We start from the raw sequence: 72,089 nt of genomic DNA on the forward strand, positions 1-72,089 counted from the left end.
GTTCTAATAGTGAAGACTGGAGAAAGGAGAGGACTAAGGAACTAATTCAGACCCGCTCGCGAGCGTTGAGCGCTCGCAAGCGGGTCGATGTTGGGCAAGTGCGCATGCGCACGACGGAGGCTGCTCCGTCGTGCGCATGCGCGAGACCCGGATAGCGATGGGCAAGCCGTCGCTCCGGGTCTCGCACCAAAGGGGGCGTGCTGTCGATGGTGACAGCACGCCCCCTTTGGTGGGCGTGCCGGGGGCGTGGCTGCCCAGACGGAGTTGTTCCCATGGGTACGCCTACCGTCTGGGTCCGGCCCCACTGACATCACTAGTGATGTCAGTGGGAGTGCTTTTGGCTCTAATAGAGCCAAAAGTACTCCAGGGCTTGCGGCCAACGAGACCCTACCGCAAGGGTCTCGTCACAAGCCCGATGGTCGCGATGGACGCTCGCTCGCACAAGCTGTGGGTGGTAACCCACAGCTATGCGAGCGGCCAAAAGGCCGCACTATGGAAAAAAAAAAACGCCCTGATTCAGAGCGGGCGCTCGTTCAGAGCGTCCGGCTCTGAATCAGGGCCTAAATCCAAATTCCATGGGGCCGTAGGAGGTACAAACGGAGGTTGCAACCTGCAAACCCCCTGTAGAAATGTCTGGACATCCGGCAATAATGCTAGTCTCCTTTGAAAGAAAATTGACAGAGCCGAAATCTGAACCTTCAAAGATCCCAGACGATGGCCCGCTGATAAACCAGCCTGTAGAAAAAGAAGCCTTGCTATCTTAAATTCTGACGGTGGCGAACTCCTGCGTTCACCCCAAGATACATACGCCTTCCGTATACGCTGATAGTGCTTAGACGTAACTTCCTTTCTAGCCCTCAGCCGAGTAGGAATTACCCTTGAAGGGATACCTCTTCTTCTTAGGATAGGCCTTTCAACAGCCACGCCATCAACTAATCCGCTTTAAGTTCTGATAAACGGACCCTGGTGCAGAAGGTCCTTCTGCAGAGGAAGAGGCCACAGGTCGTCTTATCAGCAGCCAACATGGTTGGAATACCACGCCCGCCTGGGCCAGTGTGGGGCCACCAACAGTACCTTTACCCTTTCTCGTTTGATTTTTTGAAGCTTACGAGAAAGAAGTGGGAGTGGAGGGATAAGGTAAACAAACTGAGACCTCCAAGGAGTTGTAAGAGTATCCACTGTCACCGCCTGTGGGTCTATTGTCTGTGAGCAGTAGAGAGGCCATTGATGGATCAACCTTGACGTCATGAGATCTACCTGAGGAAGACCCCAACGCTGAATCAGTTGTTGAAACACCTGTGGTTTGAGCGTCCATTTCCCCGGATGTCTTGTCGACTGAGGTAGTCGCCTCCCAATTTCTGCTGAAATTGCTACTGCTAATTCCTCTGCCCAGAGAAGAATGCGGCTTACCTCCCTCATGGTGGACTGACTCTTGGTGCCGCCTTGTCTGTTTATGTACGCCACAGCTATGGCATTTGTTGGACTGCACTCTGATTGCATGGCCCTTCAACAGGGGCTGTGCCATCCGAAGAGCATATAACACTGCCCTTATCCTTATGGGCAGTACCGCCTCCGGTCGAGTCCAGCGGCCCTAAAAGTGTCCTCCCCGAGTCACTGCCCTCCATCCTCTCAGACTGCTGTCTGTGGTGAGGAGAATCCATTCCCACATTGCAAACCTCTTGCCTACCAGTAAGTGTGAGGAATTCAGCCACCAATGAGAAATGTTCGAGCCTTGGGTGACAGTTGTACTCGCTGGTAAAGAAAAAAATGGGACCCTGACCACTGAGAGATGAATGGAATGGACGGGTATGGAACTCCAGTCTTGAATGGACTCGAAGGTCGCAAACATATTCCCCAAAGGAGGAATACGCAGGTGTACTAACACCCTGCGATGGCGTAGTATCAACCACACCATGTGTTGGATGGAGCTGTCTTTTTCCTGCGGAAGAAACACCCTCTGCTCCACCATGTCCAAAAACATCCCTAGGAAAAGCAGACACTGAGTAGGCTGTTGGAAATTCAGGATCCATCCCTCCTGCCGTAATTGAGTGACTGACGGAGCCTTGAGACATAGATCGTCCAAGTACGGGACTATAGTGACACCCTGAATCCGAAGAAAGGCCATCATTACAGCCCTGACCTTCGTGAACACTCTTAGTGCTGATGAAAGACCAAAGGGTGAAATTGAAATTGAGTCCCGCACTGCGTGATGAAACCAAATGGGAATGTGGAGATAGGCATGGTGCCGTGACTTGGAAGCGAACAGAGGTTGCTGCGGAAGAGTACTAACCACTGTACAATCACAGCCTCCCTCTCGAGACCTGCAATGACAGACTGCACGGACTCTATCTTGAACCTTAAGTTCCGCAAATAAAGTTGAAATGTTTCAGGTTCAGAATGGGTCTCACTGAACCGTCCGACTTGGGAACTACAACCAAGCTGTAATATAAGCTTTGACCCTGATTGTATAACAGTTTGTCTGCTGACGCCTGAAATTGCAAAAGCGAGCTCCCACCTTGGGGTCCCCCAGGGGAGAAGGTAGTGCGTCATGCCGGAGGCTTAACTGCTGGGAGGAAGATGCAGTGGCTCTACCCCTGCCTCTGGGACCACGGGACATAGCGGGAGCTACTCTGGAACGACCCCTGAATTTCCTTGGGATCCGCAAGGACCGAAAGGACGGTCCAAAGAGGAGTTGCAGATGGGAGATAAGTGGACTTAGCACCTGTGGCTTTAGAGATCCACTTGTTCTTATCCAAACAGAGCTTCCCCTGTGAATGGAAAAGCTTCCACAGCTCTTTTAACTTCCTCATCCGCCTGCCATTGTCTCAGCCACAGGGCTCTGCGGCTGAGATAGCCAAAGCCGAGGATCTAGAGGAAAGATAATAAATATCTTTTGAAGTCTCCCTGATAAAGGGAAGCAGACTCTGCAATCTGTTCCATTAAAGGAACCAGATCCTCCACCGGAACACCAGTTTTAAGGCCCTCAGCAAGCTGCGTAGCCCAAGCTTCCACAGCATTGTTGACCCAACAACTGACTAGTGCGGGTCAAGTTACAGTGTACCTAGACGTTTGAACTCGGGTTGTCTGGGGATAAAGTCTGCAGCACCTGGTATTCCCAGGCGGACTCTCATCCAAGTACTAACCAGGCTTGACCCTGCTTAGCTACCAAGATCAGATGAGATCTGGCGTGTTCAGGGTGGTGTGGCTGTAGGCTGCCAGACAGATGTGCCCTGAGCTATTCCCTAGGCACACTAAAGTATGGCAGTGGCGAGAACTGCTCCCATACAGGGAGCACCGTCTTTTTAAAAGACATGACATCGACTTCCGGTGGGCGGGGCACCCAGAGTGGCCGCATTTTACTTGGGCTCCAGCCTTATATGCTATAAATGACCCAGGATTGGGTTTCTTTACCCGAATTAATCACCCAAAAGCTGCCTACTACAACGCCACTGCACTACAGAGTGACTTGTTTCAGTTATTGGGTCTGGAGCCAGAATCTATCCACCGGGATCCAAGCCTGAAGAGGTCAGGCGTTCATGACTGCCCCCCGCCATTTTGGGCATGAAAAGCCTGAGAGAAGACTTTCCTTCTCCTGCTAAAGCGGCCATCTCTGCCTTCTCAGGAGTCGCACCGCAGAGATTGCTAGCCCCCTTGAAGACTACACCTGCATGGGATAATTATATGTGGCAGAAGACTGGCAAGCGTTCGCGGACCATCCGTTTTACCCGCTGCTGACGTCCTGGCCTGAAGTGGTTAACACGCGGAGGCGCTGTACCTGTGACCGCTCCCTTGGATTGGCAGTGTGGGTGATCAGGTCGTGCGTTGCGGTCCGGAGCCTCTCCTCTGGTCATTGGCAGCGGTGATCATCGATCCCCTCCGGTACTGCAACATAGCCTGAGGTTACACTTGTTCTAATTAGCGGAGCTTACCTGCCGGATGCGGGCTGAGGTTCCGGGGGGCGATGTCCGGGTGATAGGGATGTGCCTGCTCGGTATATCTCCTAGACCCCACTGCATACTCAGCCGCTGATGGGACAGTCCTTCCGGGTACTTCTGCTGCAAGCTACGCGGCCTGATACCCCCTCCACTGCTGTTCCTGACACGGTGTCTCCCCGAGTGTGACTGTCAATATAGCTGGGGATCTATCTGGCTCCGGTCCTTTGCTGGATGTTGGCAGCTATTTGCTGAAGACCGCTGCACGCCTGGAAACCTGTTTGATGCCCTTGAGATTGCGCGGGCAATGAAGGACCTGTCATAGATCCTGGATCCCCTTTTGCTGCATTTGAAGGAGACGATCTGATCTTAAGTGCCTTGTACCCTGATGTGATAATCGGAGAATACTTACTTGGAAGCTGTCGCTTATCTCTCCCTCCTCCCAGGGACCCCAACCTCTACACAGAAGTCTGATTTCCGGTGTGTGCCAGCAATCCATTGTCTTTCTGGTTGAAGACTACTTGTAATAATTATCCGACCCCCTCTGCTTCTCCCCCGACCCCGATTACCTGCTTGGTTGTTAACCCCATCCCTATACCGCGGTCTCTGAGTGCTGAGGAGGCATCGCTGATTCGGACACTGGGCTGCTGATGTCCGGACTTTCTATTTTTGCTGTTCTGGGAAGGTGCGGAGGCCGAGGTGCTCATTTTGCTGCACTTGGCTAATACCCCGGTTGATCCTGGACTTTGTTGTGCCATGCTGAAAGTCTGATAAGTAACACAGCTAAATATTTATACTTGTTTTTCTTTTTGTGAGCTTTTAGTATATTGTACTTTGAACAGTGAAGATATACCTTTGTCTATCATATGTATTATATCTGACCTAACACTAGTACATTGCTGCCATCTGCTGGTCAAAGTGACAAACAACAGTATCTAATTCTAGCCTCTATGCTGATAGGCATTTCATAAATTATCTGTATATCATTGTTGCCACATACTGGCAGCAACGGAAGCAAATTTTGTTAGTTTCATGTTACAGGTACACGGTGTATCATGGAACCTTGGTAGGGCTTCATCATATAGAGGAATGTAGCTCAATTATTCTTGCTCAGATTATAAGACATAGGTATTAGACAGAATGATGTATATTTTTGAATCTTCATAACATGTCTGCAATTTAGGGGTGGTCCGTGCGCATATATGCCTGTACCTTGCTATATCTCTTGCTAATCTAGTGTCCTGCTGAGGAATTTGGAATTCTTCTGACCTTACTAACTGCTAAGGATCTACTTTGAGTAGAATTTTCAATGGATCTCTCACTAGGTTATGGACAGATACGTCCGTAAATCTACTCCCGCTTCACAAGGGTCGACAGGTAAAATGGGCAAAGTGTCTAAGACTCCAGCTAAAGTTATTCCCCCTTCTCCATCACGTAGTGACACTGCTGATATGGAACCTGAGGAAGCTACAAATTTCAGTCATCACTCTCAGGGTCCCTCGTCAGTTGCTGAAACGGCTCAGGAAATTTCTAAAATACTAATGCCTCTAATAGATAAAAAACTGGATTCCCTCCAGTCATCTTTTGACGCTGCACTTGCTAAAATAGATTCCAATACCTCCAGACTCGCTGCCTTAGAGCAGCGAGTTAGTGATGTGGAGGATCGCTCCCATGATATGCAACACACTGTAGATACGCAATTGAACAGCGTTCAATCGCTATTAGTCAAAATTGATGATATGGAAAATCGACTTCGAAGAAGTAATTTGAGGTTTATTGGGGTACCTGAGCAAATAACTGGCCAGGCTCTGGTTCAACTGGTAGCCCACAAAATCCCTGCAGCCCTAAATTTGTCGGAAAATTCCATCTTGCCCCACGTAGAGAGGGTCCATAGAATAGGTCCGGAAAGACCAGCGCCTAATTCACGATCTAGACCAGTGATTGCAAAGTATCTAGACTATCGAATGAAGGAAAGGATACTTGCTGAATATAGGAAGATACCCACACTAATGATAGATGGTTATAAGGTGCTCATATTCCAGGATTTTTCAGCAACGGTAACACAGAAAAGACGGGAGTTTTCAGATGCGTGCAAATTATTGTATGAGCGCAACACTAGATTTGCTCTGCTATATCCTGCCAAGCTGAGGGTGGAGGATGGGGGTCAAACATTGTATTTTTTAGACCCTAAGATTGCTAAACATCATTTTGGTGTGGGTATAGACAGGGAGCGCCCGCCGCAACGGTCACCAAATAGATGATTGGATAACTGTTATAACACCAATTTAAGGTACGATTCTAATTTCTAAGCATCCACGATCATCCCTGAGAGTAGATTGTTCATTTACATTTGATGCTAATCTGTTAAACGAGAAACTAATATTGAATGCCATCACGTCTGATTGACATAAAGGAGCATTCCTCGTTCCAGTGAAGTTTTTCTAGTGTACTGATACACGTTTTGTTTGCTACTTTATAAGTGATATTTAGTAGTTCAGGTGTGAATCACAGGTTGCGAGTGATGAACACCACATTGAAATGTTGGAGAGAAAATAAAAGAAAAGGGTGTAAGAGACATTGCGCAGAAATGTATAATGCATTTATTTTTCTATGGTTTTTCATTTTTATTTTTATTTAAATTTTTTATTTTGTTGGCTCTCTCTCGTTTTCTCTCTCCCCCCCTGGGGGAATTCGGTGCCGGGGGTTTCGCATTCTTTAAATAAGGTGGTCTCCGCATGCTGGGACGGAGTACCACGTTTTGACTTCATTTTGTTCTTAAACTGTTTTGTCCCACAGCAAGGTATTGGATAAGACATGTCTAACGATATGAATACTGGTAATACTGGGGCACCGGTTTGTTAAGTTGAAATTTTTATCTTGGAATGTTGGGGGTTTGAACTCTACTATTAAGCGCAAAAGAGTAGTAACGCATTTAAAAAAATTTAAGTCAGATGTAGTTTTTCTGCAGGAAACGCATTGGGCAGAGGGAGATATTTCCACTTTGAGGACCCCATGGATAGGGGAATGTATTAAGGCTAGCTGCGGTAGAAAGATCAGGGGGGTGGCCACAATATTTCAAAGGAATCTGCAATATTCTATTATAAATACCATAGCTGATCCTAATGGAAGATTTTTGATTATTGATGTAGAGATTCAGGGTGCCTGTTATACTCTGGTAAATCTGTATGCACCAAATGTTTCACCTCAAGAATTTATGAGAAGTGTGATGGACATCTTGGCACAACGTACTAACTATGCATTGATAGTGGCGGGAGATTTCAATTCAGTAGAGAATCCCTCATTAGACAACCGACTCCTCAATCATCTAATATGACAATATGGAGACAATTCCAATCTTTTAAAGCAAATCATCAACTTACAGATGTTTGGAGGCTATTGAACCCTACAGATAAATCATACACCTTTTACTCTGCTGTCCATAAATCTTGGTCGAGAATTGACTTGTTTCTGGTCTCAGATAGCCTGGTATCTAGAACACAGGAATCCAGATTGCATTAAATTCTAATATCTGACCACGCGCCTATTACAATTTCGTTGAGTGTAACGCAGTCTCCGAGAAACTTGAAACATTGGAGGTTTCCGTCTTATTTGTACAAGTCCACTAAATTTAGAGATCACCTACTAGCACAGTGGATGAATTATCAAGACGATAATATAGAGGCATGGGATACACCAACAATTTTTTGGGGTGCATCGAAGGCTGTAATGCGGGGACAGATCATAGCTTTTGTCTCATCCCAGCGAAAGACAGAGGCTGCTGTGTATAAATCAATGTCAGAGGCCCTAACTTTAGCGTTACAAAATTATATAGTAGACCCTACTGATGTATCTCGGGAAACGTATGTTCAGGCGAAACAACTCTTAGAATCGCACCTGTTATCCCAAGCTAAAAAGGATGTATTGTTTACTAAGCATAAATTTTACAGATGGGGGAACAAGGCTGGAAAGTTGCTTGCTAACGTGTCTAAGCCCTGGCGTAGAAGAACATATATCACAGCCATTAAAGATCCGCATACCAATGCTTTACTCACAACGAATAATGAAATTATAAATAAGTTTGAAGAGTACTATAAGGACTTATATAGAGATCTTCCTTTTGATCAGTCTCGGTATGAAGCTTTGATCCCCAATGACTTGTTGCCTTTATTAACTATAGAACAGCAGGAGGCACTCTCTGGGAAAATAACTCTAGATGAAATGCTGTCGGCTATTTCACAGTTACAACTCGGGAAATCACCGGGCCCAGATGGTTATTCAAACTAATATTATAAATTATTGCGGCACCAGGTGGCCCCGATTCTAGTGGATTTATTTAATGACATGATAGATAACAATTCTCCATTCCCATATTTTACAAATACAACTACAATATTGATCCCTAAACCTCAAAAGGATGTACAAAAATTAGAATCGTACCGACCTATTAGTTTGTTGAATACTGACGCGAAGTTATTAGCTAAAATTATGGCAAGTCGCTTACAAACTATTTTGACAGAATTACTAACTCCTCATCAACTGGGTTTTGTAAAAGGGCGTCACTCAGTTCGAGGAGTTAGAGCGGCCATTGCTGCAGTGGCAGTATCAGCTGGGACATCTCCAATTACCACTAATACTCTATTAAGTTTAGATACGACAAAGGCATTTGACACAGTGTTATGGCCCCACCTATTTAATGTGTTACAAATGCGTGGGTTCGGCTCTTCATTTATCGGACTGATCAAATATCTTTATTTATCCCCAATGACGTCCCTAATGATAAATGGTTGTACTAGTGCACCTATAGAGATGTTTAGAGGTACTAGACAAGGGTGTCCTCTGTCACCCCTCTTATTCGATCTAGCTATAGATCCGCTGATTAGAATATTGGAGAAGGACGATCTTTTTAAGGGAATAAAGATTGGTTCTAAAACAATAAAATTAACAGCATTTGCAGATGATATAATGCTTTACATTGCAAATCCTCATGACTGCTTAACGCATATACTGGGGCTTTTGAAAAGTTTTGAAGAAATATCAGGGTTCGCGGTGAACATAGGTAAATCGGAGGCACTTTATTTGGGTTCGCGCAATTCATTGCCACGTCTACCTAGTGATGTTCCACTTAAGTGGGCCAAAGACAGGATTACATACTTAGGTATTGTGCTTCCCAGCAATTTGGCAAATTTATATCCTTTTAATTATAGACCCATTATAAAAAAGATTTCGGACGAATTGGATGGCTGGAGGAATATCACTCTGTCATATATGGGTCGCGCGAGCTTAATCAAAATGATGTAATTTCCAAGATTAATGTACATGCTCCAAATCCTACCTTTGCTCATTACAGTTAAGGATCTGAGTCTTTTAAATAAGATATTTAGATCCTTTATATGGAATGGTAAACGGCCTAAGATTAGTTTGTTAAAATTGCAACAAACCAAATTGAATGGAGGAATAAGCTTTCCAGACATTAGATTATACAATAAAGCAGCTATGTTCCGTTATTTGTCGGATTGGATAAATGGATCAGAGAATTATGCCAATACTTCACTTGAGCGAGAGTTCTTAGACCAGTGCCGATTTGATTACATTTCTTCACTCCCCTGATCAGGAACTACCCACCACAATTAAAAATAATCCATTACTGTGGAATACAAAACGAGTTTGGCACTTTATAAGACAAGAGGCAGGCCTTAACTCACACAAATCATTATTTCTTCCTCTCGTAAGAAATCCGCATTTTCAGTCTGGGCAGGCGACATATCCATTCACAATATGGCGAGTGGGTGGCATTCAGAGAATAGGATGTTTGGTAGATAAAGAAGCATGTCGGGTTTTATCTTTTAGCGAAGCTGCAGAAAAGTATAATACTCTGTTGGGGTTCCCCATGGCCTTCCTGCAGGCAAAGCATTATATCAACTCAGTAATCCAGGTGTTTGTGGCGAAAGATTGGAATAATCCAGTAGATGACCTTCTTTCCAAACCTCCAATACTCAAGAAAGCTATTTCTAATTATTATCAATATTTTAAAATAACTTTGGATCACGCGTCCAATGGTAGGGGACTTTCGCAGTGGATTCAAAAATTTCCCTTGTATACAGTTGAACAGTTATTGACTGCCCTAAATTATTCTTGTAAATCTTTAACATCAACAATATATGTGGAGATGTTTCTAAACATTTTTCACAGAGCCTATTTGTCTCCGCATAGAAGTTTTTTAATGGGACGTTCGGTTTCTCATTCCTGTTATAGGTGCGGAGAAGATAATGCGGACTTATATCATTGCTTTTGGTCGTGCCCTATAGTCCGAGGATTTTGGTTACGGATCAAGCGATATGCGGAGTCAGCTTTACTCAATTATGTCCCTTTCACTCCAGAGTGGGCTATTTTTGGCATTATACCTGCAGATATAAGGGCTAGCAAAGGAAGCAGAAGACTGTTATTGGCAATTAGTGCGGCTGCTCGTAAAACGTTATTGCAGGAGTGGATTTTGACTTCCTCCCCCTCTTTTGTGTTATTTAAGACAAAATTATACAAAATATTTTGAATGGATTGGGTAGAGGTAGTCTTGGAGAAGGAAAAGAAAGTAGAGAAATTTTTTGATATGTGGGAATCATATATATCTACATTATCCCTCGACATAAGGCGCCAAATATATTATAGTGTGAAGGATACATCTTGGTTTTTACTCCAGACTATTGGGAATAATCCACCAATAGACATCAACTCTACCGCGACATAATGTGTTTACATCAGATGCAGGTGGCTGTGGTTCCTTTGGGGGAGGGGGGGGGAGGATTGGGAGAGAGCTCTTTTTTTTTTTTTTTTTTTGCTTGTTTATATTTGTTTTTGTTTGTATCTGTCAAATGTTGAAAGTTTCAAATATTATCTGATATATAATATGATCTGATAACTAGGATGTATGCAGTGTTTACATGGTGGAATACTGCTATCATAAGCTATATATATGTATATGGTTTTTGATTTGTTTTTAGGTTTTTCTTTCTCCTTAGGTAGACACACTGTTACTATATTATGTCCAAAACAATTATGATCTATATGTCTACTGTACTCTATGTATATCTATATTTTTCGTGACTGTTATTTTGATGTATTTGATTGTGTTTATGTGCGGTGTCTCAATAAAAGAAATTGTTTTAAAAAAAAAGTAGGTTTTAAAAAAGGCTCCGATTGAAATAATCTGCATCCAGTGTACCCGTTTTCCAATCAGGAAGCCACCATGGGTGTATAAAAGTTCACCCTGTCACGGACCTGGCATTATTGGTGTGTAAGGTCTGTAACTGTGAAAGGGGTCTTACATGGGATGTAGGCATTTACAAATCCCCAGTGCAACCCACCTTCTGCGTTGTGAAAGAAGTTATCAGTCCTATAGAAATATTTCTGTAAATGATATCCCCTTTCCTTTAATAGTGTGTGCATTATTTATTCACGCCCCTGAATGGACACAATCTATTATGTAGTAGTGACAGTGTTTGATAGCCAAGTATAAAGCAGTCATTTAATTTTAATCAAATAATATACTGTAAAATGTGTGAACCATTAATTCAATGTTATAAGATTATTAGGGGTAATTTTACTAAGAATCGAGTTTGTGTGAGTTTAGCCTGTTCTTCAAACTCGCAAATTTACTAAGAAAAAACAGGTGTGTTTTATCAAAACAAACATCAAATCTTGTACGTGTTTTCTAAAATCCCCCAAATACACCATCGCCAAAACTCGCAATTACTTCCCATAGGAAACCATACAACTCGCAAATTTACCAAGAATCGAGTTTGTAAACTCATTAGAGAAAATAACAAACTCACCACTAAATACTTTTCAAATAGACGACCTCCTGAGATGAGTGTTTGGGCGAGTTTGGAAGTGTTCACAGGTGTTTGTAGTTTCACTTATTGGCAACACAATGATGATGCCTATAAAAGTGGCTAAAGCTGCAGCGTACATTAGTCTGGAGAGTTCTGCAGCACTGCCGGGAATATGATGTGGCTGGGATTTATGGGGCTCTACCAGCAGGCTGAAAGCAACCAGGAGCAAGAAACTGAGCAAGCTCAGGAGGTAATGCCGGTTTCCCAAAGCTTGCGCAGGGCATGTTTCTTTAGGAGGTGTTTGAACCTGAACGCATTGGCCGATGGTGAGGTCATACAGATGTTCCGGCTGAACCATAACATCTTCCATCTGTATGACCGAGTCAAACTGGACCTAGACCCTGACACAGCACGTTCCCACTATGTCTCAGGCCTGCATAAGCTTCTGGCTGTGTTGCAGTTTCTGGCTACTGGGAATTTTCAGTCTGTTACTGGTAGAGTTCTTGGTATATCCCAGTCCACATTCTCCAGATACTTCACCCAGGTACTGGCCTCATTTAGGACACTTATGGATTCCTGCATCTGCTTCCTTAGCCATGAGACACAGTGGCAAGGTAGCTTTGTATGGCATTGCAGGCATGCCAAATGTCTTGGGTGCTATTGACTGCACACACATTGAACTGAGACCACCTAGGGCCAGGGCACATGTATACCTAAATAGGCACCATGCCCATTCTAACATGCAGGTGGTGTGTGATGCAAAAATTTAAATCAAGAGTGTAGTCGGCTACCCTGGCTCATGTCATGATGCCTTCATCCTCAATCAATCATCCCTTCATAATTGTTTTGATGCCGGAGGGATGGTTGCTGGGTCAGTACCTTAGACATTGCCACTTTAGTAATGTTACGCATGTTTAGATCTGTTCACTAAATATATTTTGAATTTATTTACAGGTGATTCTGGGTATGGGTGTCTTCGTTGGCTTCTGACCCCGTTGGCACTTCCAGTTTTTCCTGCTGAGCATAGTTATAATCGAACACATACTGTAAGTCTACTAGATCTGTGATAGAGCATACATTTGGGCTGCTTAAATCTCGTTTCCGATGTCTGGATAAATCGGGTGGTCTTTTGTTATACGCTGTTGCTAAAGTTTCAGATATTGTGCTCAGCTGCTGTCTATTGCATAATGTGTTTTCAGCAGCCAATCCCGGCTGATTTTGCTTTAGACAGTGAGCAGGCAGGAGACTCTGGGCCCGATTCTGACCCGCTCATGAGCGCACAGCGCTCGCAAGTGGGTCAATGGTCCCTCACTGCGCATGCTGGAGCTGGCCCCGTGCAGACTGTTCTCCGGAGGTCTGCGATCTCCAAACAGATTAATAACACAGGTCTGCGTTGAAAAAGCTTTTTTAACATACGTATAGATTTTTGGCTTCTGAACACGAAAAATGACTCCCGATTTTGCATATCACATCATGTTTTTCTGCAAGGTCCACATGGGCCTGGAGCTGAAATCTACAAAGGGCCTAAACCCCATACTGTCTAAAGGAACATTGCACCACACAACTACAAGGTGAGCTGGCGAAGGTGGAAACAGATGCAACACAGTTTTGCCCTGTGCCGGCTCATTTTAACCCCTGCCTACTACCACATACACAGTACACACTACACACACACAGTACATACACAGTACACACCACATACAGTACAGTTTAAATTTTTAGGCAATGTCAAAGGATCTAAACTACAAAGAAATAGACAGGGAAATGCTTAATAATGACAGTAACCTTGGCTGCAATATGAGTTTAAAGGTACATTTTTTGAATTCCCATATTGAGCATTTCCTGAATAATCTCGGACACTACAATGAAGAACAGGGTGAACGGTTCCATCAAGAAGTTAAAGATGTAGAAAGAAGATACCAGGGTAATTGGGACGTCAGCATGATGGCTGACTACTGCTGGATGATACACAGAGACGACACAGAAAAAGCTTATAAGCAAAAAACAAAGTTTGAAGACAAAAAACCCCCCAAGATATTCACGATTTTTTCAATAATTATGGTTTTATTTCTATTATTGTTTGATTTTATTGTTATTTTATTATGGAATTAAGGCAAAAACACAGTGATATCATCTACATTTCGTATTTCCCAATAAATATGTCAAAAACAATTAAACTTCTTGTTTTTTCTTAAAAATGTTTGTAACCCCCTTATAGGTAAATGCGATGTGGTAATTTTTTTTTAATATACTATTTCTTGATGTCCACAGGAGTATAATTAAGAATATAAAAGTATTATTAAAAAAGCTTTCAATACCATAAATTTCGCAGACCTGTGTAATAAATCTCATTCAAATTACACACAAATATGTAGGATGGGCCTATCCAGGCATGCAAGTTCAATAAGAATCACGGAGAATATGCTAGATTACATGTGTTTATTACAGCATATTGATCTCCATATGATGGGAGTTTATGTAACAAATATGACTATTAAGTAGCTATAACCTAATATCTATTGTATCAAGAGATATACACACTTACACTATATTATACTACTGATTGTAATCTATATAATACATATACTTACTTGGTAATTATAATAGTGATTCTCACAATATTGTCACATACAGCAGCGCACTAGTTAGTGTATGAGTTAGAGACACTGGTGATTGAGCACGATTGAGTGTTTTGCTGTGTTTTAACCCAAGCACTTAATTAATTTCCACCTATTAGTAATAAAAGTGATATTATAGCATTATTGGGACATTGAGCACTGGTATTGGGATTATTTTCTTGTTGTGTAATGTAGTAGTGATATATCCCTGAGTAGCACACCCCTGAAGGCGACTAGACGATACTGAGATAGTCATGTCATTATAACCAGGGTAGTCTTGCAATCACAATAGGCATGGTGTGACCTATTAACCCTTTCTCCATTTCCTTATATTTGAATTAATAAAGGTTATATTTTACTTGATAACAATGAGCCACTCAAGACAACCCCTGTCCCTTTCCCCCCCCCTTTTTTGATATGAATATTCCCTTAGAGCTGGAAATGCTCACTGGTACTTAGGTTGCCGCCTGGTCTTACACGCGGGTGACACTGCTCTAGATGACAACTGCAGCGATTGAACAAATAGATGTTCCACAGGAGTCATAGCCATGCAGAAAAGTCTCTCACGATCAAAATTTTGACTGACAGGAACCGGAATACACATGCTAAGGGTACGCTATAACCGGCAAGATGGCGTTGGACTGGAACGTTTTTAAACGATATTGCACCAATAGCAAGCAAGACTGAAGATTAACAAAAGGCTAACAGCTGAGCCAGTGCCCGTCATCCAGTGGTCCCAGAAGTATGTGCGGCTGCCCAGTGTCCTTATCTTCCAGCAGGCGCCATCTTAGTTCTACATCTATGCTGCCTGGCAACACAGGAGGCTGTCTGAAGCTGCGGCAGAAGAATATGGCGTCCCGTAAGGGGAGCGAGAAGGTAACAAACCTCGACAGCGGCTTCTGGCAACATTAAATAACCCCCTGACAGCATAGATAGCGAAATCTGTCACTGCCCCTGGGATAGTTCATATTAAAGTATTATACATTTGTATTTCATCTTTAGCAAACCCTATAATCATTATTTATTAAGATTTCCTTAGTGCGTACATTCCTCTTTTTATATAAATGGCACACATCCCAATTATCAGCAGATGGATAATTTAAACTGTTAAAATACTGTGTGTCCAGAGTGTTGCTACAACCCTATTTTGTGTCAGCTCATATAAATGCTTTTCTCTTGTGTAAAATCTCATGTCTACCAAGGTGTGACAGAGCATGGAAATGGTTTCTCACCTATGTGATCTCTGATGTGTAACAAGAGCTGATTTCTGTGTAAAACATTTCCCACACACAGAGCATGGAAATGGTTTCTCACCTGTGTGACATCTTTGATGTGTAATTAGATTTGATTTCTGTGCAAAACATTTCCCACACACAGAGCATGAAAATGGTTTCTCACCTGTGTGACTTCTCTCATGTGTAATTAGATTTGATTTATTTTTAAAACATTTCCCACACACAGAACACGGAAATAATTTATCAGGTGTATGAGCTGCACTATGTGTAACAAAAGCTGGGGCATCAGGAGAACAGTCCGGATAATGATAAAAATTAGATGATATAGCTGCACTGTGAGGTACTGGATGTATATTTAGCATAACGAGATTATCTACTGGAGATTCCTGTGTGATGTTATCTTCTGTTTTAATATCTGTAGACAAGATGAGATCTCCCTCCAAGTCATTCCTGCTTGTGCGTCCATCTGCTGGAAATACAATAACTATTATTAATTACAGCTTTTTATATAGCATAGACATACTGAGCAGCACTTTATATAGCACAGACACACTGAGAAGCATTTTATATAGCACAGACATACTGAGCAGCACGTTATATAGCACAAACATACTGAGAAGCACTTTATATAGCACAGACACACTGAGAAGCACTTTATATAGCACAGACATACTGAGAAGCACTTTATATAGCACAGACATACTGAGAAGCACTTTATATAGCACAGACATACTGAGAAGGACTTTATATAGCACAGACACACTGAGAAGCACTTTATATAGCACAGACACACTGAGAAGCACTTTATACAGCACACACATAATGAGAAGCACTTTATACAGCACAGACATACTGAGAAGCACTTTATACAGCACAGACATACTGAGAAGCACTTTATATAGCACAGACACACTGAGAAGCACTTTATACAGCACAGGCATACTGAGAAGCACTTTATATAGCACAGACACACTGAGAAGCACTTTATATAGCACAGACACATTGAGAAGCACTTTATATAGCACAGACACACTGAGAAGCACATTATATAGCACAGACATACTGAGACGCACTTTATATAGCACAGACATACTGAGAAGCACTTTATATAGCACAAACATACTGAGAAGGACTTTATATAGCAAAGACACACTGAGAAGCACTTTATATAGCACAGACACATTAAGAAGCACTTTATATAGCACAGACATACTGAGAAGCACTTTATATAATACAGACATACTGAGAAGGACTTTATATAGCACAGACATACTGAGAAGCACTTTATATAAAACAGACATACTGAGGAGGACTTTATATAGCACAGACACATTGAGAAGCACTTTATATAGCACAGACATACTGAGAAGCACTTTATATAACACAGACATACTGAGAAGCACTTTATATAGCACAGACATACTGAGAAGCACTTTATATAACACAGACATACTGAGAAGCACTTTATATAGCACAGACATACTGAGAAGCACTTTATATAGCACAGACATACTGAGAAGCACTTTATATAAAACAGACATACTGAGAAGGACTTTATATAGCACAGACACATTGAGAAGCACTTTATATAGCACAGACATACTGAGAAGCACTTTATATAGCACAGACATACTGAGAAGCACTTTTTATAGCACAGACATACTGAGAAGCACTTTATATAAAACAGACACACTGAGAAGCACTTTATATAGCACAGCCACACTGAGAAGCACTTTATATAGCACAGACATACTGAGAAGCACTTTATATAGCACAGACATACTGAGAAGCACTTTTTATAGCACAGACATACTGAGAAGCACTTTATATAAAACAGACATACTGAGAAGCACATTATATAGCAAAGACACACTGAGAAGCACTTTATATAGCAAAGACACACTGAGAAGCACTTTATATAGCAGACACACTGAGAAGCACTTTATATAGCACAGACACACTGAGAAGCACTTTATATAGCACAGACACTGAGAAGCACTTTATACAGCACAGATATACTGAGCAGAAATTTACAAAGAATATTTAGTTATTCACATCAGTCCCTGCACCACTGGAGTTTACAATCTATAATCCCTACTGTATCTACCTCGCACTCACATTATGATTAATTTGTGTCAGTAGCCAATTAACCTACCAGTATGATTTTTGGAAGAAACACATACAAACTCCACGAAGCACCTTGGCTGGGAATTGAACTCAGTGCTGTTTGGCAGTAATGCTAACCATCACTCCACCATGTTACTATAATAAATAAAGCGTTTATTTGTTTAAATTGCAGGTAAGAGCTATGACCACATTATAACATTTACAAATGAACCAACAATAAAGACTCACGATGAACAGATAAAATATTGACATAAACTGGCACAAGCACATTATCAGCACATGTCATAGACCAGCACCAGGGACAGGCAGATGGCCCATCACCAATGTATATCTCCCCCTAAATGCAGACTTTCCTGGGTAACGTTCCCTAGCCATCAACACAGAGCAGGAAGCCTCAAAAGCCAGTGACGTTGGTGAACCACAATGCCCGTCTAGACCACCCTCACACATACACACAGGAAACTTGTGGGCTAATTACCAACAACTGCGTCCACACTACAAAAAGTTACCAGGTGGATATATATGTAACAAAAACAGCCTCAATATGGTCTTCTGGTCACCATCAGGGAGAGTAACCCCACCAGAGCCATGCTACTAACTTAGGGTAATGAGTCACTGTATATTACCGCTGAGAGGGAAGGAGAGCGACAGGACAGAGCAACACAGAATGATGGTGGCACAGAGGGGGGAGGCAGCAGGACAGGGTAGGGGAATGGTGCAGGGCACAGAGCGGGGGAGGCAGCAGGACAGGGTAGGGGAATGGTGCAGGGCACAGAGCGGGGGAGGCAGCAGGGTAGGGGAATGGTGCAAGGTACAGAGTGGGGGGAGGCAGCAGGACAAGGTAGGGGAATGGTGCAGGGCACAGAGCGGGTTAGGCAGCAGGACAGGGTAGGGGAATGGCGCAGGGCACAGAGCAGGGGAGGCAGCAGGACAGGGTACGGGAATGGCACAGGGCACAGAGCAGGGGAGGCTGCAGGACAGGGTAGGGGAATGGTGCAGGGCACAGAGCGGTGAAGCAGCAGGACAGGGTAGGGGAATGCTGCAGGGCACAGAGCGGGGGAGGCAGCAGGACATAGAGCGAGGGAGGCTGCAGAACAGGGTAGGGGAATGGTGCAGGGCACAGAGCGGGGGAGGCAGCTGGACATAGAGAGGGGGAAGCTGCAGGACAGGGTAGGGGAATGGTGCAGGGCACAGAGCGGGGAGGCAGCAGGACAGGGTAGGGGAATGGTGCAGGGCACAGAGAGGGGGAGGCAGCAGGACAGAGTAGGGGAATGGCGCAGAGCACAGAGGGGGAGGCAGCAGGACAGAGAAGGGGAATGGAGCAGGCCACAGAGCGGGGGAGGCAGCAGGAAAGGGTAGGGGTATGGCGCAGGGCACAGAGCGGGGTAGGCAGCAGGACAGGGTAGGGGAATGGTGCAGGGCACAGAGTGGGGGAGGCAGCAGGACAGGGTAGGGGAATGGTGCAGGGCACAGAGTGGGGGAGGAAGCAGGACAGGGTAGGGGAATGCCGCAGGGCACATAGCGGGGAGGCAGCAAGACAGGGTAGGGGAATTCCGCAGGGCACAGCGGGGGAGGCAGCAGGCCAGGGTAGGGGAATGGTGCAGGGCACAGAGTGGGGGAGGCAGCATGAGAGGGTAGGGGAATGCCGCAGGGCACAGAGCTGGGGAGGCAGCAGGACAGGGTAGGGGAATGCCGCAGGGCACAGAGCGGGGGAGGCAGCAGGACAGGGTAGGGGTATGGCGCAGGGCACATATGGGCAACAGCAGAAGGAGGAAGAAAGCAGAAAAAGTAAAACAGAAGGACAGAGCATGATATAGAGACAGGTCAGCAGATAAAACGCAACAGTACAGAGCATCCAAGCACAGAGACTGGATGGAGCCATTGTGGAATAAAGGGTGTGAGGTTATAGCTCTGTGTGTGATGTTTCAATGGACTGGTAGTTGCATGATATGAGGGGGAGAGCAGGAGCATAAAAGGGGCCGATGGCTCCTGATGTATGAGATACACCAGAGAGTGTGAGGGGGAGGAGACTGGTCAGATCTCTGGGCTGGTAACACACAGTGACATGATGTGAGGGGGAGAACAGGAGTATAATAGGGGCTGATAGTTCCTGATGTATGAGATACACCAGAGAGTGTGGGGAGAAGACTGCTCAGATCTCTGGGCTGTAACACACAGTGACATGATGTGAGGGGGAGAACAGGAGTATAATAGGGGCTGATGGCTCCTGATGTAAGAGATACACCAGAGAGTGTGAGGGGGAGGAGACTGGTCAGGTCTCTGGGCTGGTAACACACAGTGACATGATGTGAGGGGGAGAGCAGGAATATAATAGGGGCTGATGGCTCCTGATATATGAGATACACCAGAGAATGTGAGGGGGAGGAGACTGGTCAGATCTCTGGGATGGTAACACACAGTGACATGATGTGAGGAGGAGAGCAGGAGTTTAATAGGCACTGATGGGTCCTGATGTATGAGATACAACAGATAGTGTGGGGAGGAGACTGGTCAGATCTCTGGGCTGGCAACACACAGTTACATGATGTGAGGGGGAGAGCAGGAGTATAATAGGGGCTGATGGCTCCTGATGTATGAGATACACCAGAGAGTGTGGGGAGGAGACTGGTCAGATCTCTGGGCTGGTAACACACAGTGACATGATGTGAGGGGGAGAGCAGGATTATAATAGGGGCTGATAGCTCCTGATGTATGAGATACACCAGAGAGTGTGGGGAGAAGACTGGTCAGATCTCTGGGCTGTAACACACAGTGACATGATGTGAGGGGGGGAGAACAGGAGTATAATAGGGGCTGATGGATCCTGATGTAAGAGATACACCAGAGAGTGTGGGGAGGAGACTGGTTAGATCTCTGGGCTGGTAACACACAGTGACATGATGTGAGGGGGGAGAGCAGGAATATAATAGGGGCTGATGGCTCCTGATATATGAGATACACCAGAGAGTGTGAGGGGGAGGAGACTGGTCAGATCTCTGGTCTGGTAACACACAGTGACATGATGTGAGGGGGAGAGCAGGAGTATAATAGGGGCTGATGGCTCCTGATGTATGAGATACACCAGAGAGTGTGGGGAGGAGACTGGTCAGATCTCTGGGCTGGTAACACACAGTGACATGATGTGAGGGGGAGAGCAGGAGTATAATAGGGGTTGATGGCTCCTGATGTATGAGATACACAGAGAGTGTGGGGAGGAGACTGGTCAGATCTCTGGGCTGGTAACACACAGTGACATAATTTGAGGGGGAGAGCAGGAGCATAAAAGGGGCCGATGGCTCCTGATGTATGAGATACACCAGAGAGTGTGAGGGGGAGGAGACTGGTCAGATCTCTGGGATGGTAACACACAGTGACATGATGTAAGGGGGAGAGCAGGAGTATAATAGGGGCTGATAGCTCCTGATGTATGAGATACACCAGAGAGTGTGGGGAGAAGACTGCTCAGATCTCTGGGCTGTAACACACAGTGACATGATGTGAGGGGGAGAACAGGAGTATAATAGGGGCCGATAGCTCCTGATGTATGAGATACACCAGAGAGTGTGGGGAGAAGACAGGTCAGATCTCTGGGCTGTAACACACAGTGACATGATGTGAGGGGGAGAACAGGAGTATAATAGGGGCTGATGGCTGCTGATGTAAGAGATACACCAGAGAGTGTGGGGAGGAGACTGGTTAGATCTCTGGGCTGGTAACACACAGTGACATGATGTGAGGGGGAGAGCAGGAATATAATAGGGGCTGGTGGCTCCTGATATAAGAGATACACCAGAGAGTGTGAGGGGGAGGAGACTGGTCAGATCTCTGGGCTGGTAACACACAGTGACATGATGTGAGGGGGAGAGCAGGAGTATAATAGGGGCTGATGGCTCCTGATGTATGAGATACACCAGAGAGTGTGGGGAGGAGACTGGTAAGATATCTGGGCTGGTAACACACAGTGACATGATGTGAGGGGGAGAGCAGGAGTATAATAGGGGCTGATGGCTCCTGATGTATGAGATACACAGAGAGTGTGGAGAGGAGACTGGTCAGATGTCTGGGCTGGTAACACACAGTGACATGATGTGAGGGGGAGAGCAGGAGCATAAAAGGGTCCGATGGCTCCTGATGCATGAGATACACCAGAGAGTGTGAGGGGGAGGAGACTGGTCAGATCTCTGGGCTGGTAATACACAGTGACATGATGTGAGGGGGAGAGCAGGAATATAATAGGGGCTGATGGCTCCTGATATATGAGATACACCAGAGAGTGTGAGGGGGAGGAGACTGGTCAGTTCTCTGAGCTGGTAACACACAGTGACATGATGTGAGGGGGAGAGCAGGAGTATAATAGGGGCTGATAGCTCCTGATGTATGAGATACACCAGAGAGTGTGGGGAGAAGACTGGTTAGATCTCTGGGCTGGTAACACACAGTGACATGATGTGAGGGGGAGAGCAGGAATATAATAGGGGCTGATGGCTCCTGATGTATGAGATACACCAGAGAGTGTGGGGAGGAGACTGGTCAGATCTCTGGGCTGGTAACACACAGTGACATGATGTGAGGGGGACAGCAGGAATATAATAGGGGCTGATGGCTCCTGATATATGAGATACACCAGAGAATGTGAGGGGGAGGAGACTGGTCAGATCTCTGGGATGGTAACACACAGTGACATGATGTGAGGAGGAGAGCAGGAGTATAATAGGGACTGATGGCTCCTGATGTAAGAGATACACCAGATAGTGTGGGGAGGAGACTGGTCAGATCTCTGGGCTGGTAACACACAGTGACATGATGTGAGGCGGAGAGCAGGAGTATAATAGGGTCTGATGGCTCCTGATGTATGAGATACACCAGAGAGAGTGGGGAGGAGACTGGTCAGATCTCTGGGCTGGTAACACACAGTGACATGATGTGAGGGGGAGAGCAGGATTATAATAGGGGCTGATAGCTCCTGATGTATGAGATACACCAGAGAGTGTGGGGAGAAGACTGGTCAGATCTCTGGGCTGTAACACACAGTGACATGATGTGAGGGGGGGAGAACAGGAGTATAATAGGGGCTGATGGATCCTGATGTAAGAGATACACCAGAGAGTGTGGGGAGGAGACTGGTTAGATCTCTGGGCTGGTAACACACAGTGGCATGATGTGAGGGGGGAGAGCAGGAATATAATAGGGGCTGATGGTTCCTGATATATGAGATACACCAGAGAGTGTGAGGGGGAGGAGACTGGTCAGATCTCTGGTCTGGTAACACACAGTGACATGATGTGAGGGGGAGAGCAGGAGTATAATAGGGGCTGATGGCTCCTGATGTATGAGATACACCAGAGAGTGTGGGGAGGAGACTGGTCAGATCTCTGGGCTGGTAACACACAGTGACATGATGTGAGGGGGAGAGCAGGAGTATAATAGGGGTTGATGGCTCCTGATGTATGAGATACACAGAGAGTGTGGGGAGGAGACTGGTCAGATCTCTGGGCTGGTAACACACAGTGACATAATTTGAGGGGGAGAGCAGGAGCATAAAAGGGGCCGATGGCTCCTGATGTATGAGATACACCAGAGAGTGTGAGGGGGAGGAGACTGGTCAGATCTCTGGGATGGTAACACACAGTGACATGATGTAAGGGGGAGAGCAGGAGTATAATAGGGGCTGATAGCTCCTGATGTATGAGATACACCAGAGAGTGTGGGGAGAAGACTGCTCAGATCTCTGGGCTGTAACACACAGTGACATGATGTGAGGGGGAGAACAGGAGTATAATAGGGGCCGATAGCTCCTGATGTATGAGATACACCAGAGAGTGTGGGGAGAAGACAGGTCAGATCTCTGGGCTGTAACACACAGTGACATGATGTGAGGGGGAGAACAGGAGTATAATAGCGGCTGATGGCTCCTGATGTAAGAGATACACCAGAGAGTGTGGGGAGGAGACTGGTTAGATCTCTGGGCTGGTAACACACAGTGACATGATGTGAGGGGGAGAGCAGGAATATAATAGGGGCTGGTGGCTCCTGATATAAGAGATACACCAGAGAGTGTGAGGGGGAGGAGACTGGTCAGATCTCTGGGCTGGTAACACACAGTGACATGATGTGAGGGGGAGAGCAGGAGTATAATAGGGGCTGATGGCTCCTGATGTATGAGATACACCAGAGAGTGTGGGGAGGAGACTGGTAAGATATCTGGGCTGGTAACACACAGTGACATGATGTGAGGGGGAGAGCAGGAGTATAATAGGGGCTGATGGCTCCTGATGTATGAGATACACAGAGAGTGTGGAGAGGAGACTGGTCAGATGTCTGGGCTGGTAACACACAGTGACATGATGTGAGGGGGAGAGCAGGAGCATAAAAGGGGCCGATGGCTCCTGATGCATGAGATACACCAGAGAGTGTGAGGGGGAGGAGACTGGTCAGATCTCTGGGCTGGTAATACACAGTGACATGATGTGAGGGGGAGAGCAGGAGTATAATAGGGGCTGATGGCTCCAGATGTATGAGATACACAGAGAGTGTGGAGAGGAGACTGGTTAGATATCTGGGCTGGTAACACACAGTGACATGATGTGAGGGGGAGAGCAGGAATATAATAGGGGCTGATGGCTCCTGATATATGAGATACACCAGAGAGTGTGAGGGGGAGGAGACTGGTCAGTTCTCTGAGCTGGTAACACACAGTGACATGATGTGAGGGGGAGAGCAGGAGTATAATAGGGGCTGATATCTCCTGATGTATGAGATACACCAGAGAGTGTGGGGAGAAGACTGGTTAGATCTCTGGGCTGGTAACACACAGTGACATGATGTGAGGGGGAGAGCAGGAATATAATAGGGGCTGATGGCTCCTGATGTATGAGATACACCAGAGAGTGTGGGGAGGAGACTGGTCAGATCTCTGGGCTGGTAACACACAGTGACATGATGTGAGGGGGACAGCAGGAATATAATAGGGGCTGATGGCTCCTGAAATATGAGATACACCAGAGAATGTGAGGGGGAGGAGACTGGTCAGATCTCTGGGATGGTAACACACAGTGACATGATGTGAGGAGGAGAGCAGGAGTATAATAGGGACTGATGGCTCCTGATGTAAGAGATACACCAGATAGTGTGGGGAGGAGACTGGTCAGATCTCTGGGCTGGTAACACACAATGACATGATGTGAGGCGGAGAGCAGGAGTATAATAGGGTCTGATGGCTCCTGATGTATGAGATACACCAGAGAGTGTGGGGAGGAGACTGGTCAGATCTCTGGGCTGGTAACACACAGTGACATGATGTGAGGGGGAGAGCAGGAGTATAATAGGGGCTGATGGCTCCTGATGTATGAGATACACCAGAGAGTGTGGGGAGGAGACTGGTCAGATATCTAGGCTACTAACACACAGTGACATGATGTGAGGGGGACAGCAGGAATATAATAGGGGCTGATGGCTCCTGATATATGAGATACACCAGAGAATGTGAGGGGGAGGAGACTGGTCAGATCTCTGGGATGGTAGCACACAGTGACATGATGTGAGGAGGAGAGCAGGAGTATAATAGGGACTGATGGCTCCTTAAGTAAGAGATACACCAGATAGTGTAGGGAGGAGACTGGTCAGATCTCTGGGCTGATAACACACAGTGACATGATGTGAGGGGGAGAGCAGGAGTATAATAGGGGCTGATGGCTCCAGATGTATGAGATACACCAGAGAGTGTGGGGAACAGACTGGTCAGATCTCTGGGCTGGTAACACACAGTGACATGATGTGAGGGGGAGAGCAGGAGTATAATAGGGGCTGATGGCTCCTGATGTATGAGATACACCAGAGAGTGTGGGGAGGAGACTGGTTAGATCTCTGGGCTGGTAACACACAGTGACATGATGTGAGGGGGGAGAAAAGGAATATAATAGGGGCTGATGGCTCCTGATATATGAGATACACCAGAGAGTGTGAGCGGGAGGAGACTGGTCAGATCTCTGGTCTGGTAACACACAGTGACATGATGTGAGGGGGAGAGCAGGAGTATAATAGGGGCTGATGGCTCCTGATGTATGAGATAAACCAGAGAGTGTGGGGAGGAGACTGGTCAGACCTCTGGGCTGGTAACACACAGTGACATGATGTGAGGGGGAGAGCAGGAGTATAATAGGGGCTGATGGCTCCTGATGTATGAGAAACACCAGAGAGTGTGGGGAGGAGACTGGTCAGATCTCTGGGCTGGTAACACACAGTGACATGATGTGAGGGGGAGAGCAGGAGCAAAATAGGGGCTGATGGCTCCTGATGCATGAGATACACCAGAGAGTGTGGAGAGGAGACTGGTTAGATCTCTGGGCTGGTAACACACAGTGACATGATGTGAGGGGGAGAGCAGGAATATAATAGGGGCTGATGGCTCCTGATATATGAGATACACCAGAGAGTGTGAGGGGGAGGAGACTGGTCAGATCTCTGAGCTGGTAACACACAGTGACATGATGTGAGGGGGAGAGCAGGAGTATAATAGGGGCTGATAGCTCCAGATGTATGAGATACACCAGAGAGTGTGGGGAGAAGACTGGTTAGATCTCTGGGCTGGTAACACACAGTGACATGATGTGAGGGGGAGAGCAGGAATATAATAGGGGCTGATGGCTCCTGATGTATGAGATACACCAGAGAGTGTGGGGAGGAGACTGGTCAGATCTCTGGGCTGGTAACACAGAGTGACATGATGTGAGGGGGACAGCAGGAATATAATAGGGGCTGATGGCTCCTGATATATGAGATACACCAGAGAATGTGAGGGGGAGGAGACTGGTCAGATCTCTGGGATGGTAACACACAGTGACATGATGTGAGGAGGAGAGCAGGAGTATAATAGGGACTGATGGCTCCTGATGTAAGAGATACACCAGATAGTGTGGGGAGGAGACTGGTCAGATCTCTGGGCTGGTAACACACAGTGACATGATGTGAGGCGGAGAGCAGGAGTATAATAGGGTCTGATGGCTCCTGATGTATGAGATACACCAGAGAGTGTGGGGAGGAGACTGGTCAGATCTCTGGGCTGGTAACACACAGTGACATGATGTGAGGGGGAGAGCAGGAGTATAATAGGGGCTGATGGCTCCTGATGTATGAGATACACCAGAGAGTGTGGGGAGGAGACTGGTCAGATATCTAGGCTACTAACACACAGTGACATGATGTGAGGGGGACAGCAGGAATATAATAGGGGCTGATGGCTCCTGATATATGAGATACACCAGAGAATGTGAGGGGGAGGAGACTGGTCAGATCTCTGGGATGGTAGCACACAGTGACATGATGTGAGGAGGAGAGCAGGAGTATAATAGGGACTGATGGCTCCTTAAGTAAGAGATACACCAGATAGTGTAGGGAGGAGACTGGTCAGATCTCTGGGCTGATAACACACAGTGACATGATGTGAGGGGGAGAGCAGGAGTATAATAGGGGCTGATGGCTCCAGATGTATGAGATACACCAGAGAGTGTGGGGAACAGACTGGTCAGATCTCTGGGCTGGTAACACACAGTGACATGATGTGAGGGGGAGAGCAGGAGTATAATAGGGGCTGATGGCTCCTGATGTATGAGATACACCAGAGAGTGTGGGGAGGAGACTGGTTAGATCTCTGGGCTGGTAACACACAGTGACATGATGTGAGGGGGGAGAAAAGGAATATAATAGGGGCTGATGGCTCCCGATATATGAGATACACCAGAGAGTGTGAGGGGGAGGAGACTGGTCAGATCTCTGGTCTGGTAACACACAGTGACATGATGTGAGGGGGAGAGTAGGAGTATAATAGGGGCTGATGGCTCCTGATGTATGAGATACACCAGAGAGTGTGGGGAGGAGACTGGTCAGACCTCTGGGCTGGTAACACACAGTGACATGATGTGAGGGGGAGAGCAGGAGTATAATAGGGGCTGATGGCTCCTGATGTATGAGAAACACCAGAGAGTGTGGGGAGGAGACTGGTCAGATCTCTGGGCTGGTAACACACAGTGACATGATGTGAGGGGGAGAGCAGGAGCATAATAGGGGCTGATGGCTCCTGATGCATGAGATACACCAGAGAGTGTGGAGAGGAGACTGGTTAGACTTCTGGGCTGGTAACACACAGTGACATGATGTGAGGGGGAGAGCAGGAATATAATAGGGGCTGATGGCTCCTGATATATGAGATACACCAGAGAATGTGAGGGGGAGGAGAATGGTCAGATCTCTGGGATGGTAACACACAGTGACATGATGTGAAGAGGAGAGCAGGAGTTTAATAGGTACTGATGGCTCCTGATGTATGAGATACAGCAGATAGTGTGGGGAGGAGACTGGTCAGATCTCTGGGCTGGTAACACACAGTTACATGATGTGAGGGGGAGAGCAGGAGTATAATAGGGGCTGATGGCTCCTGATGTATGAGATACACCAGAGAGTGTGGGGAGGAGACTGGTCAGATCTCTGGGATGGTAACACACAATGATATGATGAGAGGGGGAGAGCAGGAATATAATACGGAAGGATGGCTCCTGATATATGAGATACACCAGAGAATGTGAGGGGGAGGATACTGGTCAGATCTCTGGGATGGTAGCACACAGTGACATGATGTGAGGAGGAGAGCAGGAGTATAATAGGGACTGATGGCTCCTTAAGTAAGGGATACACCAGATAGTGTAGGGAGGAGACTGGTCAGATCTCTGGGCTGATAACACACAGTGACATGATGTGATGGGGAGAGCAGGAGTATAATAGGGGCTGATGGCTCCTGATGTATGAGATACACCAGAGAGTGTGGGGAACAGACTGGTCAGATCTCTGGGCTGGTAACACACAGTGACATGATGTGAGGGGGAGAGCAGGAGTATAATAGGGGCTGATGGCTCCTGATGTATGAGATACACCAGAGAGTGTGGGGAGGAGACTGGTTAGATCTCTGGGCTGGTAACACACAGTGACATGATGTGAGGGGGGAGAAAAGGAATATAATAGGGGCCGATGGCTCCTGATATATGAGATACACCAGAGAGTGTGAGGGGGAGGAGACTGGTCAGATCTCTGGTCTGGTAACACACAGTGACATGATGTGAGGGGGAGAGCAGGAGTATAATAGGGGCTGATGGCTCCTGATGTATGAGATACACCAGAGAGTGTGGGGAGGAGACTGGTCCGATCTCTGGGCTGGTAACACACAGTGACATGATGTGAGGGGGAGAGCAGGAGTATAATAGGGGCTGATGGCTCCTGATGTATGAGAAACACCAGAGAGTGTGGGGAGGAGACTGGTCAGATCTCTGGGCTGGTAACACACAGTGACATGATGTGAGGGGGAGAGCAGGAGCATAATAGGGGCTGATGGCTCCTGATGCATGAGATACACCAGAGAGTGTGGAGAGGAGACTGGTTAGACTTCTGTGCTGGTAACACACAGTGACATGATGTGAGGGGGAGAGCAGGAATATAATAGGGGCTGATGGCTCCTGATATATGAGATACACCAGAGAATGTGAGGGGGAGGAGAATGGTCAGATCTCTGGGCTGGTAACACACAGTGACATGATGTGAGGGGGAGAGCAGGAGTATAATAGGGGCTGATGGCTCCTGATGTATGAGATACACCAGAGAGTGTGGGGAGGAGACTGGTAAGATCTCTGGGCTGGTAACACACAGTGACATGATGTGAGGGGGAGAGCAGGAGTATAATAGGGGCTGATGGCTCCTGATGTATGAGATACACAGAGAGTGTGGGGAGAAGACTGGTTAGATCTCTGGGCTGGTAACACACAGTGACATGATGTGAGGGGGAGAGCAGGAATATAATAGGGGCTGATGGATCCTGATGTATGAGATACACCAGAGAGTGTGGGGAGGAGACTGGTCAGATCTCTGGGCTGGTAACACACAGTGACATGATGTGAGGGGGAGAGCAGGAGTATAATAGGGGCTGATGGCTCCTGATGTATGAGATACACCAGAGAGTGTGGGGAGGAGACTGGTCAGATATCTAGGCTACTAACACACAGTGACATGATGTGAGGGGGACAGCAGGAATATAATAGGGGCTGATGGCTCCTGATATATGAGATACACCAGAGAATGTGAGGGGGAGGAGACTGGTGAGATCTCTGGGATGGTAGCACACAGTGACATGATGTGAGGAGGAGAGCAGGAGTATAATAGGGACTGATGGCTCCTTATGTAAGAGATACACCAGATAGTGTGGGTAGGAGACTGGTCAGATCTCTGGGCTGATAACACACAGTGACATGATGTGAGGGGGAGAGCAGGAGTATAATAGGGGCTGATGGCTCCTGATGTATGAGATACACCAGAGAGTGTGGGGAACAGACTGGTCAGATCTCTGGGCTGGTAACACACAGTGACATGATGTGAGGGGGAGAGCAGGAGTATAATAGGGGCTGATGGCTCCTGATGTATGAGATACACAGAGAGTGTGGGGAGGAGACTGGTCAGATCTCTGGGCTGGTAACACACAGTTACATGATATGAGGGGGAGAGCAGGAGCATAAAAGGGGCCGATGGCTCCTGATGTATGAGATACACCAGAGAGTGTGAGGGGGAGGAGACTGGTCAGATCTCTGGGCTGGTAACACACAGTGACATGATGTGAGGGGGAGAGCAGGAGTATAATAGGAGCTGATGGATCCTGATATATGAGATACACCAGAGAGTGTGAGGGGGCGGAGACTGGTCAGATCTCTGGGCTGGTAACACACAGTGACATGATGTGAGGGGGAGAGGAGGAGTATAATAGGGGCTGATAGCTCCTGATGTATGAGATACACCAGAGAGTGTGGGGAGAAGACTGGTTAGATCTCTGGGCTGGTAACACACAGTGACATGATGTGAGGGGGAGAGCAGGAATATAATAGGGGCTGATGGATCCTGATATATGAGATACACCAGAGAGTGTGAGGGGGAGGAGACTGGTCAGATCTCTGGGCTGGTAGCACACAGTGACATGATGTGAGGGGGAGAGCAGGAGTAGAATAGGGGCTGATGGCTCCTGATGTATGAGATACACCAGAGAGTGTGGGGAGGAGACTGGTCAGATCTCTGGGCTGGTAACACACAGTGACATGATGTGAGGGGGAGAGCAGGAGTATAATAGGGGCTGATGGCTTCTGATGTATGAGATACACCAGAGAGTGTGGGGAGGAGACTGGTCAGATCTCTGGGCTGGTAACACACAGTGACATGATGTGAGGGGGAGAGCAGGAGCATAATAGGGGCTGATGGCTCCTGATGCATGAGATACACCAGAGAGTGTGGGGAGGAGACTAGTTAGACCTCTGGGCTGGTAACACACAGTGACATGATGTGAGGGGGAGAGCAGGAATATAATAGGGGCTGATGGCTCCTGATATATGAGATACACCAGAGAATGTGAGGGGGAGGAGACTGGTCAGATCTCTGGGATGGTAACACACAGTGACATGATGTGAGGAGGAGAGCAGGAGTATAATAGGGACTGATGGCTCCTGATGTAAGAGATACACCAGATAGTGTGGGGAGGAGACTGGTCAGATCTCTGGGCTGGTAACACACAGTGACATGATGTGAGGGGGAGAGCAGGAGTATAATAGGGGCTGATGGCTCCTGGTGTATGAGATACACCAGAGTGTGGGAAGGGGACTGGTCAGATCTCTGGGCTGGTAACTCACAGTGACATGATGTGAGGGGGGGAGCAGGAGTATAAGAGGAACTGAGGAGGATGTAGAAGAAGATGATTGTACTGACTGAAATATTATTTATTTATAATTAGCCAATTATAGTGATGTATGCAAGATATGTAGGCATTCCCAAGTTCCATACACATAGGAGTTTACTATCTACATACCTGAACACACAGGTGCATTGTGTCAGAAATCAATTAACAAACTAGTATATTTTTGGATTGGGGAAGGAAAGTCACACAAACCTGGGAGACCATACAAACTCCACACATATAATACACTGGTTAAAACCGAACACTATATCATGGTGCAGAGAGAGAATGTGACTTTTTTCTGTAATAAGTGTTTATTACTCACCTGTGCTGATATCTGTAGGGATTTCCTCCTTCTTACATTGCTGATCACCCCTCACATACGTCTCTTCTTCTCCCTCTATATCTCCTGCCTCATTATCAGTCACATACATCTCTTCTTCTCCCTCTGTATCTTCTGCCTTCATATCAGTCACATATGTCTCTTCTTCTCCCTCTGTATCTTCTGCCTTCATATCAGTCACATATGTCTCTTCTCCATCTATATAATTTTTCTTATTAGTCAGATCTTTACCCTAATTAAATCAGAGAATAAAATAATGCATAATGTCTGATGTCATTACTTGCAATTACACAGTATAATATCAGTGGATAAGACACACACAGCTTCTGTAAAGATCATACAGCGACAGTCACTAATTCCCATCTACCTGAAGCTCCTGTGGGATCCTGTGATTCTCCTCTATACACCGCTGTGAGTAATGAGGACGGGGACATCTCTGTGGGTTATTTCTGTTACTGGGTCCATCTGTAGAAGACACACAGTGACTGAGTACATTGTATATATGTGATTATCAGATAATGTGTATATAGGAGACCCTCATACATGCTCTCCCCTGTACAATAAGTTACAGAATCCTCCTACCCAGTGATGTGAGGGGCCGGTGATTCTCCATCATCACGTCCTTGTACAGACTCCTGTGTTCCTCTATATACTCACCCTCCTGCATGGAAACATAGACAGTGACATCCTGACACCTTATAGGAACCTGACACACACAGTGATACAGTCATCACCCAGACACATCCCCTGGTGTTATTGTATAATGTCCCAGTCCCAGCAGTCACCTCTCCAGTCATCACCCAGGCACATCCCCTGGTGTTACTGTATAATGTCCCATTCCCAACAATCACCTCTCCAGTCATCACCCAGACACATCCCCTGGTGTTACTGTATAATGTCCCATTCCCTGCAGTCACCTCTCCAGTCATTACCCAGGCACATCCCCTGGTGTTACTGTATAATATCCCATTCCCAGCAGTACTCACCTCTCCAGTCATCACCCAGACACATCCCCTGGTGTTACTGTATAATGTCCCTTTCCCAGCAGTCACCTCTCCAGTAATCACCCAGACACATCCCCTGGTGTTACTGTATAATGTCCCATTCCCAGCAGTCACCTCTCTAGTCATCACCCAGACACATCCCCTGGTGTTACTGTATAATGTCCCTTTCCCAGCAGTCACCTCTACAGTCATCACCCAGACACATCCCCTGGTGTTACTGTATAATGTCCCTTTCCCATCAGTCACCTCTCCAGTCATCACCCAGACACATCCCCTGGTGTTACTGTATAATGTCCTATTCCCAGCAGTCACCTCTCTAGTCATCTCCAAGACACATCCCCTGGTGTTACTGTATAATGTCCCATTCCCAGCAGTCACCTCTCCATTCATCACCCAGACACATCCCCTGGTGTTACTGTATAATGTCCCATTCCCAGCAATCACCTCCCCAGTCATCACCCAGACACATCCCCTGGTGTTATTGTATAATGTCCCATTCCCAGCAGTCACCTCTCTAGTCATCACCCGGACACATCCCCTGGTGTTACTGTATATTTTCCCATTCCCAGCAGTCACCTCTCCAGTCATCACCCAGACACATCCCCTGGTGTTACTGTATAATGTCCCATTCCCAGCAGTCATCACCCAGACACATCCCCTGGTGTTACTGTATAATGTCCCATTCCCAGCAGTCATCACCCAGACACATCCCCTGGTGTTACTGTATAATGTCCCTTTCCCAGCAGTCACCTCTCCAGTCATCGGCTGAATGATCTTGTTGGTGAGTTCCAGGATCTTCTGGTCATTGTGTCTCTCATGTATCAGTGAGTGAGGTGGAGGCACCGTGATGGGGCTCTGGGTCCTGCCCAGTCCTCCTGACACACGGGGATGGCTGCTGGGTGTCTCACAGTCACCGGATGTCTTCTTCACTACTGTGTAATCCTGTGTATTGGGGAGACAACAATGAAAAGGTCAATTAAACTCCACCTAAATGTGGGTGTTTATTCAGGTGTTAACTTTGCATAATATACAAGAAGACTATTTCACCATATCAAGTCTTGTAACAATCTCCTATATATAGGAAAATGTTGAGTATGTCGTATGCAGATCTGGCATATTTGTGTCAGTGACAAAAAGAAAAGAACATACTGTGAGCAATGTACCAAATCCCAACTCCATTGAGGACTGTCGGACTTATACTATATCTGAGACTGGCTCCCTGCTGCTCATTTATAACTATAGATAAAATTGATGTCACTGTGACACTCCCAGACCCTCTCACCTCCCCAGTCATGTCCCTGTATTATTACTATAGATATAAGTGATGTCACTGTGACACTCCCAGACCCTCTCACCTCCCCAGTCATGTCCCTGTATTATTACTATAGATATAAGTGATGTCACTGTGACACTCCCAGATCCCCTCACCTCCCCAGTCATGTCCCTGTATTATTACTATAGATATAAGTGATGTCACTGTGACACTCCCAGATCCCCTCACCTCCCCAGTCATGTCCCTGTATTATTACTATAGATATTTGTGATGTCACTGTGACACTCCCAGATCCCCTCACCTCTCCAGTCATGTCCCTGTATTATTACTATAGATATAAGTGATGTCACTGTGACACTCCCAGATCCCCTCACCTCCCCAGTCATGTCCCTGTATTATTACTATAGATATAAGTGATGTCACTGTGACACTCCCAGATCCTCTCACCTCCCCAGTCATGTCCCTGTATTATTACTATAGATATAAGTGATGTCACTGTGACACTCCCAGATCCCCTCACCTCCCCAGTCATGTACCTGTATTATTACTATAGATATAAGTGATGTCACTGTGAAACTCCCAGATCCCCTCTCCTCCCCAGTCATGTCCCTGTATTATTACTATAGATATAAGTGATGTCACTGTGACACTCCCAGATCCCCTCACCTCCCCAGTCATGTCCCTGTATTATTACTATAGATATAAGTGATGTCACTGTGACACTCCCAGATCCTCTCACCACCCTAGTCATGTCCCTGTATTATTACTATAGATATAAGTGATGTCACTGTGACACTCCCAGATCCTCTCACCTCCCCAGCCATGTTCCTGTATTATTACTATAGATATACGTGATGTCATTGTGATACTCGCAGATCCCCTCCCCAGTCATGTGCCTGTATTATTACTATAGATATAAGTGATGTCACTGTGATACTCGCAGATCCCCTCACCTCCCCAGTCATGTCTCTGTATTACTATAGATATAAGTGATGTCACTGTGAAACCTCCAGGCCCTCTCACCTCCCCAGTCAGCTCGTAGATGATCTTCAGGGTGAGATGTAAGATCCTCTCAGTCCTGTGACTCCCGTCCTTGTCCATCCTCAATAAATCAGTGAGAAAAAAGAACGTGTGATGTGTAATAGACTCTGGTTCCTCACAGCTGGACTGTCTAGGAATAAATATAACAGTTATCACAGAGAACACATGTAACACAGTCAGACATGTAACAATAAGTGACCAGTAAGTCTCCCCTCTCCCCCCAGCCATAGAGCTCTGGCCATTGTCTATCAGACGTTCCTGTGACCCAGCCCCATAAGGCTCCTCAGAGGCCATCACACAATGTTGTACTGTATAAGGTTACACCAATGCTTCTGGCCGGGGGTCTTATTCCTCCCAGACACATATCACATGCTCTTTGCATCACTGGATATAAGTTACATCGGTGGAAGGATACTGGGCCTCAATCAGACCCGGTCGCAAGCTCTGAGCACTCTCAACCGGGTCGATGTTTGCCCACTGTGCATGCGCACGTCGGAGCCGGCCGCTCCGGGTCTCACACCAATCATCATCGATACCTTGCCCCGTTTGGGAGGCGTGCCGGGGGGGGGTGCCCGGCCAAACGGAGGCATTCCCGACAGAACGCTTGCCGTTTGGGGGCGGCCTCGCTGACATCAGCAATGATGTCAGTGGGGAGCTTCCTGCTCGATCAGAGCAGGAAGCTCCCTGGGGCTTCGTCGCAAGCCCCGATGGTCGCGATGGTCCTGACCATCGTGACCATCACCCTGGTCGGTCGCTAGGCTGTGGGTGGTAACCCACAACTTAGCTAGCGACCAAGAGGCTGCACTTCAAGATGCAAGTGGCCACCCTCAATCAGAGCGACCGCTTGCATCTATCGACTAGGTCTGAATGAGACCCACTGTCCTTTATTTTGTATCTGGCCTGCAGTACCTCTCTGTCACCAGAGGTGCTGCTGATGTATTCTGACATTGTTTCCTCACATGCAGATGTTAATATTACTCCCCTGTTTAACTACCTGCATCTGCCTCACAGACTATTTATTCCTGCCCATCACCATGCCCCCTGCTGGTCATTGATTGTTATCCCTGGATTGTATTCCACGGCCTGAACCTGATCTCCTGTCTACTGGACTTTTGCAAACTGCAGCTCCATTGATGTCTGTGAGTCTGTCTCATCTATACTGCAGCTTTTCGCCTTTGCTTGTATCCAGTCTGTATATCTCCAACCTATAATATGTGCAGCTAAAGCCAGCTGGGCCTCTGCAAGCTGTCCCTCCTATTACTGCATGTGACTCTGACTCATCTACTCTGCAGTATATGGTTCTTGTTTGTATCCAGTTTTGCAGGCCTCCAAGTTTCTGTTACCACCAGTTCCCGTCCGGTTCATGTATCACTCCTGGCTTCTCTGCATTGTCTGCACTATGGTTTTGTTTCAATAAACATTTTATATTTCACTATGCTCCTGACTCCACAGCTATCATTACAGGTATCCAGTTACATAACAATGGGACAGAAACGGGGGCTTTCCAGATAATTTGGATTCTATTTTAATTTCACCCTTGAAAAGGACAATGTCAGACCCCATAATTACATATAATATAAATTACATAAATGACACTATTCACTTTTTTTCCTAGAGACATATTATATACATACATATATACATACATAGAAATAACATCCATGCATAAATAAATACATAATTGCAGAGGGGCTTTGCGGAGGTTTTGCAAAAGATTTTCCTGAAATGCCCCATAACTCTTTTCTGGGACATTACCAATATATATAATTCCTAGCACATATATACGATACATTGTTCCATTATATATAATTCCTAGCACATATATGAGCATTACCCCTATATGCTCCTTATTGCGCCTGTAACTAATAAATTATCTGGTTTCCTAAGCAAAAGACATAAGAAATTCAGCACCCTTGAATCTTTTTTCATCAGCTGTGAGGACCATAGACAGGACCTGGATCGCTCAGAGCAGCTGTGAGGAACACAGACAGGACCTGAATTGTCAGAGCAGCTGTGAGGTGAGGACCATAGACAGGACCTGGATCGCTCAGAGCAGCTGTGAGGAACACAGACAGGACCTGAATTGTCAGAGCAGCTGTGAGGAAAACAGTCGGGACCTGGATCACTCAGAGCAGCTGTGAGGAGCACAGACGGGACCTGGATCGCTCAGAGCAGCTGTAAGGGACACAGGCGGGACCTGGATCGCTCAGAGCAGCTGTGAGGAGCACAGACGGGACCTGGATTGCTCAGAGCAGCTGTGAGGAAAACAGTCGGGACCTGGATCGCTCAGAGCAGCTGTGAGGAGCACAGACGGGACCTGGATTGCTCAGAGCAGCTGTGAGGAATACAGAAGGGACATGGATCGCTCAAAGCAGCTGTGAGGGACACAGACGGAACCTGGATCGCTCAGAGCAGCTGTGAGGAACACAGACAGGACCTGGATCACTCAGAGCAGCTGTGAGGAACACAGACGGGACCTGGATCACTCAGAGCACCTGTGAGGAACACAGACAGGACCTGAATTGTCAGAGCAGCTTTGAGGAACACAGACGGGACCTGGATCGCTCAGAGCAGCTGTGAGGAACACAGACAGGACCTGAATTGTCAGAGCAGCTGTGAGGAAAACAGTCGGGACCCGGATCACTCAGAGCAGCTGTAAGGGACACAGGCGGGACCTGGATTGCTCAGAGCAGCTGTGAGGAATACAGAAGGGACATGGATCGCTCAAAGCAGCTGTGAGGGACACAGACGGGACATGGATCGCTCAGAGCAGCTGTGAGAAATACAGAAGGGACATGGATCGCTCAAAGCAGCTGTGAGGAACACAAACGTGACCTGGATCGCTCAGAGAAAACTATTCTGGATAATACAAAATGGAGATCTCAGAGAGACAATAATGTTTCTCTCACTACAATGTGGCTGAATCAGAGGTAGGCGCAAAAGAGCCTGTAGCTGGTCTATTTCCGTGTAACACATGTGCCATAGGAGGATTTAGGGATTATTGCACAGGAACAAGAACATTTTTTTCAACATTGATTGAAGAGACTGGCGGGGAGAGACTGGAGGGAAGAAGCTGGAGAGAAGATACTGGAGGGAATATACTTTAAGAAAGAGACCATAGGGAAGAGACAAGAAGAAAAATGCTGGAGAGAAGATACTGGAGAGAAGATATGTACTGGAAGGAAGAAACTGGAATGAAAATACTGAAGGGAAGATACATACTGGAATGAAAATACTGGAATGAAAATACTGAAAGGAAGACACTGGAAGGAAGACACTGGAAGGAAGACACTGGAAGAAAGATACTGGAAGGAAGATACTGGAAGGAAGATGTGCCACCACCGAAATGTTAAACATAAAGAAATAATAAGCAATTTTCGAATTAGGGCCCTGATTCAGAGCCGCTCGTAAGCGGCCGCTCGTTCGTTGTGACCGATGTTCGCACATCTGCGCATGTGTACGGATTTTAATACGCATGCGCGAACCAGTCAGTGCGGCCGAAAATAGTTTGTTCGCTAAATAGCGAATGCCTGCTATTTTGAGTGACAGGAGGAGGCGTATGTGGGTGGTAACAGGGGAAGGTGCTTGAAAACGGGGGTGTGGAATTCAAACGCAGGCGTGCTTAAAGGTCAAAACGGGCGTTTTAAGGGAGTGCATAATTAATACAGCAGCGTCATTGCCCACGTCACTTGGTTTTTTTTTACTCAGAACTGCTCGCAAAATAGAGGTTGAAAAAAACAGCCACAAGAATAGCGAGCAGTTCATACGCTGTTCGGGAACATCGGACCCCCTGACCACTCCCCTCACCACACCCAAATGCTGACCTGAAGTCACTCACTCTGCGATGGCTTTGTATCTGTGAGAGTGATCGCAGAGCAATAGCAATGCTAACTCGCAAATGCATGCGAAGTGCACACCATCGACCGAGCAGCGTACGCTATCGCAAAAGCGATCCATTCTGAATCAGGCCCAGTGTGTGCTGGGACTAGTGTTATCTAGCGTTCCCGCTAGGCTGTTTTAGCGGGGCGCGGCGCCCTGCCCTCCTTCTGGAGGGCAAAAAGCACCCTGCCCTCCAGGAGGAGGGCAAAAGCGCCCTGCCCTCACAGCCTGCGGGAGCCGTTCTCACCCGCGGGATGCAGTGTCCCGCGGGTGGAGAAACATGCGGTGACCCTGTCACCGCCGGAGAATAGACGCCGGGCGCATGCGCCCGGCATCTATTCTCCCTGTCTGCAGGGCTTGGGGGCTGCCCGGCGTGTCCGTAAGTGCCGGGCACGCCCCCAAGAGTGACGAAAAGGGGACGCGTCTTATAGACACGCCCCCTTTTCCGATGACCACGCCCCCTTCTCAGTCGCACGCGCCTTTGGTGCGCACACGGGCATGCCCTCTCTAGCTCCGGCGCCCTGCCTCCCGCCGGATCTAGAGGGAACACTAGTTATCCACCTCATTTATCACTGTACAGTTACCTCCCCCTATATAATAATAATACCACATATCAGTGTGTGCTGGGAGCTGTGTTATTCCCCTCATATATCACTGTACAGTCCCCTCTCCCTATATAATAATAATACCACATATCAGTGTGTGCTGGGAGCTGTGTTATTCCCCCTCATATATCACTGTACGTTCCCCTCTCCCCTATATAATAATAATAATATAACCACATATCAGTATGTGCTGGGAGCTGTGTTATTCCCACTCATATCACTGTACGGTCCCCTCCCCCCTATATAATAATACCACATATCAGTGTGTGCTGAGGGCTGTGTTATTCCCCCTCATATATCACTATACAATCCCCTCCCCAGGGGAGTTTCTAGAGAGGAGGGGGCCTGTGTGCAGTCTCCGACACGGGCCCCCACCTCTCTATCCAGCAGCGCACTGAGCTGTGCGCGGCCAGCACCAGAGTTATATACTCTGGGCAATAGCGTGAGCCCAAAGTCTATAGAGTTTGCACAGGTCACTGGGAAAATGACCACGGCGGCCATTTTCCAGTCGTTTTTACAGCACCGAACACCCGCACCGATGTTGGACTCCAGAGAGGTAAGTAATACTATGGGTGCAGGGTCTGCGGTGTGGGGCCCCCCTGGACCGAGGGGCCCTGCACCCATTATAGATACATCCCTGCCCCTCTCCCCTATATAATAATACCACATAGTGTTTGCTAGGAGCTGTGTTATTCCTCCTCATATATCACTGTACAGTCCCCTCCCCCCTATATAATAATAATAATACCACATAGTGTTTGCTAGGAGCTGTGTTATTCCTCCTCATATATTACTGTACGGTCCCCTCTCCCCTATATAATAATAATATAATATATAGAGGACACGTTACCTGGATCCGTCTGTCAGGAATGTCTATGACAAAATGGCCTACTAAAGACCAAGTAGCCCGTCCCCTCTGCTCTGTGACTGGGAGACTATAAGAATATGGCCGCCGGTCACCGTACATGAGGACACCATTAGACTGTACAGCTGTTACTCTAGTGATGAAGCTGTGAGCGGCAGGTGCAGGTGGCTTCTAGTTACAGGACGTCCTTCCTACTTTGTGCCGCCTGATTGGCTACTCACTTCTGCCAATCACCGCCCTGAGGGGAAAGAGAGGAGGGCGGTTTCTTAGATAAGAGGGGCGGGGCAGACAGTAGCCATAGCTACACGGAGAGAGAGGGGCGTGGCTATATAGAGGGGCGTGTCTTCTTGTATAACTGCAGCTTCCGGGTGACGGTCCCAGCAGGAAGAAGCAGCAGGTGATGGTATTTATTGGTATCATACAGGGGGAGCAGACTGTGGTGCCTCATTATTATCATACAGGTATATCAGACACCAGTGTTCTATATAATACAGGTGTAACAGACCCTGGTGTTACTACAATACAGCTGGAGCAGCCTTTAGTGCTGCACTATGTATATACAGGTATAGCAGACGCCAGTGTTGGTATAATACAGGTGGAGCATAACCTTTTGATACTATAATACAGATGGAGCAGACTCTGGTGCTGCATTATCATTCTACAGGTGGTGCAGACCCCGGTGTGGGTATAATACAGGTGGAGCAGAACATGTTGTTACTAATATACAGCTGGAGCAGACTCTGGTGCTGCATTATCATTATACAGGTAACAACAGAAGCAGAAAGTTCTCTCTATGTTTTGGGGCACTCACCCTACTAATAATAACACGTAACCTGTAATAGTGTCAGTAAGAAATGACCGAGGTGTTATCCGTATAGCGCAATAAGTCAGGAAATACACAGAAAGTAACAGAAAGAGGATATAAAGCCTGGTCTAACCAGGGCCAATAACCCCTCAGCACTGACCAGCTGTGTGATGGGAGACGTATATACTGATTATCTGTATCATTTATGGTCAGACATATATATCATTACCCAGTGCTCAGAGGTTTGGGGAATTTATATATATATATATATATATATATATATATATATATAATCACACTAAGTGTAAGCAGGATGATTCCCTCTGTGTAATAAAGCATCGGCTACAAAAAAGATTATATATAAATGTATGTATATATATATATATATATATATGTGTGTGTGTGTGTGTGTATATATGTGTATATATATATATATGTGTTTTTAGGTGAGAGATGTATAGGGGCAGCGCACAGTAAATACTGATTCCCTCAGACTGAATTAAGTAGCGTGATAATAAATTATTTGTACATAAATAACGTGCATCTAGTGCAATATGTGATTTGTAGGTGTGGTATTTTCCGTAAAGTCACTGATCCTTAATTGAAAGGCGGCAGCAGTCTTCTTGGGGTCCGTTTGGCTAACGGATGGAGTGGTTCTGGAAGAAAGGTTTAAGAAGACAGCCTCTATATATAATCACTTTATTGATTGTAAGGAAATACTACACTATATATACTCTCTCTCCCATGAGCTTGTATAAGCTTTTTATAAGGTGATCCAGCGGACATCCCATTTAACCCATCCAGTGTGGACCACTTATTTCTGGACCTCAGATAAGCTTAAAAGATTTTCTCTAGTACGCACATTTATTTTTACGAGCACCGGTTACTATTTTATTTTAAATACTACACTCAGGCGCATGTCTTCTTAAACCTTATATATATATATATATATATATATATATCTCCCTATATCTGTGTGTGTAACCAGCTTTAGTGTTGGGGGCTCTGATCATATGGTAACAACCTGTGTTGATAATATTTTATCTATTTCTCTCCTTGTGCTCCCAACTCAGACTCTGATGATTGCAGACACCTGAAGTGGACATAAGAACATTCCCACAGGTAAGATTATCAATATCCTGTGATTTATTATTATTCCCATCTCACAGCCGTCTCCTTGTACAGGATATCACACATTAATAAATAACGCAATAAAGAACATTATATTAGTATGGTTCTTTTCTCCCTCACAAAGTCTGGCCTCTGGGTATACGGTAGACGAGGGTGAAACAAGGGACCCGATTGCCAGGTTCCCTCACAGATGTGGCCCTTAGTACATCCCATACACTTTTAGCCAATTTATATGCACATGTAGGTAACAATTTCCTCTTGCTTGGCCAATACCACTAATATTCTCAGTAATACAATAATACAGATCAGTGGTAGATGGAGCACTAGCTGTAATAACCCTGTAGTTATTAGGGAATAACAGGACACATGTATTACTAGTGGTGTTAGATGGAGATGTGACTAAGGTCTGATTCTCAGTAATACAATAATACAGATCAGTGGTAGATGGAGCACTAGCTGTAATAACCCTGTAGTTATTAGGGAATAACAGGACACATGTATTACTAGTGGTGTTATATGGAGATGTGACTAAGGTCTGATTCTCAGTAATACAATAATACAGATCAGTGGTAGATGGAGCACTAGCTGTAATATCCCTGTAGTTATTAGGGAATAACAGGACACATGTATTACTAGTGCTGTTAGATGGGGATGTGACTAAGGCCTGATTCTCTATCACCATATTTCTTAGAGCTGATATAGAGTGATAAAAAGAAACTAACCTTTGTTGCAAAATATAACCCCTCACTTATCACCCGACCACCTACACACACACATACACCTATTGCCTCTTACAGTAACTACCTGAGTAAATAGAGGGTTTTTTTGTAATTTAAAACAACCTTTACCATGAGAGCTCTCAGATTTCAAAGTACATCTTTCGGTGGTGCACGTTTAAGTATGATCCCTGTTTTTTGTATACACTAGATAAGTGAGCTTATCTAGTGTATATGCTATATTAAAGACAAAGACGAGTGAAATGACTGGAAATACTATGGCTTTGATTCAATTAGACGCAAAGGGGTGAGTTACCGCTGCGACGGCATGAAATCGCAAACCAACTTACCCGCAACCTGCTCCGCTCATGGCCCGATCTAACCCCACAACCGTGGATATTTATGTGAGTGTGGTGGCACCGTAAGTGTGGCATATAACTGTGGATACTAATACTAACATAATACTTGTGGATGCGACTGTCATGTCTAATTGAATCGACCCTAAATCCTGGGGAGTGTCACAGTGGCATCACCTATATCTATAGTAATAATACAGGGACATGACTGGGGAGGTGATGGGATCTGGAAGTGTCAGTGTGACATCCCTTATATCTACAGTAATAATACAGGGACATGACTCCGGAAGTGAGAGGATCTGGGAGAGTCACAGTGACATCACTTATATCTATAGTAATAATACAGGGACATGACTGGGGAGGTGAGGGGATCTGGAAGTGTCAGTGTGACATCCCTTACATCTATAGTAATAATCAGTGATATTTTTCAGGGGGAACGGTCAGGAACACACTTCCTGAAGCTCTTTAGCAAATTTACGTCATCGGGTACGGTGTTCCTGAACCTGTCTGCAAAGAGGATTTTAGTGGCACTTGCAAAAACGAGTAATTGGCCCCGGACCGGCAGCCATGCTACAATGGCAATCATCAAGAAGAAAGGGACAGCCGCAGCATTTCAGATAAGCTGCCAGCCATGAGACAATCATAGCTCATTGACCAGCAGCCAATCAGGAGCGGCTGCCGGCCTGTGAGCTGTGATTGGCTCGCAGTCGGCAGTTTTTTGAAATGCTGAGGCTGTACCTCAATCTAGATGACTGTCAGGACCAGCTCGTGCAGTGCGAACTGTATGTGGTTGGGTGTTCAAGAATATTGAAAAATGGCGCTGCTTGTGTATAGTACTTTTGTGAACAGTGGAAAGAATAAATATACTTATCCGTATAAATGCAGTTATAGACGTCAGTCCTAAGGTCCTCTCTTTGTCTTTACCAGAGGTCCCGCAGATATAGGGAAAAAGGGTATATATATGACGTCAGTGTGAGATGTTCTTAAAAATTATAATATACACTGTTTCTTCAAGACTTAATTTGAAGAAAGAGAAAGATGAGGCATACCCCAACTCACTGAATATAGAGATGGGTACACTCCTATAATGATATCTTTGATCTATCTAACTTACAGTCCTATCAAGCGGTGCAAAACATATAAAGGTATCTTTAGTTTCAAACAGAATACTTGAAAGCAGAGAAGTGTACCAGTACTCATAAAACTGTAAGTTGTCCTCCACTTATAAAGGTATCTTTTCATTCCTCCATAATCAACAATGGGTATTGCAAAGTTTTTCCATAAAAATAAATTTATTATAATGACAAAAAGCATTAAAACATATAAAACATTCTCAGAGGGATATAAACTGCAATGTGAACAGCTGAGGTATAAATATGGTGTGGAGGTAATTGGGTCCGGATCCCAAACACATGTCCAAATAACTAAACACCTCTCCGCACCTACCTCCAGTATGTTCGCAACATGCAGTAGTCCAAGTGAGAATGTCCCCTTCTATCCAACGCGTTTCGAGACTGAGTCTCTTTATCAAGGCATGAAGGTAAATTGCTGAGTTTCCAGTTTATATACCAGTCTCCCTGGAATCCAAAAGATGGCGTCTTCGCTACTTCCGGTCCGCACGAAAATGACTCCTCCTTCTTCTCTGCTGGTTAACAGCGGACCCTCCTTTATCCACTTAGTCCCCGCTGCCTTCCTCCCCATAACAAAGTGGGACCGACTGCACACGCGTAGTCCACATGATCGCGGGTCGTCAGAACACCATCTCCGGGTCTCCACCGGAAGCTGTAATCCAACTCCAAAGGATTCTGGGAGATGTAGTCTTTTCCTTTTAGACACAGTCCCAGACCGAGTATTCTACAAGTCTCCAACGTAACTTCCGTTTAAAACATAGTGGATTCTGGGAGATGTAGTTTCTCTTTTTGAAAACGGAATGGTCACAAGTTTGGATGAATCTATTAGACAGAATCAAGTGTTAGTATTAGGTAAATCAGATCTTTAACAATATACAACTGGACCTTAAAAGTGATATCCCATATTAAGAACAGATAGTAGTTTAACACATTAAAACTCAATTGGATGTGAATAATTACTAATAAAAATAATATTAATAGCAATAATTAGGATTAAGAATAAAAAATTGAAACACTTCATAAAAACCATTTTAACTCAAAATCTTGATTGAGTCCTCTTGGATGGAGGGTTTTAAGTTTAAATATAGTCTTCATCTCCGTTTTAGCAAGATTTTGTTCGACATTTTTATCCCTCCAGGACGCTTTCACATGTATCAATCCTAAAAAACGTTTGATATGTGAAACTGAACAATCGTGTGATTTTAAAATGATTAGACCGAGAATGTGTGGTAAGTCCTTTTTTGATGTTCCTAAGGTGTTCGGAAAGTCGCACTTTTAAAGGTCTTGTGGTCCGTCCATTATACACCAATCCACAACACATTCTACAAGATAAATTACATTTGATGTGTTACATGTTATAAAATCTTGTATTTTAAAATTTACACCATTGATCTGTACTTCTGTATGTTTCATGTTGTTATCCTTGACATGCCTACAGCCCATACACAATCCACACCGATGGAAACCCTTTGTCCGTACAAGGGGCCTGATTCAGACCCACTCGCGAGCGGCTGTCCGCCCGCAAGTGGGTCGATGTTATGGACTGAGCATGCGCACGACGGAGGGAGCTCCGTCATGCGCATGCGCCAGACGCGACGAGCGAAGGAAAGTCCTTCGCTCGTTGTGTCCGATCAAAGGGGGCGTGTTGTCAATGTTGATTGACAGCACGCCCCCTTTGGTGGGCGTTCCGGGGGCGTGCCTCCCTGACGGGGGCGTTCCCACGGGAACGCCTCCCGTCAGAAGCCGGCCCACTGACATCACTAGTGATGTCAGTGGGAGTGATTTTGGCTCTGATAGAGCCAAAATCACTCCGGAGCTTGCGGTTGAAAACCTCAACCACAGGCTCCGGCTCGCAATTTCGATGGTCACGACCATCGCGGCCATCACAATGCACGCTCGTATAGCCTGTGGGTGGTGACCCACAGCTATACGAGCGTCCAGGAGGACGCTCCATTTTCATGGAGCCCGGCCCTCATTCAGAGCGTGCGCTCTGCTCAGAGCGTACGGCTCTGAATGAGGGCCAAGGTTCCTTGTTGGTATAGGTAACATGCTTTTTACCAAGAAGTTCTTAAAATTCTTAGATTTACGATAAATAAAAGTAGGATGGTCTGGGATTACTTCTCGTAATACAGGATCCCTTTGTAAAAGGTGCCAATGTTTCCGAAAGATTTTTTCTACTAGTTTATGTTGTGAATCATAACCAGTAATCATAGCCCATTTAAGCCTATCATTTTTACTGTCATCTTTCTTTACCCTGTTAATACCATATAAATTCGATCTCTCTTTCTCCATTGTCTCTTGTATAGCCTTATCCAGACCTTTTGATTCGTACCCCTTAATTAAAAAGTCATTTTTCATCTGAGAAATTTGATCTTTGTGTATATCCTCTCTGCTGCAATTACGCTTAACACTTAGAAATTGACTTTTTGGTACTTCTTTTAACCACTGCCTGTGATTTTGACTATCTATTGGAATAAAGGAATTGATATCCGTGGATTTTTTATAGGTTTTTGTGTGAATCTTATTCTCCTCTATGTAAACAGTCAAATCTAAGAAATGTATCTCCAATTGACTGTATGTCAAAGTGAGATGCACATTTACATCATTCACATCCAGGTATGAAAAGAATTGGACGAGATCATCTTCTGTACCTTTCCATAGCAGCATCACATCATCGATGTAACGGTACCATTTAATGAGGTTTGTGCCCCAAGCTATGCCACTGTACACATGAGTCTCTTCAAAGAACCTCATGAACAGATTGGCATAGCTTGGGGCAAACTTAGTCCCCATAGCTGTCCCTGTGCGTTGGAGAAAAAATTTGCCATTAAAAAGAAAATAATTATTTTCTAAAATAAACTTAATGGCTAACAACACAAAATCCTTCCTTTCTGATGATAACTCCATTTTCTCCAAAGACCATTTTATCGCCTCTAGGCCTTTTACATGTAATATACAAGTATATAGGGACGTAACATCGGCCGAAGCCAACCAGATATCTTCTGCCCACACAAAATCATTATTTTCCTCCAAAATGTCACCTGTATCTCTTAAGATGGATTAGCAATTACCAATGGCTGTAAAATACCATCTATGAGTGATGACAGGTTGGAAGTCAAACTATCCGTCCCCACTATGATAGGTCTTCCCGGGGGATTTCGTAACACTTTTGTGCACCTTAGGTAACACATACATCGTGGGAATTATGGGATTTGTATGTGGTTGGCTCCAGAGGACATCCCCACCCTCCACCCAGCCACTGGTGAGGAAGCTTTATGATGAAGGAAAAGTGAGGGGGGAGGGAAGGGGTGGCAGTGTTGCACAGAGCGCAGTGCACTGTCAAACACATACTGACCTGCAGAGTGCTAACAACCGGAGCCGCCACTGATGGCTGTCATTCCTGGACGGATGCGGGTCTGGTACCTATCACCCCCCAGTCCAGAGGTCAGTTACAGTGTTCCTTGCCCTGTGCTCCCTGCCCCCAGTCCAGCGTTCCCTCACAGACCAGTGTTCCCTGCCCTCCCCCCATTTGTACAGCATTCCCTGTAATGTGCCCACCCAGGTCCACCCTTCCCTACCATGTGCCCTCCAGTCCAGCATTCCCTACCATGTGGCTCCCCCATCCAGCCTTCCCTGCCCTGTGTCCCCCATTAAGTTCCAACCTTCCCTTTCATTTGCCACCCTCGCACCATGTCTAGACATCCCTGTGCCTCCAATAGATCCAGCCCACCCTGTTTTGCACTTCCTCTTAGTCCAGCCCTTCCTGCCCTGCATACCAGCTTGGTCCAGCACTCCCTACCCACAGCCCAAACTTCAAATTTAAAAAAAAAATTGGTTACACACCAGCTGATGCCCCACTCCAATTTTAGCTCTGCCCAGATTGCCCACAGCCCCTTCCCCCAAGAATGGTTCCACCCACCTATTTTTCTACCAAAATAGCACTGGTAATAATACAGGGACATGACTGGGGAGGTCAAGGGATCTGGGAGTGTCACTGTGACATCACTTATATCTATAGTAATAATACAGGGACATGACTGGGGAGGTGAGGGGATCTGGGAGTGTCACAGTGACATCACTTATATCTATAGTAATAATACAGGGACATGACTGGGGAGGTGAGGGGATCTGGGAGTGTCACAGTGACATCACTTATATATAGTAATAATACAGGGACATGACTGGGGAGGTGAGGGGATATGGGAGTGTCACAGTGACATCACTTATATCTAGTAATAATACATGACAGTACAACTAGGGGATGTGTCTGGGTGATGACTATATCATTGTGTGTGTCAGGTTCCTATAAGGTGTCAGGATGTCACTGTCTATGTCTCCATGCAGGAGAGGGTATATATAGAGGAACACGGGTCTGTACAAGGACGTGATGATGGAGAATCACCGGCCCCTCACATCACTGGGTAAGAGGTGACTGTCATTTATTGTACAGGGTAGAGCAGGTATGGGAGCCCTATATACACACATTACCTGATGAGCACATATATACAATTTACTCAGTCACTGTGTTTCCTATAGATGGACCCAGTATTAGAAATACCACAGAGAGATGTCCCCATCATCTTTATTCACCGGATTGTACAGAGGAGAGTCACAGGACCCCACAGGAGCATCAGGTAGATACCAGTATACCAAAGTGATTGTGACTATATGATCTATAGAGAATCTGTGTGTGTATTATACACAGATTATTTTACTGTTTATTCTCAATTAAATTAGACTTGATTATTTTATGGGTCATTTAGAGTGAAGATCTTGCTGATATTAAGGTAGAAGATACAGAGGGAGAAGAAGAGACGTATGTGTCTGATATGAAGGCAGAAGATATAGAGGGAGAAGAAGAGACGTATGTGACTGATATGAAGGAAGAAGATACAGAGGGAGAAGAAGAGACGTATGTGACTGATATAAAGGTAGAAGTTATAGAGGGAGAAGAGACGTATGTGACTGATATGAAGGCAGAATATATAGAGGGAGAAGAAGAGACCTATGTGACTGATATGAAGACAGAAGATATAGAGGGAGAAGAAGAGACGTATATGACTGATATAAAGGTAGAAGATACAGAGGGAGAAGAAGAGACATATGTGAGGGGTGATCAGAAGTGTAAAGAGGAGGAAATCCCTGGAGATATCAACACAGGTGAGTAATAAACACTTATCTCAGAAAAGAGTCACATACTCTGTTCAGTCACTACAGCAATCTATTATCCTACACCCTCCTCTGTCAGTACAAACTAATGAGTAAAATGTATATGCACAGGGGGGGAAGCAGGAGCCATCTGCCATTATTATACTCCTGCTGTCCCCCCTCACATCATGTCACTGTGTGTTACCAGCCCAGAGATCTGACCAGTCTCCTCCCCACACTCTCTGGTGTATCTCATACATCAGCAGCCATCAGTCCCTATTGTACTCCTGCTCTCCTCCTCACATCATGTCACTGTATGTTTCCAGCTCTTAGATCTGACCAGTCTCCTCCCCACACTCTCTGGTGTATCTCATACATCAGGAGCCATCAGCCCCTATTATACTCCTGCTCTCCCCCTCACATCATGTCACTGTGTGTTACCAGCCCAGAGATCTGACCAGTCTCCTCCCCACACTCATCATATCTTTGTCTGCTACAAGCTACTTATGTTCTTTACTGTCCACTACAAAAATGACCTTTGTCGATGGTCCTCCCCATGCCCTTCAATGGGGTATTACCCATGATCCTTCCTGACCACTACTGCCTGACATGATCAATGATCACTAATGGTAATAACATCTTTGCATGTGATTTCTTGTACTGATTTTATTCTGTTTTACCAGAGATATGAACCAGACCTGTATAAATATCTTTTAGGAAAGTATTAAATTTTCTGCCTGGAGGTCCACAGCGAGAGCAATGGTGGATCCCGATTGTTAAAAATGTGGATTTTTCTGTTCCATTGTGCATGTTCCAGTAGATCCCCTTAGAGGCTAGAGCGTATCTAACCTCCAGTAAAGATATTAATTCCTAGAGAGATACAAACTGGTTATTTTACATTTACTGAGATAGAGATCCGGAGAGTGTGAGGACACAGCAGGATGCAACTAGTATGACCTGTGTGTGATATAATGTACAGACCATGCCTGCACTCTGTTACACATACTGAGATGGAGATATGGAGAGTGTGAGGACACAGCAGGGTACAGCTAGTATGTCCTGTGTGTGATATAATGTATAGACCATGCCTGCACTCTGTTACACATACTGAGATGGAGATATGGAGAGTGTGAGGATACAGCTAGTATGTCCTGTGTATGATATAATGTATAGACCATGCCTGCACTCTGTTACATATACTGAGATGGAGATCCGGAGAGTGTGAGGACACAGCAGGATACAGCTAGTATGTCCTGTGTGTGATATAATGTATAGACCATGCCTGCACTCTGTTACACATACTGAGATGGAGATATGGAGAGTGTGAGGACACAGCAGGGTGCAGCTAGTATGTCCTGTGTGTGATATAATATATAGACCATGCCTGCACTCTGTTACACATACTGAGATGGAGATATGGAGAGTGTGAGGACACAGCAGGGTGCAGCTAGTATGTCCTGTGTGTGATATAATATATAGACCATGCCTGCACTCTGTTACACATACTGAGATGGAGATCCGGAGAGTGTGAGGACACAGCAGGATACAGCTAGTATGTCCTGTGTGTGATATAATGTATAGACCATGTCTGCACTCTGTTACACATACTGAGATGGAGATATGGAGAGTGTGAGGACACAGCAGGGTACAGCTAGTATGACCTGTGTGTGATATAATGTATAGACCATGCCTGCACTCTGGCCCTGATTCAGTGCCGTACGCCCTGACAGAGCGCTCGCTCTGAATCAGGGCCATCCCTCTGAAATTAAGAGCAGCCTCCTGCAAGGCTCCACCGCAACAGTCTGCCAATTTCCCCTGTGGTGTGTTGTAGACACTTTAAAGGGTTGTGATCAGTCACCACAGTAAATTACCGGCCATACAAATGGAGCTTTAGCTTCTTCATAGTCCAAGCAATTTTCAAGCATTCCTTTTCAATTGTGGCGTACCCCACCTCCTGGAAAGACACAAATTATTCTAGCGCCCGAGTCAGACCAATGGGGAAATCACCTGCTGCAGTCATTTATATTGTGACCCCCACAAAAGCAACAGAAAATTAAAAAAACTCCTCTGGTCATTTCATATCAGTCAGAGGCTCTTATCAATTCTGAAAAATATTTTTTAGTTTATTTGTAATAAATACTTAGGGGTTAATCTAATTATTTGTTAATTGCGAGGTGCAATTTGCTGTTTTCTCTTCGAATTAGCACAGCTAATTAATTTTGCAATCCAATTAGCAACTTGCACTGAACCAGAGTAAATTTGCATTTTTCCATTTGCACCTCCCTGAGGGTGAGAGATGGAAAGGAAAATCTTTATTTTAAGAACCCCTTGGACATCCCCCCTAATGACTAATCAGGCATTTGGAAATTTCAAGTTAGCTTAATTAGTCCAATAATTACGTCATTTTTGAGGGTAAAAAAATGGCCTCAAATTACCCCAAAATTAACTTTTTCGTTAGTTTAGGAACCCCAAATGTAATTAGTTTTTTTTTTTATTGAAAAATAATTGTTTACTTCATTTTTTTTTACAATTTTTTAGTTTCCACAATGTAGCCCAAAATCTCCGTGTTTCCTACTTTTTTTGCAATTTTCATTTAATTAATTTGAGATTAAACAAAAAAGTTTGCTTTTTTATCATTTTTTTTGCATCTTTTTAAACAAGAACACAAATCAGCCATTTCACACCATTTAAAGGCCTTCAGTACTTTCCTTATGCCCACAAACAGCCCTATACGGTCCTGCTAAAAAAATTATCAATTTTGGGTGGTCCAGGATGGTCTCCCCACTTTTTCATGCACTTCTCTTACGTCGCATTTGGCAGTCAGTTCGCACCCCTCCACTGCGAGCACCGTGAATAGGCATTTTTCATTGGATTGGAGAATTCTCGGGAGCGCGCATTTGTGCAAAGTCTGTGAGTTTCATGAAACAAACTCGCTACTCGCAATTAGCACCTAATTGGAATGTCCCCTTATATTGAGGATTAGAAAATAAACACAAATAACTACAATGTTGCTAAAAGAATGACATGGCATGAAGTCATCTCATAAAGGATTATCCTACACTGATAATCAGATTAGTAAATTCAACACAGGAACCACATAAAAAATTAATAATAAAAATAGTTTCTCAATTAGATGAGATTCAAAAGACAATGTCCAAAGTCATGAAATGATCCCATGTATTTCCTTAAGGTGACCATATCTCTCTCTTAATATTTCAGAAGAAGTTTAATGGGTTACCTACTCCTTACTTAGCCGACACAAGGAAAACCAGATAAGCGCTGGATGGCTGTATATTGTTGCCGCACTGAGTCTGGACTTCAGTGTAGTACATCCGCGGCTGTCACAGATTTTTAGTCTCTGTGGTTCCCGATCACGGCGTACTTGAGCTGCAGGACCCGCCTCCTCTAAGCTTTTTTGCCGGCAACTGTCACAAATATAGCCGCTCGGGCTCCCCATCTCTAAGCAGCGTGCTCGGGCTGCAGGACCCACTGGCTTCACAAATATATCAGCACAGACTCCCTGTCTTTAAGCTGCGTGCTCGAGCTGCAGGACCCACCGGCTTCACAAATATAGCCGCTCAGGCTCCTGGTCTCTAAGCATCATACTCGAGCTGCAGGACCCACCGGCTTCACAAATATAGCTTCCTGGTCTCTAAGCGCCGTGCTCGGGCTGCAGGACCCACCGGCTTCACAAATATAGCCGCTCCGGCTCCTGGTCTCTAAGCAGCGTGCTCTGGGTTGTAGGACCCGCCAGCTTCACAAATCTATCCGCTCAGACTCCCTGTCTTTAAGCTGCGTACTCGAGCTGCAGGACCCACCGGCTTGACAAATATAGCCGCTCGGGCTCCAGGTCTCTAAGTGGCGTGCTCGAGCTGCAGGACCCACCGGCTTCACAAATATAGCTGCCCGGGCTCCCGGTCTCTAAGCGGCGTGCTTAGGCTGCAGGACCCACCGGCTTCACAAATATAGCCGCTCGGGCTCCCAGTCTCTAAGCGGCGTGCTGAGGGCTGCAGGACCCGCCGGCTTCAAGGGCCAGTGTAATTTCAGGCAATAATCTGACCCTTGTCCTTCTTGGTTAATAAAGGAGAATAGTCCCAATTCGTGGCTCACCATAGGAAAATTATAGAAGATAATGTGGACACCAATTGATGCGGACAGCGATGCGTTTCATCCACAACTGTGAATATATTTAAGTTGAAACCTCCTGCTGTAGCAGTTTCCTTCTTAAATAGGCCACAAGATGCTCCTGCCCATCTGGTCCCTTCTGGCTCAGTACTTCTCCGTCCGTACTGTGACCATTCAGTCTGTACAACAAAATTCTTACTGTAGTCTGGCACCAGCAGTACTGGAGCTCTTGTACCAGAGACATTTTAAATGACTGAAATTCCAGCTCACAAGAGTGTGTCCAGTCAACTACCTTGGGGAGCTTCTTCTTAGTCAAATCTATAAGGGTTTTGGCTACAGAACTGAAGTCAGGGATAAAGCATCAGTAGTACCCTGCCATTTTTAATAAGGCCAGGGCCTATCTCTGGGTTGTGGGCGGGGCCAGTCTCTACTTTCGCTGGTTCAGGCTTCACCTTACCTCCCACACAGTGCCCCAGGTACTGTACATCCCCATTTGGCACTTGTCTGCCCTGATGGTCAGACCTGCCCACCGAATCCTTTTTAACACCAGCCCCACATGCCTCAGGTGATCTTCACAAGTTCCACTGAAGATGGCGGTCATCCAAGTAGGCCTAAGCAAAATCTCCGTACCCCTTCAGTATGTCATCGACAATGCTCTGGAAGGAGGCTGGCGCATTCTTCATCCCAGATGGTCTTGAACTCTTAACAAGCCAAATGAGGTGATGAAGGCAGATCGCTTTTAAGCCTCGGGGGTCATTGCTATCTGCCAATGCCACTTGCTCAATTCAAAAGTGGAGATGTATTTTGCTCCTGCCAACTCGTCTAACAACACATCAATGCGGGGTAAGGAATAAGTATCAGATTTGGTTACCTCATTCAACCGGCAGATATCTACACAAAACCACGTGGTACGGTCCATCTTGGGAACCAATACAATGGAGGCAGGCCAGGGACTGTTACACCTAGCACTAACATCTCCTGCACCTCATTGTAGATTTTCACCTGCGCCTCTGATGAGACCAGATATGCAGGTTGCCGAATTGGCCTATGCTCACCAGTGTCTGTGGTGTGCACGCAAAGAAGCCAGACCAGGCTTCCCACTGAAATGGGCTTCAAAGGACTGCTGAACTGACTCAAGATCTTGAAAAAAGTTCAGTAAAGAACTGAAACGTTGACTAATTGTGTGTCACGTATCGTTTATCCATTGAGATTATGCCGCGAGTGCCGCACCTTGGCTATCTGTATATATATATATATATATATAATAATGTATGTATGTGTGTGTGCAATGCATTTGTTAAAAATGTTTAAATACATTTTCAATAAATTGCACTTACCTGTGTTTCCCTGGAAGTCCGGGGGATGTAGAGCTCTCTGTGGGCTGCTGGATCCCCAGCCACTTCCAGAGAAAAATGGACTGTCCCCCCCCCCCCCCCCCCATGCAGCCTCATGCCTGAAAGAGGTGCATGGGGAACTGGCCAGTGCAGTCAGCTAATTATTTTCAGCGAGCTCCAAAGTGACCAGGAGACTACTGGCTGGGGATCTTGTCTGCCTTGTTCTGGAGCCCAGATTCAGGTAGAAAAGGTGGCCAAGTCCCCCTCAGCAGAATCCTGGAAGTACATATCGTAGGGAAGTTTTTTCTCATCCCAAACATGCCGGCACCTGGGCGTCTAAAATGACGACAGGTGGGCTCAGGCATAGAGGAGTAAGCACTCACCACTGTCCATTAGGGACAATGTTAAAGTTGAGCATGCCTTGTGCATGCAAGGCAAATGCACTTGATCAGGTAATAACTACAGGGTGCACTAACCCCTTGTGGTATTGTGTATTGGAGTAAGATAAAAGAAGGCATGTGAGCCTGTTTCGTTTGAATTTTTTTGAACATCAAGAAGGTATGAACTGCCATATCATCTGTATGCTGTGATACTCCCAAGGGGAAATGTCTTTTTTAAAACTATTTGAGCAATAAACATCTTGACTTTGAGATGACTTCATCTGTATCCTGCGACATCAGAATTGCACCAAGCGCTATTCCATTTTCTGACTGCTTTAATTTGAGCCCAGTGTCTCCGAGTTCAAACCCGCTGCCAGCTACCCTGCTGGGCCTGGTCCATTGCGAGGGACCAGTGGGTATCAGCCAACACCAGTCAGGAGGTGTGGCTGCAGCTAGTCTAAGCATATGCAGCAGAGGCAGTTCAGGTGCCGATGTAGGAGCCTGAGAGAAGTGCTTTTCAGGTGCCAGTCCAAGATCTTGGTGGTGGCAGCAAAGTTGCATGCCAATGGCACAGTGGGCAGAGTCAGTAACAGGTGGTTACTGATGGTAAGAGGGAATCCCTACAAGATCCAAGATTGAAATGGGATCCCCCCCCAAGATCCAGTGGGATCAAAAAAATATCTGTGGCTGTTGGCGTAGGCAAGGTTATCCGGTCACAGTTACCTATTTGCTATCTGACTTCTACATTCACAACTGAAACTTGGAAATAACACTGACTGTATGAGATGTTGGGGTACAGCCGGGCATGTCTTATTATGGTTACACAGTATGGAGATGTTGGGATACAGCTGGGAACGTCTTATTATAGTTACAGAGTATGGAGATGTTTGGGTACAGCCAGGCATGTCTTATAGTTACACAGTATGAGATGTTGGGGTACAGCCGGACACGTCTTATAGTTACACAGTATGGAAATGTTGGGGTACAGCCTGGTACATCTTAGTTACACAGTATGAGATGGGGTACAGCCGGGCACGTCTTATAGTTACACAGTATGGAAATGTTGGGGTACAGCCTGGTACATCTTAGTTACACAGTATAGAGATGTTGGGGTACAGTCGGGCACATGTAGTTACACAGTATGGGGATGTTGGGGTACAGCCGGGCACTTCTTATAGTTACACAATATGGAGATGTTGGGGTACAGCCAGGAATGTCTTATAGTTACACAGTGTGGAGATGTTGGGGTACAGCCTGGTACATCTTAGTTACACAGTATAGAGATGATGGGGTACAGTCGGGCACATATAGTTACACAGTATGGGGATGTTGGGGTACAGCCGGGCACGTCTTATAGTTACACAATATGGAGATGTTGGGGTACAGCCGGGCATGTCTTATAGTTACACAGTATGAGATGTTGGGGTACAGCCGGGCATGTCTTATAGTTACACAGTATGAGATTTTGGGGTACAGCCGGGCACGTCTTATAGTTACACAGTATGGAGATGTTGGGGTACAGCTGGGTTTGTCTTATAGTTACACAGTAGGAGATGTTGCGGTAGAGCCAGGTACATCTTATAATAGTTACACAGTATGTAGATGTTGGGCTACAGCCAGGCACGTCTTATAGTTACACAGTATGGAGATGTTGGGGTACAGCCGGGCATGTCTTATTATAGTTATACAGTATCGTATAGTTCTGAAGTGATGCTAATTCCCATATAATTTTTCTGTTCCCAGCAGATGGACACAGCAGCAGGAATAACTCGGGGAGACATCTCATATTATCTTCAGATTGTAACCTAGCCGATAACTTGTCACAGGACTCTCCAGGAGAAAACCCCATTACCCCCAGTATACATCCAGCATCTCACAGTGCAGATATCTCATCTGATCCCTCTAACCATGGGGAATGCTCCCCTGATACTCCCAGTAGTGTTACACACAGCTCAGATCACACAGCTGATAAACCATTGTTATGTTCTGAATGTGGGAAAAGTTTTACCAAGCAGATCAGTCTTTCTGTACATCAGAAGAAAGTTCATGCAGCTGAGAGGCCTTTTCTATGTTCTGAGTGTGGGAACTGTTTTACACTGAAAAGATATCTTACTAGACATATAAAGCTTCATACACGTGAGAGAACATTAGCATGTTCTGAGTGTGGGAAATGTTTTGCGCAGCAGAGCAAACTTGGTATCCATCAGAGAACTCACACAGGTGAGAGACCATTTCCGTGTTCTGAATGTGGGAAATGTTTTATAGAGAAGTCGGGTCTTGTTACACATTATCGAGTCCATACAGGTTTGAAACCATTTTCATGTTCTGAGTGTGGGAAATGTTTTACCTGTAAATCAGCTCTTGTGACACATCAGAGAACTCACACAGGTGAGAAACCATTTCCATGCTCTGAATGTGGAAAATGTTTTACACATAAATCATATCTTGTTACACATCAGAGAAGTCACACAGGTGAGAAACCATTTCCATGTTCTGAGTGTGGGAAATGTTTTACCTATAAATTAGCTCTTGATACACATCAGAGAAGTCACACAGGTGAGAGGCCATTTCCATGTTCTGAGTGTGGGAAATGTTTTACATATAAAATAGCTCTTTTTACACATGAGAGAAGTCATACAGGTGAGAAACCATTTCCATGCTCTGAATGTGGGAAATGTTTTACACTGAAATCACATCTTGTTACACATCAGAGCAGTCACACAGGTGAGAGGCTATATTCATGCTCTGAGTGTGAGAAATGTTTTTCAAATAAATCACATCTTGTTACACATCAGAGACATCACACAGGTGAAAAACCATTTCCATGTCCTGAGTGTGGGAAATGTTTTAAACAGAAATCACATCTTGTTACACATCAGAGAAATCACACAGGTGAAAAACCATTTCCATGTCCTGAGTGTGGGAAATGTTTTAAACAGAAATCACATCTTGTTACACATCAGAGATATCACACAGATGAGAAATAATTTCTTCAGGGCCCATAGGGGAGACCTTGGGATGTAGGTGGTAGTTGAGGACCGAGCACCAGACAGTTAAAGCTTTGCTCCCAGGATGCAACGGTCCTTTTCCCAATACCTTGCCCCGAGACAGAGGCACTTCAATTTCGTTGATGCCTGGCCGGAGTCGGGTCACCATTTTAACTGGGATGTTTCATGCAGTCCAAAAGCTTTTATCATTTTTCTTTATTTTTTATGCTTCTGAGCGGGCAGCAGCAGACTGTGGGATGTCTGTGCTGCCGCTCCAACACCCCTATGGGCACCACAACGTCAGCTCCGCCTTGTGCTCTCGGCGGGCATCCCGTGGACATTGCTAGCCAGTTCCATGGACAGACTTAGACTGCAACACAGATTCTAAGGGGACAGGTAAGGCGGGTCGCCGCTATGGTGTTGCCACAACAGGTAAAAGCAATACAGGTACCTCCTATGCATTCTCCATGGGTAGACACTCAGTACAGAGTCTGGTGGCTACCTCTACAGCCTTTCAAAATATGTTCCAAGGTGGGAAGCCGCTACCCAGTGAAGCTAGGTACACACTGACTGATATATTGGCCGATCAATTGATTGGCCAATATCTGCTGGCCATCGCCAAGTGTGTACCTGCGATATGTCTGTGATCCACATAGTTCTCAGACATATCGCATTGGCTGTGCTGCACAGCTGATGGATAGATATGTCTGCAGACATACCTGTCCATCAGCAAGTGTGTACTGGCGGTCTGCATACTGCCCGTACACAGCGGCAGCCGCCAAGGAGGGGGGTGGGACACGCCGCTTGGCTGCTGGGACCCACGGCTAGAAGCAGATGGCCATTCAGTGTGTATGAACAATCATCTGCAGATATATCTGTATAGTGTGTATCCAGCTTAAGTCTACTAAGCGTCCTGTGTTATCTTCACAGTCCACGCAGCTGTCATCTGAGGAGGCAGAAGATACTGATCTCTACTGCGGAGTCTCCTTCGGGGGAAGAAGCATAGAGTCTAAAATTAATATACCTGCTTTGGTGCGAGCAGTTAGATCTATCTTACAAAGAGAAGATGAGCCCGCCCCCACATCAAAGCACCCACTATTTAAATGATAAAACGTGGCTTCAGCAGAGTTTCCGCTCTCGGATCAACTAGTTGAGCACATGGCAGCAGCTTGGCAGATTCCTAGTAAGAGGTTTCAGCCCCAAAAACGCCTGACCTCTTGTTATCCTTTACCTCCAGCTCATTGTACAAGATGGGAGACTCCCTCAGCAGTTGATTGCCATGTTATGCATTTGATTAAAAGTGCTACATTACCTATCCCTACAGTTTCCTCACTGAAGGACCCTATAGATAGAAAGATTGAAACTGGCCTTAAATCTGTGTACTCTCTTTCAAATGCCATTACTTGCCCAACCATGGCTACTGCATGGGTGGCTAAAACAATTGAGAGCTGGGCACCCTTGAAGAATCTTATCCCTCAGATGCCTCTTGGGATCAGATGTCTTATGTAGCTCACATAAGAGATGCAGCTTCATATATTCGAGAAGCATTCTTGGATTCCAGTCTCCTAGCTTCTATATCTTTGGCCATGGCGGTGTCTGCCCTCCGAATTCTGTGGCTGCAGTCATGGATGGCGGATTCAGATTCTAAGAGTCTTAGAAGCATTACCTTACAATGGGAAGATCTTGTTTGGCCCCGACTTGTACAAGATTGTGGCCACATTAACAGCCTCAAAAACCGCCTTTCTGCCATCAGCAACTACTGCAAGGCCTCGGACAACGTCCTTTAGGTCCTTTTATCCCAAAGGCAAACCTAAAGGTCAGTCCTTTCCTAAGCAATCGGCTTCCACTAGGGCCACAAAGCATAGGACCAAGCAGACCTGGGCCACCAGACGTCCTGCTTCAAAATTCGAGGACAAGCCTTCAGCCTGATGGGGCGGGCCTCCCCCTGGGGGACCCCAGAGTAGGAGGCCAACGTCTTCAGTTTGCCCAGGAATTGCGTCGAACAACCACAGACGTGTGGATAAGAGACTTCTCACAGGTATGCCCTCTCATTTCAGAGATGGCCACCCCACCAATTTTTCTACACAGGCGCTCCATCAGACCTGAACAGGGCCCTGCTCATCCAGAAAGCCATTAAAGTGGAGGTAATAGTTCCAGTTCTTCCTGTCAGTGAGGGAACGGTTATTATTCTACCCTGTTTCGGTGCAGAAACCAAATGGGTCTTATCGGCCTATCCTCAACCACAGATCCCTAAACAAATTCATCAGGGTGCCTACATTTTGCATGGAAACTCTGCGCTCTATTGTACTGGATATGGAGCCTCTGGACTTTAAGGTATCTGGATATTCAGGATGCGTACCTACAGCGTCCTCTTATCAGCGATCTCTGGTTTGCTGTGCTACAGCAACATTTTCACGGGTCTTTACCAAAATTATGCCGGTCATGGCGACCAACCTGTGCTGTCATGGAATCAGCCTGCTGCCATATCTTGATGACCTATTGCTCTTGGCAAGCTCCCCAGTGGTTCCTCAATGCCACCTTCAGGTAACCCATGCCTTCCTGCAGAGGCACACTTGGTCAATCAACTGGAAAAAGTCCTCCCCGAACCCTTCACAGAGGATGGTCTGTCTGGAGCTCTTTTAGGTTCTCCGGGTCAGAGAATCTTCCTGACAGCAGACAAGATCTACACACTGAAAATAAGTGTGCGCAGATTCCTACGCAGTTGCCGAATGTCAGTCCACTCAGCAATGCAAGTTCTAGGATCCACTACATGCCCCTGCAACAGCTAATCCTATCCAGGTGGAACGGGTTGCCCCTTTGGATCAAAGCTCAGACAATGGTTCTTTTTCCAGAGTTTCGTCTGGTGGCTACAGACATCCCATTTAACCAGAGGTCGCCCCTTTTGGATCCCGGAATGGGTACTCCTTACAACGGACGCCAGTCTCCTTACAACTGGAGCGCAGTGACCGGTCACCACTCCTTCCATGAGCGTTGGACATCGGCTAAGTACGCATTCTCACATGGGCTGAAGGTCACCTCCTGGCCATCTCCGCAGTGTTCATTCTGAGTTCTAAATTGGGAAGCGGACTTCCTCAGCCGTCACAACGTGCATACTGGTAAATGGTCTCCACCCAGAAGTCTTTCAACTCCTAGTGGACAAGTGGGGCCTACCAGAGGTGGACCTCATGGCTTCCAGACACAATCACAAACTGCAAGTGTATGGGTCCAGAACATGGGACACCGAGGCAGCCTTCTTAGACAAAATGTCCGTGAAATGGACCTTCCATCTGGCGTATCTATTCCCTCCAGTCTCTCTTCCTCGAGTTCTTCAGAAGTTCAAACAAGATGGAGGCACTGTTCTGCTGGTGGCCCCAGCCTGGCCCAGACAACATTGGCACTCAGATCTTTGGAGCCTCTCCATAGATGCCTTGTTCCTGCTACCTCAGCAGCCATACCTGTTGTCTCAGGGTCCTTGTCTTCACCCACACCTGGAATGTCTGTCTTTGATGGCGTGGCTCTTCAGAGATCCCTCCTGAGGTCTAAAGAGTGTTCTTGCTCTGTAGTCAAGACTAGGCTGAGCGTGCAAGCCAGCCTCTGCCCGGATTTACCATAGAGAGTGGCATACATACTTTCAATGGTGTGATGCCAAAAACTATGACCATCAGGTGTTTAGGGTTTCTAGAGTGCTGGCCTTCCTCCAAGCAGAGTTGGACCTTGGACTCTACCTTACCTCGCTGAAGGAGCACGTCTCTGTTCTGTCCATTTGGTTCCAGCATAGAATTGCTTTACTGCCGGATGTCCATACCTTCCTTCAAGGTGTCCTCCGCATACAACCTCCCTTTGTCCCTCCTGTGATGTTGTGGAATTTGTCAGTGGTTCTTCAGGCCCTACAGGGCACTCCGTTTGAACCTTTTGGAATCTGTGGATCTCAAGTGGCTCAGAGCGAAAACGTTTACTTCTGGCTATGGCGTCCACCCGAAGGGTGTCTGATTAAGGGGTGCCCTCATCCCATTCCCCATTTCTAATCTTCCATCAGGACAGGGTAGTTCTCCGAACTCAACCTGGCTTCCTATCCAAGGTGGTTACTCATTTCCATATTAATGAGGAAATCCTAGTCCCGGCCTTTTATTAACCTGACCTCCTTCGATGTGGTCCATGCTCTCAGGATCGACGTAGACCGTACCAGTTCTCTGAGGAAAACAGACTCCCTATTTGTGCTCTATGGATTTCACAAGAAGAGATGGCCAGCTAATAAACAGACATTGGACAGATAGTCATGCAAAACCATCTCCCAGGCTTACACGCAGACAGGCCTTCCTGTACCGGCTACTGTCACTGCCCATTCCACTTGCTTTGAGTCCCTCGGCAGCTCAACATGGAGTCTCAGCTGAACAGCTTTGTAAGTGTGCCATATGGTCCTCTGTCCACACCTTTCTTAGGTTCTATGCCTTCGATACACTTGCCTCTAGGATGCTTCATTTGGACGCCAGATTTAACTCTCAGGAGTGTCCCCACCATTGAATAACTGCTTTGGGACATCGCCAAGGTCTCCCGGTGGAGCCCTATGGACCCTGAAGAAGAAAACAAGAGTTATGGTAAAACTTAACAAAGTTAACTCTTTCTTCAAAGTCCACAGGGTACCCGCCCTGATGCACCTGGCTTCTATGGGCTATGTTTCCCGGTCACATGTTTTCTGTCTGTGTGAGTGTGATTCTTCTGTGCACCAGTCTTCTCTCCTCTCCTCCGGCCTTAGGCTTGTTATAAACTGAAGTGGCTCGGGGGCAGGGTATAGGGGGAAGGCCTGTTGAATCTTGGGGGCAAAGCTTTAACTTTTTGGTGCCCGGTCCTCAACCACCACATGTGGACCCTATGGACTTCGAAGTAAGAGAGTTAACAGGTAAGGTAAGTTTTACCATAACTCTCGTTTTCCATGCTCTGAGTGTGGGAAATGTTTTATAAAGAAATCCGCTCTTATTAGTCATCAGAAACATCACACAGGAAAAAAACAATGTGTATGAGCATCTAGAAATATATAGAATTTGCAGCGGTATTTGCAGTACTGTATTGTTATTGAAAATATTCAAAACAAACATGAATACAATGTTAGCCTAGATTGCTGTCCCTGCTTAGCGAAGGGTAAATGACATTTGCATTATCTCACTATATACTAATATATAACACTTTTATTTAGGGATGTGCAGGCTCGGTTCTACTCGGTTCCGTTCGTTTTTTTTTACCGAATCTTATTGGCTATCCAAAACTCGTGACAGCTGAAACCCAATAAGATTCTGAAAAAAAAAAACGAACGGAACCGAGTAGAACCGAGCCTGCACATCCCTACTTTTATTATATATCCACACGGATGTCACCATCCTAGCTCTCCAACAGCTTTCATAATGTAATGGTTTTCAGTTTCCTTATTCCATCAGATCAGAGTTTTCCAAACTTGGCTATTACAGGCCAGGTATTAAGGATATCCATGCTTGAGCACATGTCACTTAGTACCTCAGTCAGTTTGATTTAACATGGATATCCTTAAACCCTGGTCTGTAATGGCAGAGTTTGGGAATTTCTGTATTAGATTATTATTATTGTGCTATTGGCCTATTTGTGCAGTAACAAGACCACATGATGTAATATAGGGACATAACTAATCTGTCATCATAATGTCCTGGGGATGTAATATGGGAAGTGGGAAACTATGACATCATGTGATGACTGGGCTGTAAGTGATGGTGTGAGATGGGTGATATAATGACATCTGTAACCTCTGATTTTATCTCACTGGATCCAGTATTCTCTGGTTGGGTTTCCTGGTAAATGGATCTCTAATCTCCTTACAGCAGTCTGATGTCTGGTTCCTCCTAATTAGATTCTCTGTAACCTACTATTTACACTATTCCATAAGATAAGGACATTAATATCATGATCACTTATGTAATTTATACATTATTAGATAATGTAATTAGTGTTGGGACACAGGAAGCTGCTGGTCCTGGTATAAACCACTAACAGTAATGTCCATTAAGTGCATCAGGCTCCCGATATCCCCAGCAGAATACAGATGTGAGCAGGGTACGTAGTAATGGAGGAATAATACAGGGACATCACAGGATAAGTAGGATCAGTACAGATTGTCCTCAGTATGTCCTGCACTGTCTCACCTCCCACAGTGGTGACACCACCAGTAATGTGCAGGGTCAGGAGATGGAGATTATTTGGTAGTGAGGAATTCACAGAAAGGACAATACAAGCTTTGTTATACACCTACAAATATATGAGATAAAGAGTTTGGTAACAAGTAAGAAAACCGAACGCTGTACGGACCTGTCTGACGTCCATGTGGGGTAACACAGCTGCGTGTGGCACTTGTTAGTATTTACCACACTTTTTTTACCTGAAAGTTTTTGTACATTGTTAGTAAAGCTGGAATGGACTCCAGTTGTCCTCTCGGTGGTGCACATGTTCTGTGATGGCCTAGGTGTAAGATCTAGTGATTTGCTGTAAGACAGGATTTAGTGGAAACTCTGATGTTACCAGAGATGTCACAAGGAAGTATAGAGGTTTCTGCATGAGGGTGAGTTGTGTCTCACGGGCTGGTCACACTAGGCCACAGCTGGCAGGAGAAAATAACAGAGATAGGGACAGGGCAGTCAGCTATAGACCAGGGTATGAGGTCAGGGCCACAGGAGAACAAGCTTCAGGCATAAGCCGGGTCAGTATTGGTCAGTCAGACATTTACTATGACTCATTCAGAACTGGATATAAACTGACATAAAGCTGTATTACTCTGTCACTTTAGGTACCGGTGATTATAGGTATATATTGGGGCTGCACCAGCTCTTCCTATTCCCAGGTTCTTGTAATGCAGTTTTTATTCTTTTGTGTTTTAGCTTTATCCTAACTTTGCTCTTAGTATCTTTATACTGTGACTGTCTTAGTGTCCATTTCTCATACCCAAACAAGGAAGGTTTTGTCTTACACGTGTGCCCCTCTCTCCTGTCTCCTGTCACTGTGACACCGCTCTGGTGTTGGGGATTTGCTCTCTGATGGGCACCTGCATGGATACACTGGCCTGTCCTGTTATTACCTCCTATCATGGTATATATCAGCATTATGTTAGTACATATGAATTAGATAATATGTCATCTCTATTGTATGTGTGCCATGGAGGGAATGACAGCACTGTGCGAGTATCATATCCTGCAGCTTATAATACACGAGTAATACAGAAATGACATATTGTACACAAGCCATGAATAATAACAGGAATTGCTCTGTATGAGTAACTGGACATTACAGGACTATTATGTGCAGGATGTTACTCTCATCCTTAATGTAAGGACCATATTATACCAAAGAGAGAAAGCCAGGACAGCTATTCCTCATGGATGGCTCCTAATACGTACAGACCCCACCTGATGGAAAATGCCAGGATGCTGCACATCTCTGAGCATTGGATGTATGATCTGTTATCTATATACAGGAGCACAGCACAGCGTCACTGCACCAGTATGCCGGGAGCCTCACATCATTACTCTGTACTGTTACCTAGCTGTATCCATGTCAGTCTTGTCTGATCATAGCTGTAATGGAGTTGTATGAGCTGACATACTCTGTGCTGCTGTTACCATTCTCTTTGTAGTTACAGATTTCCAGCACCACCCACATTATCTGCTGCTTGTGTGTCTGCCCCCAGGTTTGCAGGATACAGCAGCTGCTCATTTTATAATCTGCTTTTCTTGCACTATTCTAGCAGCAAAACATTCACACAATATTATAGTAAATAAAGTAATAAATATTCAATAAATAACATTCCAAGTGTTACTACAGGAGGAAACTATATTGTAATCTTGCAATAAAATGACTCTGATGTAGAAAATTCTGCCTCACTGCTGTGTTGAGTATAACTTGGGTGTAAAGGGGCCTATCCATTAGAAGATCTTTCTGATAGACAAAAGACAAAAGATTTATCTTTTGAAAACTCCTGGGGCTGCTGTGACAGATATCTGACATGTACATGACAGATTTTTTGCAAACGACGAACGATATCGCATGACATCATTCTGGGAGTGGATTTTTTTTTTTTATGTTTCTATTCATTTACATTAAAAAAATCGTTTGTCGTTTACCTCAATAGATATTTCTAATATCTGTCAGCGATAAATGATAATTGACCAACATATTGGAGAGACAAAAGACAAAATTTGTCAGCCGCGGGAGTGCGCAATTTTATCATTCAGAGCCTACTATCCATTAGCAGATAAATTGAACGATAAATCGTTCATCTTTCAAATTTATCTGCTAATGGATAGGCCCCTTTAAAGGAAAGGGCGAGGTGTGGGGGAAACGAGGGAGAAGGTGATATATAATAATATAATGGTCAGTAATCGGGAAATATAATTAATTGAAAAAAAAATCTACAAATGTAAGTAAAGCCCATAATGTGGTGTAATGGGTACAAGGACCTGCGTATAAAGTGGTGTAATGGGTACGAGGACCTGCGTATAATGTGGTGTAATGGGTACGAGGACCTGCGTATAATGTGGTGTAATGGGTACAAGGACCCGTGTATAATGTGGTGTAATGGGTACGAGGACCTGTGTATAACGTGGTGTAACGGGTACAAGGACCTGTGTATAACGTGGTGTAACGGGTACGAAGACCTGTGTATAACGTGGTGTAACGGGTACGAGGACCCGTGTATAACGTGGGGTAACGGGTACGAGGACCCGCGTATAACGTGGCGTAACGGTACGAGGACCCGTGTATAGTGTGGTGTAATGGGTAGGAGGACCCGTGTATAGTGTGGTGTAATGGGTAGGAGGACCTGTGTATAATGTGGTGTAATGGGTACGAGGACCTGTGTATAATGTGGTGTAATGGGTACGAGGACCTGTGTATAAATTGGTGTAATTGGTACAAGGACCTGTGTATAATGTGGTGTAATGGGTACAAGGACCTGTGTATAACGTGGTGTAACGGGTACGAGGACCCGTGTATAACGTGGGGTAACGGGTACGAGGACCCGCGTATAACGTGGCGTAACGGTACGAGGACCCGTGTATAGTGTGGTGTAATGGGTAGGAGGACCTGTGTATAATGTGGTGTAATGGGTACGAGGACCTGTGTATAATGTGGTGTAATGGGTACGAGGACCTGTGTATAATGCGGTGTAATGGGTACGAGGACCTGTGTATAATGTGGTGTAACGGGTACGAGGACCTGTGTGTAATGCGGGGTAATGGGTACGAGGACCTGTGTATAATGCGGTGTAATGGGTACGAGGACCTGTGTGTAATGCGGGGTAATGGGTACGAGGACCTGTGTGTAATGTGGTGTAATGGGTACAAGGACCTGTGCGTAATGCGGTGTAATGGGTACGAGGACCTGTGTATAATGTGGTGTAATGGGTACGAGGACCTGTGTATAATGCGGTGTAATGGGTACGAGGACCTGTGTGTAATGCGGGGTAATGGGTACGAGGACCTGTGTGTAATGTGGTGTAATGGGTACAAGGACCTGTGTATAATGTGGTGTAATGGGTACGAGGACCTGTGTATGATGTGGTGTAATGGGTACAAGGACCTGTGTGTAATGTGGTGTAATGGGTACAAGGACCTGTGTGTAATGTGGTGTAATGGGTATGAGGACCTGTGTGTAATGTGGTGTAATGGGTATGAGGACCTGTGTATAATGTGGGGTAATGGGTACGAGGACCTGCGTATAATGTGGTGTAATGGGTACGAGGACCTGCGTATAATGTGGTGTAATAGGTACGAGGACCTGCGTATAATGTGGTGTAATAGGTACGAGGACCTGTGTATAATGTGGTGTAATGCGTGAGGACCTGTGTATAATGTGGTGTAATGGGTAAGGACCTGCGTATAAGTTGGTGTAATGGGTACGAGGACCTGCGTATAATGTGGTGTAATAGGTACGAGGACCTGTGTATAATGTGGTGTAATGGGTACGAGGACCTGCATATAAGTTGGTGTAATGGGTACGAGGACCTGTGTATAATGTGGTGTAATAGGTACGAGGACCTGTGTATAATGTGGTGTAATGGGTACGAGGACCTGTGTATAGTGTGGTGTAATGGGTACGAGGACCTGTGTATAATGTGGTGTAATGGGTATGAGGACCTGTGTATAGTGTGGTGTAATGGGTACAAGGACCTGTGTATAATGTGGGGTAATGGGTACAAGGACCTGTGTATGAGCCTGTCTGGGTCACAGCATCTCCCTATGTCAGTAATGTCTATCTGCTCTGTCAGTCATACTGATATAATAGGAAAATACCACCTTATACATGGACACATGTAGCTGCCCCTATGCACATTCCCCACCTTTAGTTACAGGACTGGAGGAAGTTACATTATTGCTGGAACCATCTATGATAAATCTCCACATTTTCTCACATGATAACGTTAATAACTAGTGTTACAGATGTTTGTATTATAGTAGGGATTGGACATAAGGAGAACATAGTGTCAGTGTAATTAGCATTCATCACACAACATTGTTTAGGCCTAAGTACTGATCCCGGAACATCGATGGTTTCCGATGTTTCCACACAAGACTCCTCATCGTCTCCTCAGGGCTGGCTGAGCTGACTCCTCCTGTTACTAATAGTGGTGGACTGGCTGCTGCTGTGCTTCATGCTCTGCAGTGATCACATATTGCTCCGCAACCATCTGACTGCCCTGACAGACTGTGAGCATAACCAATCAGCCGGGCACTCAGTCACTGGCAGGCAGTGATACGCTGAGTACCACCATCACGTCATAGACACAGTGATAGGCTCAGAGTGACTGCCCGCCACCCAAGACACCTGCTCCTGTGCTGCATGGCTGACTGATAATCCTCTGCATTAGGCAGGGAAAGGCCGCGGGAGCGAGTTACACTGACCCAACATCGGAACAACACTATTGTGAGGAAACATCGGAACCTCACCACCTTTGGATAAACCATTAACCACTAAAAACAAACCAATCAACTCCCATCATTACCATATAGCTGACCATAGTGTTAGAGCCACTCAGCTATATTTGGTGAGGTAAAGCCTTTAGGTCCATTCATGGCTCATTTGGTTTCCATCACGTTTTTTTTTTTTTTTCTAAACCTTTTTTTATTGGTATCCAAAATACAATACAAAGAAAAAAAAAACATGGAGATTAGTCAACATAATGGGTAATATACATTAAAAAAAAAGAATATTTTTTTACTAGAAACGGAGCGTAGTATAAACAAAATACACCAGTATATAATTAAAGTAATAACAATCATTGCAAATCATACAATATGGAGTATTAGTGGCGTATGATGAAAATCGAAAGAAGGTTTAGTATTATCCTCTATCTCACACTCCATAGCAACCATAAAAATAAGGTCCAAATACCAATATTTCAACATTAAAAAAAGAGGGACAAATAAAAATAAGGGAAAAATTGAGAGAGAAAGAAATTGAAGAAACTTTATATTGTTACTTTACTATAGATACAAATGGCATAGAAAGCGATTATCATTTGGTTGTTAAGAAATATTCCATAGACAAAAAACTTACGGTTTCACATGTCCCATTAAACTTCAAAAAGCAATAAAATTACGATCATTAAGGCTGACGCCTTAATGGACGTGTTCCTTGCATAATACAGATATGGTATGCCATCACACCCTGTGGTTAACTAGAGATTCAGCACTCTCTTCCCTGGCCCTTCCCCATGAGGTCATGGCCTTTTTTCAGGTGCACTATCTAATGTCTCTATTTATAAAATGGTGGAGGGAGGGCACCAATGCTCTCTCTGGCAAAGGGTACCAAAAAGTTTAGTTACGGCTCTGGTGTATTCCAATGAGCACACAATTCTGTGAATTAGCAGCTCCACCATTTTGTGACAAACAGCAATCTCATTCTGTGAGAGTGCTGAATCTGCCATTAACCACAGGGTGTGTTATAACGTAATTAGCCCTTTGTACAATCCTTCCTATACCTTCTAAACCTTTATACGCTCCTGCCTATACCTTCTAAAATTGTCGCTATTTGCGTACGCAGTCATACAGTAAATAAATGCCTTCAGACTTTGAAATGTGTTTCCAACGCACAAAGGATATTATTCAACATAAAAACAGTAGGATACACGCTGTGATCTAAAGACAATTTAGGGCAAAGAAATTATACAGACCCAAGGTACAGCTATACATACGCACGCGCTCTGAGACCAGTTACCGGCATCAACAAGAAACCTCCGTCAACAGCATCAGCATGAAGACTCCAGATTGGAGTCTGTACGCACATTTATACCCTTACAGGGATAAGCAATACAATAAGCAAGTTTGGCATGATCCCATTGCTTCTCCGTCACGGTGCTTCTGTTACAGGACATTTAACAGGTGGATTCAAATGGACACAGATCAGCCTCCAACAGCCTTTTGTCTCCTTTTTCCTGCTGCATGCAAATCTAAGCTGCTAACATTACAAAGTACATTTTAGTGCTTTAACTCTCTACCGTCCATAAGTTGAGAACGCATGTTGCGATCTTCTCCCCAATGACACCGGATAGCTGTTGAGACAGAGTAGATCAGTACAACACCAAACATGGCTTATCATGTACTAAACCTTAGATATCAAATAGTCTTTATTTCACAACATTAGTAATAAATGAATAAACCTTGAATATTTCACTTTGAAGCTATGGAACCTTTTATGTGAGTGTGCAGTGTGTAAGTATGAGGGGTTTGGGAAAAGACGCTAGTTAGATTTATGTAGTGAGGACTTTATACTTGGGGCAGATGTGTACGCATGAAGCTAATTAAAGGAACGATCATAATTTGTAGGGGCATAAATATCACATAAAGTGTAAAGGACACCAGAAAGCGTAATCTGAGGAATAACAAATCGGGCATTTAGGTCAGATATCTGCTTTTCAACTACAAATGGGAGCCCTTTCCGTATAAGAATAGCAACTCCACGCGCTTTAGAGGTAAACGATGAAAAAGCTACAACCCGTTGTCGCAACACAGATAATTTCACATGTTCCGAATCTGTCAGGTGTGTTTCCTGTAAAAATGATATATCGGCTTTTTTCAAATTGAGATATGAAGTTATTTTGTGACATTTCACAGGGGAATTAGGGCCTGATTTAGACCCGCTTACGAGCGCATAGCATAGCGCTCGCAAGCGGGTCGATGGTGGCCCAGTTCACACGTGCGGTGCGCAAGCCCCGTAGCGAGTGAGAACTTCACTCGCTCCGGGGCTCGCAACAAAATGGGGCAGCTGTCGATGTTGATCGACAGCTCGCCCCATTTTGTGGGCAGGTAGGGGCTTGCCCCTACCCACGGGTAGGGATTCGCCCCATTTTGTAGGCGGGTAGTGGACTTCCTGCTCTATTACAGCAGGAAGTCCACTCGGCATTGAGAGTGCTGAGACCCTACCTTAGGGTCTCCTCGCAATGCCGATGGTCGTGATAATCGCAACCATCTCCAG

At 45.5% G+C, this 72,089-nt stretch overlaps 2 protein-coding genes and 1 pseudogene across 7 annotated transcripts; 1 reads left to right on the forward strand and 2 right to left on the reverse strand.

Annotated features, from left to right (window-relative positions):
- Positions 1 to 3,094: 3,094 nt before the first annotated feature.
- Positions 3,095 to 3,213, reverse strand: LOC148517300 (5S ribosomal RNA; annotated as a pseudogene).
- A 10,680-nt stretch (positions 3,214 to 13,893) lies between these two features.
- Positions 13,894 to 40,717, reverse strand: LOC148517301 (uncharacterized). Of its 2 annotated transcripts, none has more exons than XM_088478894.1 (7): positions 40,481 to 40,717; positions 35,129 to 35,276; positions 33,583 to 33,774; positions 32,411 to 32,489; positions 32,196 to 32,293; positions 31,811 to 32,060; positions 13,894 to 16,077 (listed from the first exon to the last, which is right to left on the reverse strand). In XM_088478894.1, the coding sequence occupies exons 2-7, from the start codon at positions 35,204 to 35,206 to the stop codon at positions 15,605 to 15,607; spliced, it is 1,170 nt and encodes a 389-aa protein (XP_088335020.1). In that variant the 5' UTR covers positions 35,207 to 35,276; positions 40,481 to 40,717; the 3' UTR covers positions 13,894 to 15,604. The 2 variants fall into 2 exon arrangements, with proteins under 2 accessions (XP_088335020.1, XP_088335019.1); XM_088478893.1 differs by having other exon boundaries at positions 13,894 to 16,080.
- Positions 40,718 to 40,867: 150 nt separating this feature from the next.
- Positions 40,868 to 58,973, forward strand: LOC148517302 (uncharacterized). Of its 5 annotated transcripts, none has more exons than XM_088478878.1 (7): positions 40,868 to 40,956; positions 42,374 to 42,422; positions 43,445 to 43,551; positions 48,978 to 49,054; positions 49,170 to 49,267; positions 49,397 to 49,793; positions 57,364 to 58,973. In XM_088478878.1, the coding sequence occupies exons 4-7, from the start codon at positions 49,021 to 49,023 to the stop codon at positions 58,605 to 58,607; spliced, it is 1,773 nt and encodes a 590-aa protein (XP_088335004.1). In that variant the 5' UTR covers positions 40,868 to 40,956; positions 42,374 to 42,422; positions 43,445 to 43,551; positions 48,978 to 49,020; the 3' UTR covers positions 58,608 to 58,973. The 5 variants fall into 5 exon arrangements, with proteins under 5 accessions (XP_088335004.1, XP_088335003.1, XP_088335007.1 ...); XM_088478880.1 differs by having other exon boundaries at positions 40,876 to 40,892; XM_088478877.1 differs by lacking the exon at positions 43,445 to 43,551.
- Positions 58,974 to 72,089: the final 13,116 nt, after the last annotated feature.

Source organism: Taudactylus pleione, unplaced genomic scaffold (assembly GCF_031769625.1).
Source record: "Taudactylus pleione unplaced genomic scaffold, aTauple2 ptg000224l, whole genome shotgun sequence".
Lineage (NCBI taxonomy): Eukaryota > Metazoa > Chordata > Amphibia > Anura > Myobatrachidae > Taudactylus > Taudactylus pleione.

Excerpts from the sequence above, each read along its gene's own strand:
- LOC148517302 (XM_088478878.1), top strand. The coding sequence starts at position 49,021 with ATGATGGAGAATCACCGGCCCCTCACATCACTGG. Across the intron at positions 49,268-49,396 it reads GGACCCCACAGGAGCATCAG|AGTGAAGATCTTGCTGATAT; the intron begins GTAGATACCAGT and ends TGGGTCATTTAG. Across the intron at positions 49,794-57,363 it reads CCCTGGAGATATCAACACAG|CAGATGGACACAGCAGCAGG; the intron begins GTGAGTAATAAA and ends TTCTGTTCCCAG.
- LOC148517301 (XM_088478893.1), bottom strand. The coding sequence starts at position 35,206 with ATGGACAAGGACGGGAGTCACAGGACTGAGAGGATCTTACATCTCACC. Across the intron at positions 32,061-32,195 it reads GGATCCCACAGGAGCTTCAG|GGTAAAGATCTGACTAATAA; the intron begins GTAGATGGGAAT and ends TGATTTAATTAG. Across the intron at positions 16,081-31,810 it reads CCCTACAGATATCAGCACAG|CAGATGGACGCACAAGCAGG; the intron begins GTGAGTAATAAA and ends TTGTATTTCCAG.